The sequence below is a fragment of the Lactuca saligna genome, chromosome 1, assembly GCF_052625555.1.
Source record: "Lactuca saligna cultivar CGN05327 chromosome 1, ASM5262555v1, whole genome shotgun sequence".
In the NCBI taxonomy this organism is placed as follows: Eukaryota; Viridiplantae; Streptophyta; class Magnoliopsida; order Asterales; family Asteraceae; genus Lactuca; species Lactuca saligna.
In genome coordinates, this window is record NC_136417.1 from 174177960 (window position 1) to 174250048 (window position 72089).

The following is a 72089-nucleotide window of genomic DNA, read 5'->3' on the forward strand; positions in this document are numbered from 1 at the left end:
TCTGTAGAGTACAGTTCGCGAAGTCTGTCCCAAACATCCTTCGCTGTCGTGCATGAGCTAACCAATCTGAATGTATCGGACTGAAGGGCGAACCGGATCAATCTTAGTGCTTTGATATTGCATTGGAACTTATCCTTTTCATCTTGTGCAATGTCTTTCACGTCCTTGAGCAGATCATTGTATTCTTTTTGAGTTTTAATGATTCTGGACGTTGCAGAATGAGAAAACGGTCCGTTGGTGATGGCTTCCCAAATTAAATACCCATTTTCCTCCGATCCAATAACATAGTCTTCAAAATGATGTGCCCATACTTCATAATCATGGGTATATAAGATCGGAATCTTTGTCGTCGAACCAATGCTGTTGGAAATATTAATGACGTTTGATTGTGTTGCGTCCATTATGATCGAAAAACCTGTTCAAAGATCAAACTTGTAATAAAGCAGATTAGGGCAAAATAATAATTATCAAGATACGTCAATAAAGAGATGATGGCTCAATAAATATTGATGTTTGCGGAAAAACCCTAATGAAAATCTTTTTCACAGAAAAGATGTGTATCAATTACACAGCCTCCTGCTCTGATACCAATTGATGAGATTAAAGTTTCTTTTAATCTTTGAAGATCGATTAGATCTTGAACAAGTATATAAACAATGACGGTATAAACACAGTAAAATAATAGAACAAGATTGAATCAAACGTGTCGAATGATTAGAACAAAATCCTCAGAAGAGCTCGATTAAGAACATCAACTGTAGAGGATTGGAAGGTTACAAGTATGATCAAAGAAACCTTTAGTCGTCTGGAAAATATCGTATTCTCAGATCTCTAAAACCTTAACCTAATATGCATGCAAGCATAAGCTTATATACAAAGCATAAAAGACTCACGGTTGGACAGGCCCAAACCGTAATACAAAACATTATAAAAAGACGAGCCCAAAAGACGTAATCTTCTGAGCCCAACACTAGGTTTTAATTTCCAATTTAAAATTTTCGAAATTTAATACCATTTAAATTAAAGTTTTAAATATTAAAACTCTTGATTTAATAATTATCACAAATCAAACTATCAATTTAAATTATTAAATCATAAGGGATTATCTAAATCATGAGGATAATTACCATTTAAACAATTAACTTATCCTAATCCCTTTTATCCCTCTAAATTTCGAAAATAATGGGATGAGATAATTCAAAATCTTTAATTACCATATTTAACCATTAAAAGATAATTACAAGATATGGAATTATCCAAATCCCTAAAATTTAGGATCTTATCTTAGGGAAGGAGGCAAATCTCGAAATCTAAGGGTTTGCAAACCCTAGATTTCGAAATCTTGGATTAAAAGGAAAGGATTCAAAAACCCTTTCAAGATTTTCGCAAATTAGGGTTAGGAAACCCTAATCTCGAAATCTATGGCCTCCTAGGGTTTATTGGCTATAAACCCTAATTTGTCAAGTTCATACAATTGAATAATACTAATTGAAAACAAGTTAACCAAAGGCTCTGATACCACTGATGAGTTTTATACAAACAATCCTATGTGTGCATGCAACCCTAGATTTGGATCTATGTTTTGCTATTAGATACACAACATTATGAACACAAGAATAAAACCCTAAAGAACAATGCTATTTTCGAAATTAATATACAAGGTTAGATTACATACCTCTTGTTGTCATATTGCAATAACAACTTAAATCTTCAAACCCTAAGTCTTGAAAGCAAGCACTACAAGTGTAGTGCCTCTAATGGCTCACAAACACCACAAGCAATTGGAGAGGCTATAGAGAGAGAAGTGAGGAGGTGGAAATCGTCCTTGGGACTTCTTAGAAGCATGTACACGAATTCCCAAGGCCTAGGGGTCTTTATATAGGGTTTAGATTAGGGTTTCAGTCCTTATCCTTATCCAGTTACTTGCCCACCAAGCAACCACAAGATAAGCCTTGAAAACCCTTATCTCTTGGACCTTGGATGATTTTAAGGATATCCTTATCCTTGAATTCGTCCATCCTTAAACAAGGATAACCATTGCTCTATTTTGCAACCATCACATAATTACAATTCAACCCCTCTAGTTTAACTAATTACACTTGATCACAAAATTAATTCCTAATTAATTATTGACCAATATTAATTAAACAAATATGATTTCTCCTTTAATATATTATTCTTATAACATATTAATAAATCATAATAACCTCTTTCTCTATTTATTTCTCCAGTCAAGTTGCTTTGGTGAAGGCAACCCAAAAGGACCATGCACAACCGGGTCAAGTACCTGCCTAATATGTTTGCAGCCTTAGACACTATTCCAACAATTGCAGACCGCTCAGAGTCAGCAGAAGAGTTACGCCGACAGACGCCGATTTGAGTTAGAGTTCCACGTGGGTGATATGGTACTCCTGAAGGTCTCACCCTGGAAAGGTGTGATTTGCTTCAGGAAGAGGGGGAAATTGAGTCCCCGTTGTCCGTTCAAGATCATTATAAGGGTTAGCAAGGTGGTACATGTGACAACCGTCAAATTCTGGTCAATTCAAAGTCAAATAAAGTCAACAAGTCAAACCGGTCAGCTCAACTAACCCTTGTGTACTAGGACTTACGTTCAGTATTTACTAAACAACTCGCTATTCTGATAAGAAAACATAAATCAAAAAGTACGTGCAACTAGATCTCTTTAACCTAAAAGCTGCGGTAAGTGGCAAGCCAAACCGATAAAACAATGATGTTTACTCATCGGGAGTGTGTAGGATCCTTAAACAAGGCTTAACAGGGTTTACGAACCATGCATTGCGATGCCGGACACTCACAACTGTCCCACATGGAACCTCTCTCAATCGTTTTCACTCTATCTCTCTCTATGTCAAATCTCTCTCAAATATCTCTCTGTATGAGAAATCTCTCCAAGAATGTCAAATCTCTCCCAAATCTCTCCAAGTATGTGAAACCTCTCTCAAATATCTCTTTGTATGAGAAATCTCCCTAAGAATGTCAAATCTCTCCCAAATCTCTCCAAGTATGAGAAATCTCTCCCAAATCTCTCTCAAATATCTCTCTGTATGAGAAATCTCTCCAAGAATGTCAAATCTCTCCCAAATCTCTCCAAGTATGTGAAATCTCTCTCAAATATCTCTTTGTATGAGAAATCTCTCCAAGAATGTCAAATCTCTCCCAAATCTCTCCAAGTATGAGAAATCTCTCCCAAATCTCCCTCAAATAGTTCCCATAACTTTTTAGAATCATTCGGGTCATTCCGGCCCTTAACCGGGTCAAAAACGGCTTAAAACGGGGCGAAAACGAGAAAAATAGGCTTTAGGAACCGAAACCAAGAAGAGAGGCCTCTTAGGCGAGGACCGAGCCTCTGTTGGCTAAGGCACGCGAGGACCGAGCCTCTGTTGGCTAAGGCACGCGAGGACCGAGCCTCTGTTGGCTAATGCACGCGAGGAACAAGCCTCGGTCTCTGTCGCTTCTCCACTTTCTGTCTCTACCCGCCTCTCGGTCTCTACTCCGCCTCTCTATCTCTTCTCTTCTCTCGGTCTCTGCTCCTTCTCTCCTCTCTGTCTCTTCGCGCCCCTCTGTTCTCTCCTCCCCCCTCTCGGTTCCTTCCCTCTCTCTTCTCCCCTCTCGGTTTCTACCCTCCCTCCTCTCGGTTTCAGCATCAGAAGGCCGAACCTCGGCCAGAATTCGGAAATTTGTCACTTTTAGCCTATTTTTGATATTTTTAACATTTTAAGCCCGTTTTTCGTGATTTTAAAGCGGGATTTTCTCCAGAAATTATATTTTAACATAATAAACTCTAAATATTCATAATTTAAACATATTTTGATGAAAATCATTATCTAAATAATAAAAATCAAGTGGGTGAATTATTAAAGGTGGGGTGTTGACTTTGCCTTATCCAATGTCACAAGCAACCACCCCACACCCACTCTTTGACTAACCACACCTCCCCACCTTACCTAGGTCACTTCAATGTCCCTCACACTCAATTTACACTCATTCCCACGTTTTTAGAGCTGGAACAAACATCCTCTCTCCTCATTTCTCTCATTTGCCCTCATTTCACTAAGTATCAAACACCACTTTTCTCTCAAACTTTTCCCACTCCAATTTCGAGATTCAAGGCTGATTTTCAAGCGTTCTTCCACTCTTAGTAAGTATAATTCATCCTCCTTATGATTATTTCACTTCATTCTACTCAAATCATGAATATCTTACACAAACTCCATCATATTAGCGTTAGAGCTTCGAATCTTCAAGTGATTCTTCAAGTGTTCTTGGGTCGAACACTTCTCTTCTTCAACACTTATCTACTGAAATCACTCAAGGTGAGTTCATACCCCTACATTTTCATGTTTTCTCAAGTTTTCAGGGGGGAATACAAGTTAAAACACCAAGAACATAACTAAATTTTTCTAACAGCCTTCATCAGAAAAGTTCAACTCCATTCACGGACTGTTTTGGACAACTTAAACATTTTATTTTTCAAAACTGTACAAGGTGCAAATAGTTCAAGTTCTTAGCTTTAAAATGACTACTTGCACATCTCCATACGATTTTTCTACAATTTATGGTGAATTTTACAAAACTGCCTATCATTTCAAACACCAATCCGGACCAGTCTGTGATTATGGACTTTTTCACCCAAATTTGAGGTCATTAAAAATCTTGATAAAAATTATGAGTAAACTAGACACATTTTGTGAACTCTCAGAATTTACGGATCTAGTTTTCGACTTCGTATGATTTTTCTATGATTTTTCTAAAACAGTGCTGAAAGACTAAGAATTAATTAACAGCTTCTAACTATCAAAACACTTTGTAACATGTTGAGCAAAGTGTTAAATCTTTGATAACTTCATATTTTACATGTATTTCTTGTCATGATATATTTATATAATAGGAAATTACTTGCTGAATTTATAAGAATCCTCCATCATAATCAATAGTACAAAACAAAACAAGTTAATCATAGTTTTATCGTACTATACGTTTGCCTTACATAGAGTGGGATTCTTAAACACCACAAAGAAATATACTAAACTATAATAGGTATAGTTAGGGTACATATACATTTCAAACATTTTAATAAACTATAATAGGTATAGTTTATGATCGTTTACATAACATGCTTGTACAAAAAGGGGGGTACAAATACAAAGTACCGGGTTTTTATACAAAAGGGGGTACAAATACAAAGTGTCGGGTTTATATACGAAAAAGGGGTACAAATACAAAGTGCCGGTTTTCATACAAAAAGGGGTACAAATACAAAGTGCCGGGTTTATATGCAAAAAGGGGTACAAATACAAAGTGCCGGTTTTTATATAAAAAGGGGTACAAATACAAAGTGCCGGGTCTTTACACAAAAAGGGGGTACCGATACAAAGTACCAGGTTCACTTAAGATAGTTATTATGATATTAAAACTATATTGCATCTAGAACTGTTAGACTTCAACTATAATCGCTGAGCGTACATGTTTGAGTCTTATAAGAATTTTGTCTCGATTGGCCTAGAATTAGTGATGCCTGCCTCATCTCCTGTTCCTTGTTTGGTTGTGGACCTAGGGCAGACCCACTATATTCAACGTTTTATCTAATTTAAATCTTATATAACTTTTATACGCTAGATGATTATAGAGGAACTCTACGGGTTACTCTAGGGTTCATTAATGCATCATATAAGAATATTTCTATTCACACTTAACTAAGAAAATATTGGATTTTCTGGAAATCAAACTATATTTCACCTAGAATTGTTAGACTTCAACTATAGTCGCTGAGCGTATATGTTTGAGTCATATAAGAATTTAGTCTTGATTGGCCTAGAATTGGTGGTGCCCGCCTCATCTCCTGTTCCTTGTTGGGTTGTGGACCTAGGGCAGACCCACTATATTCAACGTTTTATCTAATTTAAATCTTATATAACTTATATACACTGGACGATTATAGAGGAACTCTACGGGTCATTATAGGGTTCATTAATGCATCATATAGGAATATTTCTATTCACACTTAACTAAGAAAATATTGGATTTTCTGGAAATCAAACTATATCGATTTTACAAGGAAAACGGTTTCTACTTCAAACAAAACTCTTATGAACTCACCAACTTAATTGTTGACACTTTTCAAAACTACTTGTATTCTCAGGAAATCAGTGAAACAGGAAAACTTCATCGCTTTGAGGATGGGACGTTAAACCGTCAACAATTTATTTTTGTCATCATAATGTAATTAACTTTGAATCATGTAAACATATACTTTGGTGTAACTTTTTCAATTATATTTATGATGGTTGTATTCACTTTGAGCACTATTATTTTCATTGTTGTGATACTGTACATGAAGTCCTCCACCCCCGGACGTTTCCGCCATCCTTGGTTTGGGGGTGTGACAGTACATAGGTTAGAGCTACCAGAGGAGCTTACTCAGTTCCATAACACTTTACACGATTCGCAGTTGCGAAAGTGCATTATGGATCAGGAGGCAGTGGTGTCATTAGATGATATTCAGGTCGATGAGCTCCTGAATTACGTGGAGAGGTTTGTGGTCATACTGGAGAGGAAGATGAAAGTCCTGCGGAACAAGGAGATACCTTTGGTAAAGGTACAGTGGGAGCATCAGAGGGGATCTAAATGAACGTGGGAGCTAGAGACAGAGATGTGGGAGCACTATCCGGAGTTGTTCACCGCACCAGACTTTGAGGACGAAGTCTAGTTCAAGTGGGGGAGAATTGTAATGCCTCGATCCCCATGTATTGATATTTCAAGGTCTACTCGACGAGTTAGTTTCCCGACTCGTCTAGTAGCAGCGGGTTGGTCTACGTGTTTAAGTGACCTACTCGCCAAGTCGAAGGAGAGACTCGACGAGTAGGAGCTGGAGGATTAAACCCTAATTTCCGGGGTTTTTCACCCTATTTAAAGGATCATCGGCCTCCCCAGCCTCCCCTTCACAGCCTCTTGATACCCCATAGCCCTAACTCGTGTGAGTGTGCTCCATTTGTGTGTCTTAAGCTTTGAAGAAGGAATTTTGGTGAGAAAATATTGGGGAGCCAGCAACTAGAAGCAAGGAACACGTGGGAATCAAAGATCTACCTCAATTGGCATCCTTTGGAATTTATTAAGCTGTTACCTTGGTCTCATTTCATTATAGATCTATTTTGGGTGGATTTTAGGAAGCTTTTCTTGTGTTTGAGCTAAGATCTGAAGTTGCAACTTGAGATTTGAACTCTCTTGGGTCTCTAAGTCCATAAAGTTGTCAGATTTGGCAAGTATGAACCTCCCGTCAAGTGTATGACTTCTTTGCAAGCTTAGTTTTGTCATTTTAAGACTTTAGAGCCTTGTATGCACGTAAAGTTTGCCTTGGGAAGCTGGATCTGCAATATGGAGCCTTTGCATGGCTTAAAAAGCAACTGTATGGATGAAGGATTGAAGGGACTCGGTGAGTTGCATGGTCACGGCGAGTCCGATGAAGATTGTTGTGGGCTCAACGAGTCAGATGAGTGACTCGACGAGTCGGCTAGGGTTTTCCCAACCTTTGGACATATATGAACTTGGAGAGTTGCAAGGGAAACTCGACGAGTCGGCCAAGGAATTTACGACCGTAAACCTTAGGAGTAGCTGAGGGTCCAAATATGACCTCATAAAAAGTCCTAAACGACAAAACTCAACCAAGTGTGGGGCATTAGTTAACATAAATTGGGACTTAAAGTCCTAAACGAGAAAACTCACCTAGGTGTGAGACATTAGTTAACATAAATTTGGACTTAGAATAGAAGATAACCACATATTTTATATAAACGAGTACCTTTAGCGATAACCATTATAATATCGTACATGTTTTTATTGTTTAGCCAAAACGGTGGCGTATAGTTCTTTCTCTGCCTAAGGGATTTTGAAAGTACCGCGAATATATGGAATTAGGGTTTTCCACTTCGATACGGGTTCCAATTGAGTGCTTCCATCGAAGTGATCTACACCATAGCTCAACAGATTAGGTAAACCTGACCAAAATACAGCTTATTTTGTTACTTTTTATCTATTTGATTTAATTATTCTCTGCTAACTTTGCTATTCAATTCCTCAAGTTAAATCACAAGTAAAAATGAGTGGCTTCAAGCTCTGGTGGATTGAAGGAGCATTCGCTATTTTACTGCTATTAGTTCCTGGAAATTTAGGATGGGGTAAAGAAGGACACTATGCGACTTGTAAAATTGCCGAGGTAAAAGTATTTCCCTTTTTCGCCTTTAATTAAATGAAATTTCGAATCTGGTGCCATATTATTAGTCTCCAATTCAAGTCAAGGATACACGAATATTCTGATAATAAGGATTTGATTTCTTCAGGTAAGAGTAAAGTTTTCCATTCGAATTGCAAAGTTCAATTAAGGCATTTTTTTAGCAAAATTTGAGGGGTTTCCGATCAATTAAAATTCCATTGTTGATACTATACACTAATGCGTTTATAACAATATTGGAGATTCAGATGCTTTCATGCTCTTCTAATTCATCAGTAAAAGGATCTTAGAGATAACTTTGTCCATGTTGGATATATGTGTTTCTGTTGCTTGAAGTTGTAAAAATCACATTTGATTGTGTTGATTGATCTAATTTTCTTTTTACCAAATCAGTCATTCCTTTCTGAAGAAGCTTTAAAGGCAGTGAAAGAATTGCTTCCAGAAACTGCTGAAGGTGATCTGGCTTCTGTTTGTTCTTGGCCTGATGAAATCAAACACCGTTATAACTGGAGGTGGACTAGTGAATTGCATTATGTTGACACCCCTGATTTTAGATGTAACTATGATTACTGCAGTAAGTTTTACCACTTTCCCTCAATTTCATCTCACTTATCCTGTTTCTTTCTACATTTTCAACTCACACTTATTAAAGAAATAGATTTTGGGGTAGTTTATGGAATAGGAGAAAAGTTCAGGGACTAAAACTGTAACATTACATTTCAATCAACTATTTTAAGCATTTCCTCATTGTTAAGAATACTCAAATACCTTTCGAGTTAATGTTTTAGGGGATTGCCATGATTCATCTGGAGTGAAAGATAATTGTGTTACTGGAGCAATTTATAATTACACTGAGCAACTTGTTACAGGCTATAATGCTTCAAACTCAGTAGTCAACTGTAAGCACCAATTTTCAAATTTTCATTATTATTATTTTTTTTTTTACAATTTATGAAAAGTGGAAAACTCATCAAAGAATCTTTGATTACAGATAATTTGACTGAAGCACTTATGTTCCTTTCTCATTATATTGGGGACGTGCATCAGGTTAGTTAGAAACCCTTGAGTAAATGACCATAATACCCCTAAATAGGTCGTGTAGTTTACCAGCGATGATTTCTAAGGCTCCTTTTTTTTTCTTTTTTTTTTTAAGTGTTGTCTTGATAAATGATGTTTAGAAACTGTTAGAGAAAATGGCAACAAACTTGGGAAAATAAACTAGGGCAAATATGTAAATTTGACCTTGTTTATAAGTTTTAGACAGACATAGAAACTTTGGTGGTGTTTGTTATGAAAAAAAAAAAAAAACTGTTTGTTTTGTATAATGGAACCGAATAAAACCATTCTTGATGGAATGTTATTCCTTTCATTGTATCAACTATTGAGGGGTATTTTGGGCATTTCACCAAACTAAGGGAGGAAAAGGTTTATTGCTCAATGTTTATTAACTTTACTTATTTACTTATTTATTTATTTATAGCCGCTACATGTTAGTTTTACTAGTGATGAAGGTGGAAACACAATAACAGTCCGATGGTATAAAAGGAAGACCAATTTGCACCATGTACGTGAACGATTTCTCAAACTCTTTCATTTTAATCGAGGGGTATTTTTGTCTTTATTGAGTGGTATTTTTCAATTGCTTTTTTTTTTTTTTCACGAACTTAATATTTTTTTGAATTGTATTTTAGGTTTGGGATAGTGATATAATAGAATCTGCAATGAAAACATTTTACGACAAGGATCTCGATGTCATGATATCAGCAATTGAGAAAAATATTTCGGTATGATTACATTTTTATTTCTTCTATAAACATCATTACACATGTTTTTCTTTTGTTATGTTTTTCTGAAAATAGGACACGTGGAGTAATGACATCTCATCTTGGGGAAATTGTACATCTGGCGAAGAAGTTTGTCCGGATCCGTAAGTATAAACTACATTTTATAATAAAATATTATTATTTTGATTTGAAAAAAGAATATAATTTGGTTCTTTTTGTAGGTGGGCTTCCGAAAGCATTAAATTTGCATGCAATTATGCCTATAGAAATGCTACGCCAGGAACCACTTTAGGAGGTAAAGATATGAAATTAATTACTCGTTTCAACTTTAATTTTAATAAATTATAATATTAATAATTAATAATATAATATATTGTATGGAATGAATGAAAATGAAAATGACAACTTTGACCTTGTTTTGTGTATAGATGATTACTTCCTCTCGCGTTTACCGGTTGTGGAGATGAGGCTGGCGCAAGGCGGGGTCCGTTTGGCGGCAACACTTAACCGAATCTTTGATTCACGGCCTTCAATCGCACACAAATTGGCATCTTTTGGGAATATCCAACCCACGTGTCAAATTGCTTCAAGCTGAAAAGTGAAAACCCCCCCCCAAATATTTACAATGTGTAGACTTTTGATGGAATTTAAAGAAGCATCGTTTTGTTTATGAATCTGTTTCTAATTTAATGTATTATGTATAATGTATTATGATATGTGTGTCTTCTTTAAAATATTTAAAAAGTTACATTGACAATATATATATATATATATATATATATATATATATATATATATATATATATATATAAAATACATACGTAATAAGAATATGAAAAGTTTTAAGACCAAGTCTTAAAAACAAGCATACTATTTCATTATATAAACTAATATTACTACCGGTTATTGTTACATTTAATCTCTATAGAAACCACTCTCTATTCCCTTGATCTGAAGTGTAAATTCTCCAACTGGCTCTTTGCATCTATAATTTTTCTTATGTTTAATCCCTCTAGAATCTCCTTTTAGGAGATAGTACGCTGATCACCTTCTGTATCTCACTCGAAATCTCGCCACTGGTGATGCCATTTCAGCCACCACCTCAGCCTCCCTCTATTTCTTCTACTTTTTCTTAGTCATACTACACCTCCAACTCCCCCCTTTAAAGGAACTAAAGCACAAAACTATCATTGCTCTACCCTTCATTATATCTCTTCACCCATCATTATCCACATTCCCAGATGAACCCACAAAACAATCACCGAAACTACAATCCAACGTTAACCCTTCTATCACCAACCTTACAGTCTTCTCCATCATCCACGTCCTTCATCGGATCTACGAACACATATACATGCACCACCACTTAGCCACAACCGAAGAGTCTAATCCTATGCTTTGTCCCCACCGCTACTCTAAAACCACACCAAACCTTCACCAAATTTGTGATACACATTCCAATGTTCGTGATCTTTTTGGGACCCAGATTAATAGTTTGAGTTCCAGATGAATGGTCTGGGTCTAAAGACAAGACTTGAAGATCCAAGGTTTAAGCGAAGAAGTATGTTTTTAGGGACTTTATGTGTTTTTGTATGTACTGATATGTATTTTTTTAGGTGCTTCTATGCATTTTTCTATGAGAAATTCTACTTACTTGAATGCATTAGTGTTTGTATATGTGTGTGTTTTTGGGTATTTTGTCTATATCTATAGGTATTTACCAACATCAGTGATATTCCAAAAGTTGGGCTAACGAGTTTTGTGTTATATCCATGGATACATCAATGAAATATTAGTGGACTGAGAATGGTAATCAACTAAATCTGTATTCTAAACCAGTAATCATATAGAAAGCTGCATTCTCTTTGTCTCTATTTATGTAAATGACATTATTTAATAAGATTGCATGTTATAAGTCGCAAGTATTTGCCAAATTTATAGGGAAAGTTTCAAATATATTAGGGGTAGTTCTTAATCTTCTAATTTTACACGATTAGACATATGATGCAAATACATTTTGTTTAAAACCAAAAAGAATTATAGGAAATACTCTAAAAACTATAGTCGATAAATAATTAACGCCCACATGTTGGTGCAGGTTGCAGAAGCATTGCTAAAATGGTCTTAGTTTAGTTGTCAGGTTCCAGATAAATGATGAGATTTTCTGTACATTTTTATTAATTAAAAGGTAAGGTTTTCTTGATGATTTATTAATTGTAAGTGTGATAAGATCGATTACTATATATTAATTAAAAACCGGGAACAGATGCTACTAACCAACTTCTTGTTCTTGAACCAATTTTGTTGGAACGATTTGACTGGTTCATGTATTTGTGATTCTAGAAGTTTTTTTTTTAGTGATTTTGGAAGTTATTCACAAAGGTTACTAATAAGTAAAAAAAGAGAAAGGGAAACATGAAGGAAGTCGACATGAAGGCAGATTTAAACAAAATAGAATTCAGTGTGTTTTTTTGTCTATGATTATAATGAAGTATCTGTAATTGCAATGTTAATTTGAATAGAAATTGAGAATTTCTTCACACACCAATCTATTTCTTTTAAACAATTAAATCTCATCATAATTACTTTATAGTAGTTTACAAATAACCATTACTTTTTTTTTCTTTGCCAACCCACGTTCATTGTTTTTTTTTTTTTTTTTTTTTATTTTTTATTAATATATGTCTTATTTTTAATTGTTTCTTACGTATCCTTTTATATTCCAAGCTTTTAATTAGCAAAACACAAAGAATCAACTTATTTAATAACATTAAATTTTAATTTGCAAAATAATAAATATCAACTTATTTAATAATATTAAATTAATCATCTAAAATTCTAAATTATTAAAATCATTATTTATTAATATTATGATTTATTATTTTATTTATATTTAATCATTTTTATTTAATTTTCTTGCCGTTTTATTCGAATATGTAGATTTAATGTTTATTTATTTACTTTTTGATGTTTTATTTAATTTTCTTGCCGTTTTATTCGACATTTTTTTTTCTGTTTATTCGAAACTCGCTCTTAACAAAATCAAATCATCTGAATTTTTTTGATGTTCAAACGTTGTAAAAAGTTTAAAGAAAAGTTGAAAAAGTAAGAAAAAATTATAAACAATATGACGGCGGTATCGGCGTAACGCCTGATGGTCCGGGGATTCGGTGGTCCAACGGCGGCAACTTGGTGGTTCGTGTGGTCCGGCGAAGCAACGATGAAATATAACTTCTAATATATATTTTTTATATGTATAATTATTTGATGTACCGAATAACTCCTATTTCAGCGTTATCGCCGGCGAAATATTTAATCAACTTTTAATATTTTTATTTTTTATTAGTTTTTTTCATTGATTTTTAATTATATATAAATTACAAAATCATAAATTAAACCCATAAATTTTTTGAGTATTTTTCAGTAGATATAAATTATTATTAGAGAAATATATATTATTATGAGATAAATAACTATTTTAAATATTACATAACGTGAACCACTATATTATTACTCGTGCAACGTAAAATTTATATACATATCTATTACTACTAGTAAACGTTTATTTTTAAATAGTAAAAAAAGTTAAATACTAAAAGATTAAATAATTAGAAAAAAAAAAAAGTTTTAAAGCAAGGTTGATAAGCAGGCAAAAACAAAAGTCGTGACATTCTTTGAAAAAAAGGTAAACATTGTTTTTGTCTTGTTTTATTAAAAACTAATAGATTTATAAAGAAATGATTAAAGTAATTATAAAGTCCTTTAAAAAGCAAAGTCAAATAGTAATTACTATCATTAACCTAAAAAATAAACCTAATAATATAGATTGATGTTATAGATTGGTGTGTTTTGTTATTAATTGGACAACATCCAAAATCCAAACTTCTTTTACAAAAACATTATTGGCATATAAACTATGCCTACAAAGCGTCATAAAAATTTGTAGCATACACTTTATTAATTATGGCCTCAAAAGTTTTGGAGGTTACCAATGGAATTATTATTAAATATATAGCCATAAAAGATCAAAAGATCACCATGTCGTTCCATATTCATAGACCCATTATAGGTTTTTAAATGAACAAATATATATAATAGGATGAACTAAAAACAAATCCTAAATACACTAAAACCACATAATGTGTTTATTTATTTATTTATTTTAGTGTGCCATATGATTGATGCAATATATCTTTCCCCCATTAATTCTCTTACCTTAGGTATATATTAAATGTATTTTTTTTTTAGTTTTACTAATAATCAATATTAGTTATGATCAAAATGTTCTTATACCCAAAAATAATTCATCTTTTTTTAAACAAGTTGATTAAAGGTTATAAATATTAAAATACTTAGACAGACTTGCAATTTATTTGATATTTGAGCGTTTTAATATATTTTGTGGAAATAAATAAATGGGTTAAATATACATTTATAAAATTTTGATAAGATGGAACTAAAATCAAAGAAAAAAAAATATTTGCTTCTTAAGCCCGTAAAAAATCCAATAATATGTACCAAGGGATTGATCAAAAATCAATTATTTTTAAATAGAAATACAAAGTGACATTTAAGATGGTGTTTGGAATGCGTATAATCTACTAAGAAATGTGTTTTTCAAGAAACTGGTTGGAACCATAATCGAACAAAACAAGATAAGAACCAACAAACTAGAAAAGGAATAAACCCTAAACTAAGAACTGAATACCAGTTTCGATTTTAATTCGTTTTTTTCGATTAAAATATTGATCCCTAATAGCCAAAATAAAAATTATTATTCGAGTGAAATCTATTCATCATATGCAGTGTAATTTTTTTATAAAATATATTCATTGCATTTTTGGTGTATTTTCCAGTGTTACTATTACCAGTCAAAAGAAAACCATACACACCCCTTTAATATCCATTGTTATACCCGCATCTCATGTTTTCATTCTTTAATTCGTTAATTTCATTTCCAAATATGTATAACTTTTAATTTTATAAAAATGATAAAAAAAACAGAAATAAAATTGCAAACAAAGTGAAATACAATGCTAAAATAAAACAAAAACCTAAAAAAAGCCAAAAATGATTACTTTGTCCAATCGAAAAACATTTTTTTTTGTTTCTTTTCGTGGTTGACAAGCCCAACAAATTTTGATTATAGTGATGCTTGACAAAGAACAATCTCGAGTATTCTTCTTCAACTGCATTTTCATCATGCGGTGCTTGACACATTCACTAAATTTAACTAACCGTCGCAAGAAAACAATTCATCGAAATAAAACTAACTGTCGCCGCTGCATCACGCGAGTACCCCACTATTATATGTATAGTGGAAAAATCCGGGTTTTGCCCCGGACCGTTTTTTATGTTTTTTATGAAAAAATGTAAAAATTTTGACTATAAGGACCAAAAGTATCAAAATGACTAACGAATTAAAGGGGTTCGAATTAGCAAGTTTTTAAAAAATGAACAAAAGTTGTCAATTTCTTAAAGTTTTGTGATCAAACTTTGAATATTAAAATGTAAAATTTTTTATTGTAATGACCAAAAAAATCAAAATGGCTAAAAATGAGAGCCAAAGTTTATAAAAAAAACATAAAAATTAGTATTCTATAAAAATCTTGATTGTAATAACCAAAAGTATCAAAATGACTAAAAATAAGAGATAAACTTGACAAAAAAAACATAAAAGTTAGTATTCATAAGGAAAATGTTTTAATATATATATATATAAATATTAAATATTAATTAAATGTGATATTTAATAATATAAAAATAATATATATAATATTGGGTTAAAAAAAAAGAGAAGTGATGGAGTGATAACCTAGAAGGAAATGGAAGGGTGCCGTGTTTAAATGAATAAATACAGGTCATATGGAAAGAAAACTACAAGAATAAATGGATGCATATATATGGGCAAATCATCATCCCAGCAAATCCCACTGCTAGATATCAAGATTCTATACGCTCCATCAATGGCTTCCCCAAACATGACACTGAAGCTTCTGGTTGACAAGAAAGCCCAGAAAGTTTTATTTGCCGAAGCCACCAAAGACTTTGTGGATTTCCTTTTCCACATATTCTCTTTACCTCTTGGCAGCCTCATCCAGTTCCTGGGCTCCAAACAAATGGTGGGTTGCTTAGGTGATCTTAAAGAAAGCGTTGAGAACTTTAATCAAACATATCTTCAACAAGGCATCGGCAAAGATGTCATCTTTCATCCCGAAATTGCATTCAATGGAAACATTTTTCTGTTGTTGAATGCAGCTTTTGCGGAGGATAATGCACCAAAAACACTTTACAGGTGTAGTTATTCAAAAAACTGTTATGATGTCAGGAGGATATGTGAAAGATGTGGTGACTTATATGGTTATGGATAACTTGGTGGTGAAGCCCATGTCCACCATTTCAAGCATTACTCTCATCAATAGCTTTGGTGTGAAGGATTTGAGTCAGCTTGAGGAGAAAACATTGCCTTTTGGAAAAGATGAGGTAATATTTTTATAGACTTAATTTTCTTATATTAATCGGTGTCGTAATGTGGTTTTTTTTGTTTGAGTTTTGATAGGCATTGAAGCTGTTGAAGGCGTCTTTGATGACTAAACAAGTGCTCACAACTCTATTTCAGCGGGATGCGGAAATTTTTTATTTGGGTTATATTGCTGTATTAAAAATGCATCAGAAAATCCAAATTTTGAATATTTGATCCGGTTTTGACTTTGCATTAATCTTTATACCAAACCCGGATTTATAACAGTTTTGACTGTTGAGAAAACTGTTATATGACAGTTTTGACAGTTTTTCAGACAAGGAATGTATATAACCAATTTTAGTCAGTTTTCTGGTACTAACGAAATTTACACCAGATCATTCTCTCTTTCTTGACAAAATTGCAAAAATGGTCCCTGTGGTTGTCAAAATTATGCAGTTTTGGTCCAAAAAAATTTGGTGGTGCACCAGTGGTCCAATTTTGAATCTTTTTAGTGATTTTGGTCCCTATACACTTGAAATTACTTTTATACCCTTATAATTTATTTTTTCTATTTTTTGTAATACTTTAATTAGTTTAATTTATATATTTTTTTCATCTTAAAACAAAATAAATAAATAAATAAATATATAACCCACTACTCTTCCATCTTTATCATAAAACCCATTCATCACCAACTCCACCTCCATAACCGGTGCAACCCTCTTTTGTCCAGAACCACCATCGGTGGCTGCTGTTTCGCCTGAAACCACCTCCGACGCCCACCATTTTCGCCGAAAACGTAGGAGACTTCTTTACGGGGGAATGCTATTTTTCATCGGAAATCATAACAGGAAGTGTGAGTTTCATCCAAAACCAAGACATCCAACGAACACCAAAACTCCGGCGAGCACCTGACCTCCAACACAACCCGTATAATCGTCCTCTTCCTTTTCTTCTTCTTCTTCTTCTTCTTTCTGTTCCCCTTTTCCATTTTCTGAAGACAAACACCAAACTCCTTCGTCATTGTCAACTACCAACATCTTCGTCACTTCTCCCTCCTCCACTGTTCTCCTCTGGTTCTCATTCTCCTATATCTTATGACCACTCATCAAAACATGGCTTCTAATGGACGAAAATGGTGGAGTTTCTCTAAAATCACGCTCTTTAAAGCCACCATCAACATCATCCTCCATTGGAGCTTCTTCCAAGTCCTCCTGAACTAGTTTTTGAAAATTAGGGCTTGTGTATGACCGTTCTTCTCTTCTTCTATAGGGGGCTCCGTCTCGTTCACCTTCTCAAGTTAATTTCTGGTGCTCTACTGTGTTTGACTGAACTTCTGCACAATGGATCTGACCACCACCATTGTTGTCGCATACCATCACCATTTGTCACCACAAGGAAACCATAGCCCTAAAAAATATAGATCGGGACCACCGATGAATAAAGAAGGTTTCCGTTGGTGGTGTTTTCTGGAGATGAAGAAAGAAGGATGGTCCCGGTTGTGGTGTTTTCTGGTTACTGTGATGAGAATAGTGGTGTTCAAGGAGGAAATCGGGAGGTCCATCGGTGGTTCTTTGTTAAAATTTTGGAAGCAATCTTCAAAATCCCTAAATCAAAACTGAGTGGTGGTGTTTGGAGAATGGCTACCGAGAGAGAGAGAGAGAGAGAGAGAGAGAGAGATAGAGAGAGAGAGAGAGAGGGGGGTAGAGTTATTTTATTTTAATCTTTTAATTTATTTTTTAATTAAAATAGTAATAAAAAATTAAAAATAAATAAAAAAGAATTATCAAAGGGCATATTCGTCATTTCATGTTGGGTTTGGACCAAAAACACACAACAATTCCAACTATAGGGACCAAAACTGCATAAGGTATTCGAAATTGGACCACTGATGCACCGCCAAACTTTTTCGGACCAAAACTGCAGAATTTTGACAACCACAGGGACCATTTTTGCAATTTTGTCCTCTTTCTTTCTCTTTGATTTTATCTGAGTCTTATCCAATTGAGGATTTGGGAGTACCACCCAAATACTTCGATTTGAAAGTGATTATCACGATTCTCAGATTTCCAAGTGCCACTAAACCATATTTCTAACATTTTGCTAGAGTAGTCGTGGCCCATGCTATATATCTTTTGAGTGATCTTATCTTTTGTTATCATATATGGATGTTCATGAGTTTGGTTGAGGATTTGATCTTAAGTAATTTATGATCGTATGTAAGCTTTCAAATCATTATGCATTAGTTATAACACCATGTATAAATACCCAAAACAATATATATCACTACGGAAAATGGAAAAGACAATCTAACCATACAAACTTTTTGTTTTTACTTTAAAAAGTCATTTTTTTAATCCTTACAATTTAAATTACCAACTAAATAGGGTATTTTGTTTCTTTTATATTGTTTTACCGGTAAAAAAGTTAGATATATGGCTTTATTATAATTCATACTAATGAAACATTTTTCATTTTATTATAATTCATATTAATAAAACATTTTTCATTTTACCACGTACTCTTAATTTTTTATATTTTCATATAATATACTTTCTAACTTAAATATGTTATTAATTATAAATGTTATTATGAATGGAAACTTCTTGAATTATAAATAACTTCATTATAGTGTTAAATACCTAACCTAAGTTAATATATTAAACAAATTTAAAAATATAATGTAAAATTTAAAACCTAAATTAAATATCAAATAAAGTTTAAAAAAACTCGATGTATATTTTTTAGAAGAGTTAAGAAAAATATTAAATATAATTAACGTGAAAGAAAATAAATCTAAAAGTAAAATAACTAAAAGATCTCCAAAAACTATTTTTTATAATAACTAAAATTTTGTTAACTTTTTATAAAATTAATTATAATAATAATAGTTAAAATAACATAAATTATATTATATTACATCATAAACAATGATTGATAATTTAAATAATCATCACGTTGAAATTAAAATGTTGTTAATTTTTCTTTAAAGTTAATAAATCATTACATTAGTTAATTAAAATAGATAAAAAATATAACTAATTTTATACACATGTAAAGCGAGAGTAGATACCATTAAATGATTGAATTTTAGTAAGTCTTATATTATCTATTGTTCAAATTAGTTATAATGTTACATTAACTATATGTGAATAATTATTTTTTAGTTAACACAAATTACAGAAATATTTTCAATGACATATCTAAGGCTTCGTTGCTTTTTTTTAGGTGTTGTTTTAATAAATGATGTTTAGAAACTATTAGAGAAAATGGCAACAAACTTGGGAAAATATATGAGGGCAAATATGTAAATTTGACCTTGTGTATAAGTTTTAAACAGACGTAGAAACTTTGGAGGTGTTTGTTATGAAAAAAAAAAAAAAAAAAAAAAACTGTCTGTTTTGTATAATGGGACCGAATAAACCATTCTTGATGGAATGTTATTCCTTTCATTGTATCAACTATTGAGGGGTATTTTGGGTATTTGACCAAACTAAGGGAGTAAAAGCTTTATTGCACAATGTTTATTAACTTTACTTATTTATTTATTTATTTATTTATTTATAGCCGCTGCATGTTAGTTTTACTAGTGATGAAGGTGGAAACACAATAACGATGGTATAAAAGAAAGACCAATTTGCACCATGTACGTGAACGATTTCTCAAACTCTTTCATTTTAATTGAGGGATATTTTTGTCTTTATTGAGTGGTATTTTTCAATTGCTTTTTTTTTTTCATGAATTTATTTTTTTGAATTTCTATTTTAGGTTTGGGATAGTGATATAATAGAATCTGCAACGGAAACATTTTACGACAAGGATCTCGATGTCATGATATGAGCTAGGGGTATCAATTTATGACACGACACGACAAAAATACACGACACGAAACGAAATCGGGACGAAATCAAAATTCGAATTCGTTTTTGTGTCGTGTTCGTCCCAAGTTTAAAAAACACGATGTCGTGTCGTGTTTACAAATCCACACGAAATTAACACGATTGAGCATGTATTTGTCGTGTTTTCGTGTTTGTCGTTTTTATCGTGTTATATATGATTAAATATGAATTAAATAAAATAATAGTTATGTAATATTATCTTTGTCGTGTCGTGTTGTGTTGTCGTTTTTTAATTGCTTCGTTTTCGTGTTAGTGAAAAGAAACACGACATCGTGTCGTGTCGTGTTACAAAAAACATTATCGTGTCGTGTCAGACAAAAACACGACACGACGGTCCGATTTGACAGGCTTAATATGAGCAATTGAGAAAAATATTTCGGTATGATTACATTTTTATTTCTTCTATAAACATTATTACACATGCTTTTCTTTTGTTATGTTTTTCTGAAAATAGGACACGTGGAGTAATGACATCTCATCTTGGGGAAATTGTACATCTGGCGAAGAAGTTTGTCCGGATCCGTAAGTATAAACTACATTTTATAATAAAATATTATTATTTTGATTTTAAAAAGGGATTGGCTAAAAAAACACCTTATTTTACCATTTAGACAACCCTAATTAATGTTTGAAAAAAAAGAATAAAAAATTTGCATGCAATTAATAATTTAATAAAAAAAAATTCTTTTAAAAAAAGAATAAAAAATTAATAATTTGGTTCTTTTTGTAGGTGGGCTTCCAAAAGTATCAAATTTGCATGCAATTATGCCTATAGAAATGCTACGCCAGGAACCACTTTAGGAGGTAAAGACATGAAATTAATTACTCGTTTCAACTTTAATTTTAATAAATTATAATATTAATAATATAATATATTGTATGGAATGAATGAAAATGAAAATGACAATTTTGATCTTGTGGAGATGAGGCTGGCGCAAGGTGGGGTCCGTTTGGCGGCAACACTTAACCGAATCTTTGATTCGTGGCCTTCAATCGCACACAAATTGGCATCTTTTGGGAATATCCAACCCACGTGTCAAATTGCTACAAGCTGAAAAGTGAAAACCCCCCAAACATTCACAATGTGTATGTGTAAGACTTTCAATGGAATTTAAGGAGACATCGTTTTGTTTATGAATCAGTGCTTCTAAATTAATGTATTATGGTATGTGTGACTTCTTTAAAATATTTAAAAAGTTACATTGAAAAAATATTATATATTTTTCTTTCATTTGTTCAATTGAGATTTTTTCACAAGTTTAGTCACTGTATATTGAAAGTTGGTCACACTCACTCTTGGAAAATGACCACAACACAACATGCTAAAGAAGTTTCGAGTGTGAGCTTTTATTTATTTATTCATTTATTTATTTTAGTAACTGTTATAGGTTATTTTAAATTATATTTATTTGTTAAAATTATGTTTGAAAGTGCAATAACTAATTATATACGAGAAAAAGAACATGTCTTGTTGTGACTTTTAAGTTGTAATTGAAAAATATGTTTGCTAAAGTACTCTAACAAACTCAATTTGTTCTTCTAAGTTTGCCAAATTGGTTGTGACGTGTTAAAATCTTATCCGTGACTTCCAATTTTAAAAGCCAAATATCTTTAGATTCATATATAGAGATGAAACGTGGCGGATATTTACGGATACAACCCATATGAACTGTGTGATCCTGATAACACCAAATTTGAGATGCTCAATTTCTTGAGAAACTTAGTTAAGATTTTATTTTAAGACAAACCAAATAATTTAAAAAATATAAATGAGTAGCAAAATATTTGAAATGATAATAAAATGTAACAATATATCATCATTTTAAAAATAAATTGTTCGATTGAGTTGCACACCAACGATTAGTGCTCCCCCAAAAAAATGTCTCTGCCCCTCGTTTTGGGACTGTTTAATTAGTTTAATGGAGTTACTATTATTATTATTTTTCTATTTTACTTGACATGTGTATTGCGCTTTATTTTCCAGCTTTTCCTGCTGTTTTTTTTTTCAAAAAAGAAAAATAGTTTGTTATCATAAATTAAATTATAAATTGTTAAATATCTATTACAAAAATATAAAGGTTGATGTGTGACTGAGGATTGACTTCAAAATCAAAGTGAGTGGGATAATTGCAAAAGTTGATGTCTGTTAAATATAAATAATAGTTTCTTATTACAAAAGTTGTGCACTATAGATCGGTTCAGTTTTCATAGGTGAATGTGGTATATAAAACAGAACTGAGTTTTTTCCTATTAGAAAATATCTATTTACTAAAATATCTTATAGAAAGGTGAATATGGTTATCTAGTGATATGGGGCATGTGCCTACGAAAAAGCAATTTAGAATATAACTAACTGTTCACTAAAATATCTTACAAGGAAATGTGGATATCCAAAATATCTTATATGGAAATTAAAATATTTTACTAGGAAATGTCGATATCCAAAATATCTTATATGGAAATGTGGTTATCATGTGATATGGGCCCTATATTGTGGACATTTTAGTAAATGAATCTTGATAAAACCAAATAAAATGGCCCTAAATCCCTAATCTATGTAGTTATATAGTGTCTAGTGATGTGTCTTTATTATGGGCATTTTAGGAAGCAACTATATATAAACCAAAGAAAATGGGCCTAACTCTTTAGTTTGTTGATAAAGTCTCGTACACTTTTAAACTTTGAAGGAAAAAAAAACATTTGAAAACGAGGAACTATTTTAATCTTTGGGTAAAAAGTCTTTTTTATCTTTTATGTTGTGGGTAGAAAAACATTTTGAAAAAAACTGTTTGCTTTGCACAAAACAAAAACATAAAAAAATCATTTTGATATCTTTTACCAAAAGACAAAAAAATTAGTTTTTGATTTTAAAAGGCATTTTATAAGCTATAACCTAAGCTCTAATCCTATATTATATTTCTTTTTCCACCACAATGTCACAACCACCACCACCGTCCGCCGCCAATACCACCACAACCATCACCATTGCCATCGTTGCCGCCACCATCACTAAAAAAAATGAAAAAGACTTTTTTGATCTATATTTTATTCCGCAAACAAGGAAAAAACATACTAAATACATTTTACCTCTTAAAAACACAAAGCCACTTAAAGATTTACAAATGTCGAATTTAAGACAAATTACACAAATGGTCCATGTTTTTGGGGTAAAACACATTTATCGAATGGACATTAATGTTGTTTCAATTTAAATTTGATACTGTCGAATTTAAATTTGAAGTAAAGCACATGTCAAGAAATGGATGAAGATATAAACATGATTTGGAGAACATGAACAAATACTCCATTTCTTCAATCAACCCCTTTTAGAAGTTTTAAGCAATTTAATTCACATTTTGGCCCCATTTGACTGTTTTTTTTAACATCATCTAAATTATCAATTTAGCTAACTGATTGATTAAATTATGTAAAATCAACCATTCTCTAAGTCGAAATTATCAAATTAAATGAGACTGCAAAAAAAAAAAAAAAGTGTTGAGAGAACATAACAACGTCAATTAATCATCATCAACACCATATATTACCAAAATACTCTGCAAATTCGAAAAAACAAAATCATCGATCAAAGCCTATATACATACAGAGATCGAGAGAGAGAGCAAATTAAAGCTGTCATCTAACATTCTAACTCAACCAAAATTAATCTCTGTTTCCTCTTTATCTTGATTGATCGGTGGATATGATTTTCCGGTGACTAAGAGCGGACGTTGAAGGAGAAGAACGATGCCAAAGACTGAGTTAATCCCAACAAAATTGCTACCTTCACTTGACCTCTTTTAGGAATCGGACGAAAAGTAGATGATCGAATGTTACTTCTGTTCTTCATCACGTCTGATCTCATTACTCCGGCCATTTGAAATTGGTGGCTACTAGCTGGCGGCAGCGTTCGGTGGCTGTTTGTAGCGGAGCAAAGAGAGTATCTGATTGTGATGGTGTGGTGGCTACTAAATTCTGATTGATCTGCAATATATATTAATTGTTGTTTCATATATGCCCTTGGTTTTCAGAAGAATTACAAACAAGTTTGGGATATTTATGGGTATATTGACTATTTTGACCTTGATGGATGGACTTTTGTCCCACAATTTTTTTCTTGTGGACAAAGTTGTAGACTTTGGTTTCACACTTCGAAATTTTATTTTCTATAATTATATTAATTTAATTCTTTTTTTAATAAAAATAAATATAATCAACGCTGATATAATAACAGATGATCAATTGATTAAAGCATGAGAGTATTTTTCTTATAACCATGACATCAACAACTTATAAAAATGATATAAAACATCCCTTTATATAAACTAAGATAAATTTAATTCTCCCAAACATTAAATAACAATTTATGAAAATGGCCCTGGCTTTTCATATAAAATCTGGGATAACGTCGTTAAAAACCTTAAGATTTGCTGAAAATACCGGTTTTACCTTTTGATGGATTTTTGGTTCGTTTATGCTAGGGGTGTGCAAAATACCACATAAACCGCACAACCCGCCCACACCGCACCAAACCACACCGCATAATGCGGTTTAGAATTTTGCGGTGCGATTTGCGGTTTACAGTTACCAAATCGCGGTCCAAACCGCATCACACCGTGTGTGTGTGTCTATATATATATATATATATATATATATATATATATATATATATATATATATATATATATATATATATATATATATATATATATATCAAAGTTTCCAATCACAAAATACTTCATACTATCCAATAAGTTTTTTATATCACGATGGTTAAATATGGTAATTAAAGACTTAAAATACTATGATATTAAATTTCATAAGTCATAACAACTTAGCAAAACATCATGTTGTTTTTTTGTTTGCAATATCTATGCCTTTTAAAGGGTATGCAATATAATTAATAAATTTTGAAAGTGTTTAAATGGAATGAATAACAACCAAAGTTATAAATTGAAACAACTTATCAAACCGCATAAACCTCCCATAAACCGCACAAACCACCCGCATGAAACCGCACCGCAAAATGCGGTTTAGAGCTTTTGTGGTGCGGTTTGCGGTTTCTAGAAAACTCAAACCGCATGTGTGGTGCGGTTTGCGGTTTCAACTCTAAACCGCACCAAACCGCACCGCGAACACCCCTAGTTTATGCCACATACTTGCTTTTTTTTTTTTCTTTTCGGTTTCATCTTTTTTACTGGTAATAACAGATTTCTAGTTTATCAGGAAATACTATTATTAAAAAAGCCCTTAAATTTACACATATTTTTACAAAAAAAACCCTTTAGATTATAAAGATATAAAATATAAATATGTATTCAAAATTTGATAAAACTAAATAATTTTTTTAAATTTAAATATCAGAAGTTTATATCTAACTAATATACATTTTATGGAACTTATGTTAAGAAACCAAAATCGAAACATATTTTTACCTTTAAATACAATAAATTTTATATTGTTTCGATATAAACTTTTGATATTTAAATTTAAAAGAATTATTTATTTTTATCAAATTTTGAATATATTCCTTAACTAATACTTAAATTTTTCAAAGCAAAATTAAAAACTCTTATGTTATTTATTAATAATTAACTACGGTGCTACATATGTTAAAATAGTGAAACATATTAATAATATAACATTAATTACATTCAACTTATTTTCTTTAAAAGGAAAATAAAAATATTTTGTATGTTTAAAAGGTTTGTATTTTAGAAATAATTACGTATCATTTTTTTATAAAGCTAAATATATTTGTATAATAACTTACACAAATATATTTAAATTTTATATGTTTAAAAGGTTATCTTTGTGTTTCAAAAAATAATAACTTATACAACTATATTATTTTTAAAAAAATATGATATATTAAACTTTTTATACATATAAAATATTTTTATTTTCCTTTAAAAAAATGATTGCATGCAAATAATGGAGCACATAATGACTATGATCACCTCAAAAACTACTTACGAAAACAAAAAACTCTAAAAATCATAAAAATGCATAAAAAAATACTTAGAGATCACAAGATTTTTTTTTGAATTTTTTTATAAAAAATCGCAGCTTTTTATAAAAATTCGCTGAAAAAAAAATTTATTTATTTTTTATAAAAAAAAGTTTTTTTTTTCAAAATTTTTTTCAGCGATTTTCTTTAAAAAGCTGCGATTTTTTTTTAAAAAAATGTCAAAAAAAGTTTTGTGATCTCTAGGTATTTTTTTATGCAGTTTTATGATTTTTAGGGTTTTTTTGTTTTCCAGATAACCTTTTCCTATATATATATATATATATATATATATATAGCGAATCCAAAAAATAAAGTAAATCACGGATAAGAATAAAATTAAACATGTTTACATCACACCAACGATTTATGTTGAGAAAAAATTTGAGACGTAATATATATCTATATCATCATTATCATTATATAGTTATAAAGCTAGCATTTTTCCTTTCACCACATTAATTTGAAACTCCTATGACTTTTCAATTTCTTTCTAATAATGATTATAAGTTTGTCAATAAGGTTAAAAAATATTAAACCTAAAGTGTAATTATATATAAACTAAATTTCAATGTTAAAAGAATATATTTTTTTCTACTTATAAAGTTATAATTTCTAACTTTTAAGATATTATACTTAATTTATTAGGTCTAATATGTTATTGTATGTAAACCATTATCATTTTAAAGCTACAACTTTTGAATAATTTGTATAAAATACTTAAATTGTTAATTTAAATATAACCTTACAGGATCAACTTAAATATAAATTTTAGTTCAACTTAAACAACCTAAAAAATATTTTGTAAATAGTTAAAAGTGATAAATTGTAGTGTTTTTCTAATAATGATTATAAGTTGGTTAATAAGGTTAATAAGTATCAAACCTAAAGTGTAATCATAAATGAACTAAATTTTAATATTAAAATAATATTTTTACTTCTACTTATAAATTTATGTCTTTAACTTTTAACATATTATACTTAATTTATTAGATTTAATATGTTGTTGTATATAAACCATTATCAATTTAAAGCTATAACTTTTGAACGGTTTGGACAAAATACTTAAATTGTTAATTTAAATACAACATTATAAAGTCAACTTCAATATAAATTTCAGGTCTAAAGTTCTTAAAATTGAACTCCTACCTTGATTTACTTAAAATATTTTTAGAGATTTCTCTATTATTTCTCTCTTATATAGTTTTCATTTGCCATTATATATATATATATATATATATATATATATATATAACGCCCGCAGATCCGGGCTAGTCAATTTAGAGGCAATAGGGGTCAAAAAAATGACTTTTCGACAAAAGATTATTTAGAATGAATAGTCTTAACCAAGTTTTAGAATATGTCACAAGGTTTCCGTACATATAAAGAACACCGAAATCTGAGTTATAACGAAGAAGTTATGGCCCGCCGAAGTTTTACAGCAAAACCGGCACGACACCGGAAGACGTAAATAGTGAATTTACGATAGAAGACTTTTTAGCCTTAGCAATCTAAACAAAAGTCGTAGAATATGTTAAACTAAGAGCGTCGATAAAAAGAACGCCCAAATCTGACTTCGTATGAGGAAGTTATGATTTTTCTAAGATTCGGCTTAGCAGTGTACAGCCCAAAACTCGAATTTTAGTTCGAGCGGTTTTTGGCTTACGTGAAATAAATGAGAGTTGAAGATCTCATTAATAGGAACTCAACGGTAAAAAGACAGACGAAAACGGAGTCCGTATGAAGGAGTTAGGAATTCTTCGCGGTCATTTAACAGTCTAAACGTCTCGTACTGTTAAATTTAAGATCGGTCGAGAATTAGCCGACAGAGTCAAAATGAAAGTTGTAGATATTATTTTTACCTACGCGTGGATATAAAGAACGTCAAAAACGGAGGTCGTATGTGAAAGTTACGGATTTTAGAAGTCGGAAGTGTGTTGTGCGAAAATAGGTGATGTGGCACAATCTTGGCCATTGCTTTCTCCCCAAGTCTTGCCACTAGATGGTGACATGTGGCACCAAGTTCAGCCATTTTCACCCTATAAATACCACCTCTCCCACCCTCATTTTCTTCACACCTTTCCCATTCTTTCTTCTCTTTACTCTCTCTCTAGAACCTCTCTCTAGCCCCGAAATCCCCCGAAAAGCCTAGGGAATCTCCCTAGCACGAGGCGGAAGCCCCGGAGTGCTCGACGGCTCCGAGAAGAAGAGATTTTCGGCTCGGAAACGCTGCTCCAAGCAAAGCCTGGTTTTCTATAAAACCCGCTGTAAGTGAGCTACGCCTACGCTATTTTTAATGTAGTTTTTATTTAATTATATTAACGTTATTAAGAACATATAATAAATACTTGGGCTATTATTATGGGTTATATAAGTATTTTTTTTAACGCTTATATAATAGTAATAATAGCTAGACTATTAATTAGTCTCGGCGAATAATAGACTAAAATCTATTGGTGATAATACTAGGTTTCGTCGAAGGAAATTATTTTAAAGTAAACGAAGCACTGTCCGAGTACCGAGTCACCACCTTCTCAGGTGAGTGCATAGTCCCTTTCATCTTACACATAGATATGAAGTATTTTATATAAACTACGTGCTATGTGTGCATATTATCTGAATACTTGCTGTCTATGCTGGATGAATGTTTTATACATGTTTTAAAGGTTTAAACTGTATACGTATTTTATATATACGAATATGTTGGGTATGATGATGGGTAGATAAATGATGAGAGATAGAAGATGATGTGAGTATACATTGGCAGCTATAGACTTAGTGCCTATGGGACAAACACCGGTAGCTATGGACTTAGTACCTGTTAGACGTTGGTAGCTATGGATTTAGTACCTGTTGAACATTGGTAGCTATAGACTTAGTACCTATTAGATAAAGACTGGTAGCTATGGATTTAGTACCCGATGAATAGACTATAGTAGCTATGGAATTAGTGCTTTATGAACGAACATTGGCAGCTATGGATTTAGTGCCAGTCCTAGAACCCTGGAAGTAAGGGACTTCGGAATAAACGAATGAAGAATAGATGACTCTTAGGATAAATCCTTAAAGAGTAAAAAAAAAAAAGATAACGGGGATGGGTAATTGGGTTGATTCTTTGATTGAACATAATAATTATATTATTGTGGGTTGAAAACCCTATGTACTCACCAGGTTTCCCAACCTGACCCACTCAGTTTATTTATATCACAAGTGTTGATACGAAGTCACTTTACACTGAGAGATTTAAAGATATGTAGATCACTAGTGTAAATACATGTAAGTTCTGTTTATGCTTATGTTTCTGTATTAACGATGACATCCCAAACGTTTTAAGATGAATAAAAATACGTTTCTTCGAAAATGTTTTAATAACGTATTTATCGTGTTTTTCTGGGAACAAATTCCGCAACCTTTTTATAAAATGAAGCACTCTGATTTTTATAAAGCATAAACAAAATCGGTCTTTTCTGGCCGTGAAAATGGGGATGTCACAATATATATATATATATATATATATATATATATATATATATATATATATATATATATATATATATATGGAAAGAGTGGATATACATTGCAAAGTATATAAGTTTTGGTACCCAAACTCAAAATACTATGTCATTTTGTATCATTTAATTAACTTAATCGTTCAAAGTTTTTAAAATTCAACTCTTAACTTGATTTATTTTAAATATTTTTAGAAATTTCACTATTATCTAATTTTTGCAAAATTTTATTTGCAAGTATAATATATATATATATATATATATATATATATATATATATATATATATATATAATCTGTTATAAGAGGATATTAATAATAAAATTACGATAATCTTGAAAGAAAATCAAGTTAAGAGATGAAATTTATGAACTTTGTATGCATATATGATACAAAATGAGGAAATATAGTAGGTTTAGATACCTAAACATATGTACATTACAGAGTATATATATTTTCCCATAATATAGATCGGTTCAATTTGTATTACTATGGATCGGTTTAATTTTCATTTTTTAATATGGTTCTTTTTAGAAAAGGAGTTGATTCCCTTTCACAAAAATATCATAAATTCAATATGTGTAAGTGTAAATCTTAATCTAAAGCTTCATAACAGAAAAATATATTTCTAAGGTTAGATCATAGTCACATAGTTCGCGGTACGCTCCGGTACGGGAACGAGGATCAGGAACGTGGTTCGCCAATTAGGGCGTATCGGATACGGTGGGGGTAGGTTCATTTCGGTACGGCCCGATACAACCCGATAAAGTGTACCATGGATTCCGATACGGTGTACACATGTTCAAAACATAATTCCTGCAATTCTTTAACTTAAAAACAAGAATGCAAGTTTACTTATAATCAATTTTATACTTAAAAACAAAACTTCTAAGTTAACACTTAAAAGACTTTCTAAAAACCAATTTCAAAGATAAAAAGCAATAAAGAAACAAAATATAAGAGAGGGAACTGATGGTGAACTGAAAAGCAATAAGAATGTAGAACTGAAGTGGAGTCTTGGTGAATTGATGATATTAGATAAAAGGCCTAGCTGTTATAGAATTATTAAAATTGATTAGAATAATCGATGTGGAAGTCCAAATATCTAACATGGAATCAAGGAATTGATTGAAGAAATCAAGTGTCGGCGACTTTTCCCCGGATGAAATCAATTTCCCACCAATTTCACAAATCAGCGTTCCAGAACCAAAATTGTCGATCCCAATCGCGTTTGTGTACAATCCAGTTCGCCAATTTCACGTTTCAGGTATCGATTTAGAGAAATTGTGGGATCGCTATCAGAACGTACCACATGGTGTTTCTGTCGGCGATCGGTACGTAATTGTACCGCGTTTGGGATCGGGCCGTTCGGAACGTAGATCGTGACTATTTTGGCGAATCCTGTGACTATGGGTTAGATACCGAAGAAAACAAACCAAAACAATGATTGTCAGTCTGGTTTCTAATTATCGAAAATTCAAAGTAATTCGTTACGATTTTGTTTTGTAAACTTCACAAATAACAATTGTAAAGCGTTAGTTGTTTCTCATTTTTATTAACACTGTACTTTTTATATATTAATTCTATATTTAGCAGAGGAATATTGCGATTTGGTTCGCCACTGAAAACGAACAACGTTTTTAGAAGTTTTATGCAATTAAATTCACATTTTGGCCCGTTTTTACTGGTTTTTTAAACTTTTACATTTAATTATCAATTTAACTCAATTGGTTTATTAAATTATGTAAAATCAACCATTTTCTAAGTCGAAATTATCAAATTAAATGATACAGCAAAAACAAAAATGTTGAGAGAGCATAACAAAATCAATGAACCATATATTTACCAAAGTACTCAACAAACTCGAACAAACAAAATCATCGATCAAAGCCTATATACATACAAAGATTGAGAGAGAGAGAAAACAGAAGCTTTCATCAAACTCTACCAAAACCAATCTCTGTTTCCTCTTTCTCTTGATTGATCGGTGGATCTAATTTTCCGGCGACTAAGAACGGACGTTGAAGGAGAAGAAGGATGCCAGAGACTGAGCTAATCCCAACACAATTGCTACCTTCACTTGACCTCTCTTCGGAATCGGACGAAAATTAGATGATCGAAAGTTACTTCTGTTCTTCATCTCGTCTGATCTCATTACTCCGGCCATTTGAATCGTTGGCTACAACTATCTGTCGGCGGCGTCCGGTGGCTGTTTGTAGCAGAGCTAGAGAGTGGAGTTGTGGCTACTCAAATTCTGATTGATGTGCAATATATAAACTGTTGTTAAATATATGCCCCTGTTTTTCAGAAGAATTACAAAAAAGTTCGGACTACTTTTCATGGGTATATTGACTATTTTGACCTTGATTGATGGACTTTTTTTCCCACAAGTTTTTTCCTTGTGGACAAAGTTATAGACTTCTGATTTCACACTTTGATTTTTGATTTTCTATAAGTAATATTAATTTAATATTTTTTTCTTACTTTTTAATAAAAATAAGTATAAAAGACGTTGGTATAAAAGATGATCAGTACTCATTAGAGGAAAACATATGACTGCATGACATCAACAACTTATAAAATATATAAAACATTTCTTTATATAAAGTAGATAAATTTTATTTTTTCCAAATATGAAATAAACGGTTCTGATTTCGAACACGAATCTTTAATATAAGATATCATTGCCATTTATAATCATTTTGAAATTAATTTATTGTATTATTGGCTAATAAATAATTCAAATAAAATAAGAGGGGTATTTTTGAGTTTTAGATATCCCTAGTGGAGCGAAAAGAATAATGCGCAAAATGTGGTGATAAGAATCACGTGTAAAATTTTAAAATATAATAATATTCCTTGGCAGCCTTCACGCATGATAATGGCACATAATAACTCCAACTTTTGGAAGTTGGGAGTCCTTATCCAAGTACCCGACGTCCACACACCTTATATAGTTATATTCCCATTCATTAATATAATAACTAAATTTTAATAATAGTTTGGAAAAATGATTTATTAAGGTAATAAAGTTCAAAAAATATTAAGTAATAGTAAAGACTAAAGAGGAAGCGGACTCATGGTCTGACTCGGCGATGCGAGTAGTTGGATGTTGCCATGGCTAGTGTTACAGACTTAAGGGGCCTTGATGGTTGCACGAAGGATGAAGGGGCACATGAGTATGTGTGCGACAAGTCTAAGTGCGACAGCTGCGGATGAAAGGGCCACCTCCACCAAGAATGAACCTTGGAGGTAGAATTGTGTTATCGTTGTCATCAGACTAGTCATTTTAGGGTGAATTGCCCACTCTTAGTGGTTGGGGCAGCCCAGTGTGACATCCCAAATTTTACGACCATAAAACACCGATTTGTTTATGTTTTGTTTTCAAAATCAGAGTAATCGTTTAAAGAAAATTGATGCGGAATTTGTTTCCAAAACAAAATATGATAAGAATTTATCAAAGCATTTCTTAAGAAATGTATATTCATTATATAACAAAATCTCGGGATGTCATGTTCCGATACAGACACATAAACATAAACAGAACTTACATTTATTTGCACTAATGATTTACATCTCTCAGTGAAATATGTCTTCGTATTAATACATGTGATACAAAGAAAACTAAGTGGGTCATGCTTGGGAGCCTGGTGAGCATATAGGGTTTTCAACCCACAATAATATAATCCGTATATTCAACCATCAAACAATCAACCCAATTAACCATCCCCATTATCTTCTTTATTTCTTAGGATTTTACCCTAAGAATTCAACTACTTGCCATTCATTCATTCCTAAGGATTGACCTAAGGAATTGGCACAAAATCTATTGTTACATAAGGCACATCTACCAACATCATCATTTAAGCGCCTCTGCCAAGATTACGTCATACACTATGAGGCGCGACTGCCAGGTTTATGACATTCTATTTTGGGCGCATCTGCCGACATTATCCTATAAACGCATCTGCCAGGATTATCCTATAAGCACATCTGCTAGTATTATGACATTCTCTATTTGGTGCATCCACCAATATTATTCTTAAGCGCATCTGCTATTATTATGACATTCTCTACTTGGTGCATCTACCAATATTATTCTTTAAGCATCTTACACACCTCGTCATTTACCTCATCATTTATCACATACCAACTATCTCATCTACCCATGTTCTACCCAACATATTAGTAGATATAAAATACATATACGGTTTAACTCATTTAAAAACCATATAAAACATTCATTCCATACTTATCTCAAATAAACAATAGTATATAAACACATAACACGCATTTCACAGCAAATACTTCATACTTATTTGTTAGAAGTAAATAACCACACACTCACTTGATCAGAAGATGATCGGACATCACTACGAAAATTTTACTTCTCGGTAGATCTGGAAGATCTTCATAAAAATCGGTATTCTTCGGTAGATCTGGAAGATCTTCATAAAAATCGGGCTCCTCACGGGCAGATCTTCGGCTCGAAAATTTTACTTCTCGGAATCTTCGGGCTTTGGGACTTGCTTCGGAGCTTAGGATTAATACCGGGGATTCAGAATATTTCTTGCATAAAAAAGAGGTAAAACGGGAGAGAGAGAGAGAGAGAGAGAGGAGAAGAATTGAGCAAGGAACTCGGCTACCCTCGCACCCTTTATATAGGGGTTGATTCTTCGAATTACACTGGGCGTAAATCCAGGTACGCTGGGCGTAACCCGGATAATCCCGGTGACTCCCCCCCCCCCCCCCCCCCCACTTTGGATAATATCCGAATTTATATTTAAATTAAGTACTTTAATTATTTAATAAACTTCAAAAATTCATATCTTCCTCATACGAGCTCCGTTTTCGACGTTCTTTACATCCCCGCGTAGGTGAGACTACGATCTACAACTTTCGTTTTGACTTCGTTGGCTAGTTTTGAATTTATTTTTATTATATTATTTTAGTAAGTCGGGATAGGAAAAATCCGTTATAAATTCATAACTTCTTCATCCGACGTCCGTTTCCGTCTGTCATTTTACCGTTGCACTACTATCAACAAGATCTTCGATTCTCGTTTAGATTGTTTCGGCTAAAACCGCTCGATCTCTAATCGAGTATTAGGGCTGCATACCGCTAAGTCGAAACTTAGAAAAATCATAACTTCCTCATACGAAGTTAGATTCGAACGTTCTTTTTATGCACGCTCATGGTTTAACAAACTCTACGACTTTCGTTTAGATCGCTAAGGCTAAATATCAATCTAACGTAAATTCACTTTTTACGTCATTCAGCGTCGTGCTAGTTCTATCGCGAAACTTCGATAGGTCATAACTTCTTCGTTATAACTCGGATTTTGGCATTATTTATATGTACGAAATCCTTGTAACATATATTACAACTTAGTTAAGATTATTTCTTCAAAATAATCTTCCATCAAAAAGTCATTTTTGACGCTTAATGTCTCTAAATTGACTAGCCCTGATCTACGGGCGTTACAATTATCTCCCCCTTAGGATGATTACGTCCCGGAATCATCAAAGAAACAAGGCTTGAACAATGATTCCATACGTTACCTATTCATCCTTGGTAGTGTAACTTATATGTTTCCTCGAAAGAGTATTTAACTCTAGGGCTTCTTGACTGCAGACGATGCTCAATCTTGCATCTGCTTTTCGTACTATGATGTACTTTCAATCATAATCTTCGAGTTACCAAATAAGTCTTTATTGTGGACTCCTTCTTGTTCTGATAAATACTTTCCTTTATCTATTGTAATAGACCGATGGGTCATGCTCCATAACCTCTCATCGCATGATGCAATGCTTAGACTCAGGTCTTTTAGAGTTAAATTTCAGAATGGAATATACCTTCCTTCATATTCTAATGTGATATAATCAAATTTTAGCATGTAGCATTTCTAGCTACAAACTTCATAAACAACGAGCGCGATACAATCGATCGTATTAATTTCAACCTTCTGACTTACGTCAGATGTTACTTTGAACTTGGTTCTCTGAACCACGTAACATACTCACAGTAGTCGGACTCAATTTGATATGACAACTAGGGTCGGAATAACAACCATCTTACTAGTCATTACTGAAAAATGAGTAATGACACACTTGAACAAAACGGAATCAATTACTAGCTTCTTGGTAACTTTGTGACTTTCCCTGATCCAAGTGTGAGTCCTGTGCTTCCGGTAGTATATGCATCTACTACCTTTCACACCTACTCATACTCGTCCCAAGTATTGTCCCACAGTCGACCAAGTCACCATACAAGAAAAATCATACAATCATTCAACACACTAGATAACAAAACTAGGGTTTATATTATTTCCTTGAAACTATTACACAAAAGTTCAAGTTCACCCTATACTATGCCTCTAATAGGCTACACCACATGTTACTATTCACATCGCTACTTTATAAGTTGATCTTTAGATATAAAATCCTTATTCCTGATTCCTTGCATTGCCATCTGCTTCATCAAGGATCATTTGAAATGCTCTTGCCTTTGGCTTTGGCGGTGCATCTATCCTTGCTGCTTGATTTTTCCTTGGGCAGTCTTGCTTGAAGTGCCCCTCTTTGTTACATTTGTAACACACCTTTTTGTTGAATATACATTCATCGGCGTAGTGCCCATGCTTTCCATACTTGAAACATGTCACCTCCATGCCACATTTTCCCAAGTGCTTCTTCTTGCACTTATCGCACCACCTTGCTTCATCTCTTCCTCCTCATCCAGACTTCGAGAATTTTCTTTTCTCATTAGAACCTGAAGTTCCTTCTAACTTTCTCTTCTCGCCAACTTCAACCTTGTTGCCGGTTCTCCCCTTGATCATATTCTCAACAGACTTGGCAGCCCAAATAGCTGCCTCTAGAGTAGGTGTCTGATGCACCAGCACCGCATACTCCCATGGGAGTCCCTTTGCGTATCGGTCAATTTTTGTCAGCTCATTTGGGATGATTCGCAAAGCAAACTCCATCTTGTCTGTGAAGGCATTAGTGTATTCATCCACTGACATGTTGTCTTTCTTCAATATCAAAAATTTGTTCTCCAACTCTAGCAGGTTTTGGGCCAAGCAGAAATTGCGCTTGAATTGCACCAAGAACTCTGCCCAAGATAGTTGTAGTGGCTCGTTAGGGCTTAGGGTCTTCCCCAAAGTGTTCCACCAGCGAACAGCACCACCTCTAAACTGACGCACTGCAAATATAGTTTGTAACTTGCCCTTGCAACCACATGTCATAAAGGCTAATTCCATTTCCGAAATCCAATCCAAGACTCCAATCGGATCCTCCTTCCCAGTGAAGGTCGATGGTTTGCAATTCAAAAGTCTTTGTACTTGCATCCAAGTCCATCAATTCCTCCCTCCTGATGGTTTTGTCTAACTAATGGTGGGTTGGCTTGACCAATAGTCCCACTGAAATTACCTCCCTCCAAATGCCCTCCATTCACTTCGGGCTCTTCCATTTGAATTGGCAGTTCTTCACGATTTTTCTTAAGCAGACGTTTTCTTTCTTCCATCTGACGATCCAACATTGTTTGAATCATCATTTATACACCAGCCATTGTTATAGGCTCCAGTGCTGCTGCTACAACAGCCACTCGCTCAATCACAGGTGGTTGATTCATGTTTTCATTTGCGTTTCCAGCTCCACTTCTGGTTCTTGCCATTTTTGATCTATACACTGAATAAGGTGAATTTAGATCCTCATTCACGGTAGATATTTAAATCATCCTTATCACTCCAAAACATTTACATGCTAGTTCTAATATCGTAATCATACGCTTAGAATCCTACACACATAAAGTTTCCAAATCCAATCGGCAACAGACCATAGATCTAAACAAATAATATCATATATGGCAAACATATAACATTTAGCACATAAAAGCATTTTAGGCATCATTCCTAAAATATACTAGTGCTTGTGTCAATTTAGGTGTACTACCAAACATATTTTAGACACACTCGTCACGATCATTACTTAGCATTCTAAGTTTAAGTCTAGAAATAAATCCATATTCCTAGTTCGCTTAAACTAATGGTCTGATACCAACTGTGACATCGCCAATTTCACTGCCAGAAAAGACCGATTTGTTTATGCTTTATTTTTAAAACCATAGTAATCGTTTAAAGAAAACTAATGCATAATTTGTTCCCAAAACAAAATATGATAATAATTTATCAAAGCATTTCTTAAAGAAATGTATTTTCATTATATAACAAAATCCCGGGATGTCATGTTCCGATACAGACACATAAGCATAAACAGAACTTACATTTATTTCCACTAATGATTTACATCTCCTTTAATCTCTCAGTGAAATATGTCTTCGTATTAATACCTGTGATACAAAGAAAACTTAGTGGGTCAGGCTTGGGAGCCTGGTGAGCATATAGGGTTTTCAACCCACAATAATATAATTATTATATTCAACCATCAAACAATCAACCCAATTAACCATCCCCATTATCCTATTTATTTCTTAGGATTTTACCCTCAGAATTCAACTACCTGCCATTCATTCATTCCTAAGGATTGACCTAAGGAATTGGCACAAAATCTATTGCTACATAAGGCGCATCTACCAACATCATCCTTTAAGCGCCTCTGTCAGGATTACGTCATACACTATGACGCGCGACTGACAAGTTTATGACATTCTATTTTGGGCGCATCTGCCAGGATTATCCTATAAGCGCATCTGCTAGTATTATGACATTCTCTATTTGATGCATATACCAATATTATTCTCAAGTGCATCTGCTAGTATTATGACATTCTCTACTTGGTGCATCGACCAATATTATTCTTTAAGCATCTTAGATACCTCGTCATTTATCTCATCATTTTATCACATACCAACTATCTCATCTACCCATGTTCTATCCAACACATTCGTAGATATAAAATACATATACGGTTTAACTCATTTAAAAACCATATAAAACATCCATTTCACACTTATCTCAAATAAACAATAGTATATAAACACATAACACGCATTTCAAATCAAATAGTTCATATTTATGTGTTAGAAGAAAGTAACAACACACTCACTTGATCAGAAGATGATCGAACAGCACTACGACTTGTAGAAGTAGTATTATTTGGTAGATCTTCATAAAAACCGGGCTCCTCGCGGGCAGAGCTTCGGCTCGAAAATTTATTTCTCGGGATCTTCTGGGCTTCGGGACCTGCTTCGGGGCTCGTGATTAATACCGGGGCTTCGGGATATTTCTTGCACGAAAAATGAGGTAGAACGGAGAGAGAGAGAGAGAGAGAGAGAGAGGAGAGAGAGAGAGGAGAAGAATTGAGCAAGGAACTCGGCTACCCTCGCACCCTTTATATATGGGCTGATTCTTCGAATTACATTGGGCGTAAATACAGGTACACTGGGCGAAACCCGGATAATCCCAGTTACTCCCCCTCCCCCCCCCCCCCCCCTTTGGATAATATTTGAATTTATATTTAAATTAAATACTTTAATTATTTAATAAAATTCAAAATTTCATATCTTCCTCATACGAGCTCTGTTTTCGACGTTTTTTATATCCCCGCGTAGGTGAGATTACGATCTACTATTTTTGTTAAGACTCCGTAGGCTAATTTTGAATTTATTATTATTATATTATGTTAGTAGGCCGGGACAGGAAAAGTCTGTTATAAATTCATAACTTCTTCATCCGGCGTCCGTTTTCGTCTGTCTTTTTACCGCTGCACTACTTTCAACAAGATCTTCAATTCTCATTTAGATTGTTTCGTCTAAACACTGCTCGACCTCTAATTGAGTATTCGGGCTGCATACCACTAAGTCGAAACTTAGAAAAATAATAACTTCCTCATACGAAGTCAGATTTAGACGTTCTTTTTATGCACGCTCATGGTTTAACGAACTCTAAAACTTTCGTTTAGACCGCTAAGGCTAAATATCACTCTAACATAAATTCAATTTTTACATTAGTTAGCGTCGTGCCGGTTCTGTCACGAAACTTTGAAAGGTCATAACTTCTTCGTTATAACTCGGATTTTGGCATTCTTTATATGTACGAAATCCTTGTAACATATACTACAACTTAGTTACGATTATTTCTTCAAAATAATCTTCCATAAAGAAGTCATTTTTGACGCTTAATGTCTCTAAATTGACTAGCCCCGATCTACGTGCGTTATACCCAGGTTCCATCGCAGGCACTTTGGCAGGAAGAGAAGGACGCGATATCTTCAGATGTTATTGTGGGTACATTATCTTTAGCTCTTCTCTTGATTATTATATGTATCTATCTTGCTTTTATATCTTCTTGGATATGATGAAGTATTATCTCTAGGTTAGTTTTCTGTTTTATTTGAGTTATATTATCAAGAATTATTTTATGCCATTTTGCATGCCAAGAGTCATTCATGGGTTGTATCTTGCTGAGCAGAATTTCATTGTTTGGATGATTGTTTCGGTTATTTGTTGGGGTCAGTTCAGGGGTTTTGGTTGAAAGATCTTTATTTGAATCAACAAGATTAGCTCTTTAGGAAAGTCGTAGTGCGGGTGTGATAAGCATTGTTCAGGTGGGATTGGCAGTCGTCTACGGCAGAACCTTTGTATCCAACCACTATCGTTGTTAGGGAAGGAACAGTAGCAAGGAGATGAAGGTGGAAACTTCATGAGCTTTGTCACACCCCCAAACAGAGATGGCGGAAACATTTGGTGGCGGAGGGCGTCATGTACAATATCAAAACAATGCACAATAGTAAAACAACCAACAACATCCATTGCATGAATAATATATTTAATACATGTGTGTTCTTTGTGTAGATTGAATGACACCAAAATGTAAATCAAAATTAAAGACGAGTCTTGTATATGCTCCGTCTTCTCGAAACCTGTGCAAATGTATCAATCTACTAGTTCCTTGAGAATACAAGTTATTTTGAAAATGGAGTATCAACATTTAAGTTGGTGAGTTCATAAGCATTTAGTGTTTAATGTTTGTATATGTTTCATGAAAATGTTTGTTTGTTCTCAAGAAAATCCTATATTTTCTACCATAAATGAAAAGTAGTATTTGACCCCAAGACCCAACTGTTTGTATGTTTGAACTTGAAATAGTGTAAATGTATGTTTGTACTCTGAAATAGTGTAAATTTATGTTTTCCATATTTGTAAACTATCTTTACTAGAAAAATAGTATGCATGTTCATGTGTGAACATTTCTGTATGTATGTAATGGAAAAGTAATGATTTGCAGTAGTATTGTTTAAAATAAAACCACTGAAGCAATGTTTGTCTTACGGAATCGAATTGTTAGTTAATGCTTAATGTGAATGATGTTATAACCATACTTGATTGACTAGTATAAACATGATGTTCTTCAGGCGTCAAAGGAAAATGTACGACATTTGTCACCCGTAGACTTGTTGGTCCCAACTGTAGTTAACATTTAAGGTGCGGGATTGTCAGTCCTGTATAGATCGATATAAAAACTCACCCTCTCCCTCCATGAGACTCTGGTTATAATGCATGACTTAGCAAGAGTGTTGCTAACTGCCATAAAGTATTATATCACATTCTAGTTAAATGGTTTACTTATAATGTGTATATGTTTCTTGTTCTTGAAAACGAATAGTGTACTTTGTAATGAAAAGTAATATTATGTATGTATTGATTCATGAAATGTTTCTATGATCTAGAAAGTAATATAAATTGATTCTCTAAACTATACCTATTATAGTTTACTAGTATGTTTGTTTGCACTGTAAATGATGTGGAGAAAATACCCATTTGCTCAGCATATACAAATGAGTTAAGTATGTTCTTGAATTGGGTTTTAATATTCATGTATATATTTAGCATGAATAATAATGAATTAGCCGACAATTGGACCGGTGATCCTACCCTAAGCCCACAACCAAACAAGGAACAGGAGTTAAGGCAATAACATTAGTCCTAAGTCCGTTAAAGCCTAATTATACATAAATATATAAATGAATATGTGCAACGCCCCGATTCTCAGGTATTGATTTATGTATAAATCTTTTTGGTTTTTGGGTCTACTTGACAAGTTGTCCGCCCTACTCGTCGAGTAGTAGCGGGTTGGTCTGCGTGTTTTAATGATCTACTCACTGACTCTAAGAGCGGACTCGATGAGTAGGAGCTGGCAGATGAAACCCTAGATTTCGGGGCATTTCACCCTATTTAAAGGATCATTGGCCTCCCCCAGCATCCTCTTTTACTGCTTCTTGTCCCTCTCAAACCCTAAATCGAGTGTGTGTTATTTTGGTGTGTTCAAGCTTGTAGGAGGAGTTTTGAATGAGGAAACACTTGGGGAAATCAAGCAAGAAGAAGCAAGAACTTGTGGGATTCAAGATCTAAATTAGCGGACATTCTCTTGAAGGTATTAGACTGTTTTCCTTGGCTCATGTTCATCAAAGTCTCTTTTGGATGGGTTTTATGAAAGGATTTTTATGTTTGAGCTAAGATCTGAAGTTGTAACTTCAGATCTGGACTCCTTTTGACCTCTACATCAATAAAGTTATCAACCTTGCCTAGTATGAGCCTTCCCTCAAGTGCGAGTCTTCATTGCAAGCTTAGTTTTGTCATTTAAGGGCTTTAAAGCCTTGCATGCACGTAAGTTTGAAACTTTACGTGATAAGCATTCCTAAGGAGGTTGGATCTGCAATCTGGAACCTTTGCATGCCTTAAAAAACATCTGTATGGATGAAGGATAGAAGGGACTCGGCGAGTCGCATGGTCGACTAGGAAAGTCATATGAAGATGGTCCAAAACTCGACGAGTTGGTGAAGAACTCGGTGAGTCCGATGAAGATTGTCAAAGACACGACGAGTGAGTTGAGAGACTCAGCGAGTCGGTTGGGGTTTTTCCCAACCGTAGGATGCGTATGGACTTGTCGAATTGCAAGGGGGAAAACTCAACAAGTGGCCATGGCGTTTCGACCGTGAGCCTTAGGAACTCGGCGAGTTACTCAGGTGACTCGACGAGCGGACGAGTATTACAAGGAACTCAGCGAGTAGCTGAAGGTACTCAACGAGTTTAGGTCAACATGGACTGTTGACCTTGACCGTTGACTTTGACTCTGACCATGGGTTGACCAGTTGACTTTTGGAGGACATTTTGGAAAAGATTAGAAATTTAAAAAGTATGGTTTATAATGAATATAGGTGGTGGAGTTTGTGGCAGTGATCCGAGAGTTCGAGTTTATCCTAAGAGTCGACAGTTGCGAGGTGAGTTATCTTCACTATATTAACAGGGTCTAAGGCACCAAGGTCGGCCCTTATTGATTGTATCTGGTTATGGCATGGTATGTTTATTAATTACATCTTGGTAGTTAGGATGGTGATATGCTTATGCATAGTGACCTGGTTAGGTCGATGTTCTGCTTATAGGATGATGCTATGTTAGTGACCGATTAAGTCTATACCCCGATTATTGGGGATGTTGCTATGATTAGTGATTTGATAGATCGGTTTGAATGTTATATAATATGAGCTAGAGTATGATATTTATGTGCACATGTTTGTTTGTTGATTGGGGGTTGGGTTGAGGCGGTCCTGCTTTATGTTGTAGGCCAACATACCCGGTGAGCGTTTCGGATAGGCTGTAGGCCCTGCGAGGCGGTCTACTCAGGCTGAAGGCTCTTTATGCATGTTGTTATGTATTGTTATATGGTATGATTATATTGGTATGGAGTTGGTATTTTGGGGTAGCTCACTAAGCTTTCGGGCTTACAGTTCTAGTTTGTTGTTTTAGGTGCTTCTGGTGATCGAGGGAAGGCAAAGGCTTGATCGTACCGCTCCTCATGATTTGTTTATGTTTATGGGAAAACTAATATCTATTATGATTTTATGGATTGATATTGGGTTACTCCGATATTTACTATTTCAAAAACAACCTTTGTAATGATGAATGGTTTTAAATGTTTTGAAAAAGTTCTAATTTGGCATGAAATTTGTGGGTATTACAAGTTGGTATTAGAGCCTTGGTTTAATTTAATTGGAGGTACATTCATGTGAACCCAATCTCAAATCAAGGAAAGGTTTTCAAAATAATTTCTAAAGTGGTTTTCAAAATAAGTAAAGGAGGACGCAGGGTGTACAATCAGTCGCAGCCAGCAAGTAGACCCCAAAATACCATATAGTTATTTGATTATGTGACATGCTAGAACAATATGCTAGTACTAGGTTAGGGATATTCAGGGATTGCATGATAGAATTGCCTGATTACATGATGCCTGCTAGCCTAGGGTTTTCCTTATATGAGATTGACATCCTTACTGTAGTTATTTGTGTATACATCACGACTATATATAATTAAGATCTTATAGCCTAGGAATGTTTGATTTGGCCTTATGTTCTGTCTTTTTTAGGGCATAGGGTAGGATCGGATATTCGAAAGTCTATAGGGTCCAATGTTATGTATGGCTAGCATACATAACTGTTGCAGGGTTGGGTGGAAGTTTCATGGATAAGTGAGTAGTGTGAGGTTGGTAGGCCAGTCGCAAGACATTTAGCATTCCTCTAGGAGTGAGGATCGGACGCTCATTATGGTTATGTATATTGTTAGGGTGTCGTGGTGAAACTTGAGACAAACATGGGTAGGTGTGGAAGGTAGTATGGGCTCGTACTACTGAAAGCACAGGACCCATACACATAGAAAGGAAGTCACAATCCCTAGGGTATTATCGGGAGTTGAATCCCAGTAATTATGTGAATTATCTAATATTGTTTGGTATGTTTCAAAATGGTGATAACGAGACGCTTTGTGATAGGATCCGGTTCAGGAATCAGGAGCATGAGACGGAGGCCAGGAGGGGGCAGCAACACCTGAGCATGTGGTGTAGATGGGTACAGAGGAGTTGGATGCCAGGATTTAAGAGATCCTGCATGATGAGGTTGCTGATATGTTCCAGGCACAGCTGTCGGAGATGTTTGGGTCTATCAAGACCATTACGGTCGAGTGTTTAGATGAGCGTTACGCAGCCCTTGCAGATACGGCTGTCGCAGCAGCTGCATCAGCTGTATCCGCTGCAGGGGAGGAGTCGATAGGGGCTTCCAGTACAGGGAATTCGATAATACAAAGCCCACTACTTTTGATGGGACGCAGGATCCCATCAAGGCCATGAGGTGGATCTCAAATGTGGAGGGTTGTTTCTTTACCTACTTGTGTCCTACTGACCATAAGGTCATGTGTGCTTTGAACCTGCTAAGTTCTGGGGCCAAGGACTGGTGGAGATTGGCGATTGGGTCATATACTGATGATCAGAGAGCTGATGTTACCTGGAAGCAGTTCATGGATATGTTTCGCACCCGATACATTCCTCGGGTCGAGCGGGAATGATTGTCATAGGAGTTTTTGAGTTTGAGATAGGATGGGGAGTCGGTGACAGAGATCACCCGCATGTTTTATAGAGAGGGTAATGTTTTGCCCAAAGTTTGCTTCTGAGAAGGCTCAGATGACCCGATATATGAGCATGCTCAAGACTGATATCTGTCAGTTTGTGTCTACCCATCGATGTGATACTCTGTTGGAGTTGCATGAGTCCGTTAGACGGCGTGAGTTAGAGATTGAGTTACAGTTGAGGGTGTAGTGGTAGGCCCCGACATAATTGCAGTCGACGCCTAAGCGGTCTAAGACCGCTGATTCTAGGACCGGGAGTCAGCAGAGCCGTACTTGTGCAAAGTGCAGCAAGATTCATTATGGAGCTTGTTGAGCGGGTAGTGGGTGCCACAAGTGTGGAAAAGAGGTACACTATGCTTAGGAATGTTGCCAGTCCGCCCCTGCATCAGATATAAGGATATGTTATCATTGTCATCAGGCTGGTCACTTAAAGACCAACTGTCCACAGCTAGTAGCCAGGCCGACGCAGGTTCCAGCGCTGGCTACATTGAGGATTGTTGATGGGAGGCCAGTTAAGGCCGAGCCTATGAAGGCTCAGGGGCGTACCTTCCAGCTTACGACAGAGGAGGCCAGGGCAGCACCGGATGTGGTTGCTAGTATGTTTCTATCCTTTGTCTCCTTGATTATATTTGTGTTATGCTTATCTGTTATACCTGTGATTAGGTACGTTCTTAGTGAACTCCTTGCCCGCTTTGGTCTTATTTGACTCGGGGGCAAGTCGGTCTTTCGTATCTCAGTTGTTTAGCAGGGAGTTTGGTGTGCCAGAGTGTGAGTTGGAGTGTCTGTTGCGAGTCTCTATCGCTAACGAACACGGGGTTTCTACTTCTTCAGTCTACATAGGGTGCGGGTTGGAGATTTTCGGAGTGTCCTTTCCGATAGATTTGATTTCGATTCCCAAAGGGGAGGTGTATGTAATAGTAAACATGGATTGGCTCAGTTGGTTCAGTTCTATGATTGACTGTGAGGACCTGCGAGTAGTAGCGCGAACCCCTAGTAGGGTAGAATTGGTTGTATATATTGAGGACACCAGAATGGGGTTAGGGTTCTGTTTAGCTGCCTAGGCTCGATAGTACATTCAACACGGGTGTGCGGGTTTTCTGGCGTATATGGTGGATACGCGAGTGTTACGTGCATTTCATGCATCCATTTTGTAGTTTTAATCCATAAAAGTGCATTGCATTTAGGTTTAAACTCGTCCATTTCGTATATTTTTCGATATTTTTCATGATGCAATTCCATTCACACACTTTTGTGATATTTTAAGGAATTTTGAAGGAAGGTTCTTAGTTGAGGTGATCAATAAAAGATGTGGACGAAGTTTCAGGACCATTGGATCATCGAGGAGGAAGTTAAGAAGAAAATAAACATATTGACTTTACAGAGATTTACACGGCCTTGTAAATTAAAGCCTTGAGTTTACACGGGCCGTTTAAATGCATATTCAACTGCAATGTACTTCGAAGGCCTGGCAGATTTGAGCATTGTACTTTTAGAGTTTACATGACCATGTAAATGGTCAGTGTTATTTTACACGGTCCGTGTAAATGTGTCGTCAGTTTTAAAACAGTTTCATTCTTTGTAAAAGAGAGGCAACCAGTTCTTGGGGAAGTTAGGTCGTATTTTGGGAGAAGAGAAAACAGTTTTGGGAGATTTTGGAAGTGGATTAACATCTAGAAACACTTTAATTTTCATATTGTAAGTCAATTTGAAGATTAAACTTTTTGAATTTGTAGTTTAACTTAAACATGTGTGGCTAATTTCTTTATCATTTCTAATCCTGGATTCCTAAGTATTTGTTGTTAGGTTGTAATTTTCACTTGAATTATGTTTAATATCTAGTAATCTTTGATTTGATCATAATTATGTGTTTGATTGGTTCTCTTTTTCACTTGATCAATGAATTAGGGTTCTTATCAATCTAGTTAATCAAATTGTGAATTTCGTATATGTTTTATGATTTAATGTTAGTAACACACACTTATTTGGTTGTAATTAGGTCAAAATTAGTGTAATCAAAGCTTAAATGTTTATGCTCCCAAGCTTAAGAGGAATGTTAAACATTGTTGGTAATTATTGCAAGAACTAAATGTCATTTAATGATTTGATGCAAGAACTTATTTGAATTGAATCAATTAAATGAAGTTTTATTTGAAGAACTTGTTTTGAATAAAATGCTTTTGTCAATTTGGATATTAGAGTTTATTAATATCTAAATTACCAACCTAGATTGAACATGAGTTATAATTATATTACATCCTTCAAAATAATACATGTATAGGAATCAGAATCGGAAATGTGCTTCTTTTACTGTGTTTTGTTATCAATATTGCTTATTTATGATGTTTAATTCGAGTTCAAACACAATCCCCCATTTTAATTTTTGTTTGTATGATGTGCAAGAATATGGCTAAATAAGAAGTCCCATATTCTTGTAGACCAACCCTGCTTACTCTATACTATCTCTAGTGTATGAAGTAATAGTGACTTGAATTTTATTGTTATTATTTTATCCTATTATTTGTTGGTTTGACAACCACACAACGATTCAGGGATCAGACATCAGTTTTCGAGGTTCTGGTAGTCGGAGAGTTTGCCGACGTGTTTCCGAAGGAGTTGCCAGGGATACCTCCGGAGAGTCAGTTCAAGTATAGGATTGATTTGGTGCCTAGCGTATCCCCTATCGCCAATGCACCGTACCGGTTGGCACCGCCAGAGATGCAAGAGTTGTCATCACAGTTGTAGGAACTGTTGGGCAAGCAGTTCGTACGACCAAGTAGTTCTCCATGGGGAGCACCGATCCTCTTCGTTAGAAAAAAGGACAGATCGCACCGGATGTGCATTGATTATAGGGAGTTGAACAAGTTAACGGTGAAGAACCGTTATCCACTCACGAGGATAGATGATCTCTTTGATCGGTTGCAGGGTGCATCTTGGTTCTCCAAGATTGATTTGAGGTCAGGGTATCACCAGCTCTGGGTCAGAGAGAGGACATGGAGAAGACCGCGTTTCAAACTTGTTATGGTCATTACAAGTTTGTGGTGATGCCATTTGGGCTCACCAATGCGCCAGTAGTATTCATGGACCTGATGAATCGGGTCTGAAGAACGATGCTTGATCGCTCAGTGATTGTATTCATAGATGACATCTTCGTGTATTCCAAGACCCGAGAGCAGCACGAGGACCACCTGAAGGAGTTGTTAGGAGTTCTGCAGTGAGAACAACTGTATGCTAAGTTCTCAAAGTGCGAGTTTTGGTTATGAGAGGTCCAGTTCCTCGGACATCTCGTCAACCAGGAAGGGATTTTGGTTGAACCAGCCAAGATCAAGGTAGTCATGCAGTGGGAGGTGCCGAGATCTCCCTCTGGCATCAGGAGTTTTCTGGGATTTGCAGAGTACTATCTGAGATTCATTCGATATTTCTCTAAAATTGCGTTACCCCTCACTCGTCTGACGAGGAAAGGGGTAGATTTCCGGTGGGGCCCTGAGCAGTAGAGGGCGTTTGAGACCCTCCGCCAGCGGTTGTGTGAGTCCCTAGTTTTGACACTCCCAGAGGGTATGGAGGATTTTGTTGTATTATGTGATGCATGCATCACTGGTTTGGGGGCAATCCTCATGCAGAGAAGACGAGTGATAGCCTACGCATCGCGGCAATTGAAGCCGTGTGAGACGAGATACCGTATGCGTGATCTAGAGCTAGGAGCGGTGTTGTTCTCTCTCAAGATATGGAGACATTACCTTTATGGGGTCCATTGTACCGTATACACGGTTCACAAGAGTTTGAGACACATCATGGACCAGCCGAACCTGAACATGAGGCAGTGTAGGTGGTTGGATGTAGTCAAGGACTATGACTGTGAGATCCTTTACCATCCGGTAAAGTGAATGTAGTGGCAGATGCTTTGAGCCGCAAGGCAGCTGGGCCATCCTGTTGGATTAATGTCTAAGTCCATAACTATTCTAAGACTTGACCCGACCCAACATGGTCCATTTGGGTTGCATGGCATCATGCACTTGGATAGACTAAGTGAGAGAAATAAGACACTTATAGTTATTAATATATTAGAAGTTCTAGTATATTAATAATAAGAATAATAATATTTAATTAGTATTGATCAAGAATTAATTTAGAATTAATTATGTGATCAAAATAAGACTAATTAAATATATGGGTTGATTATGTAAATCATCCATACTTATTTAGTGGACTAATGCTCCATGGATTATCTAGTTGGGTTTTACCCATAGGATACTCCATGGATGCTCCATGGAGGTTACATAACCCATGGGTCATGGAAATGAAAGGTGGTGACAATTAGGGATTACATGGTGTAACCCTAATTGTAACACACTATATAAGCATTATATTATTCACCAAAATCGGCGACTAGTGTGTGTAAAAGGAGGGTTAGCTGATTTCATGAGTTGTAGAATTCTCTCAAGTTATTCCAAGTGTATTTGGTGTTGTGTGAACCATTTTAGGTGTCACACTTGAGGCACTAGGCACTCAAGCTTCATGAAGAAATTCTACATGAAAGAGGTATGTATTCTATCTTATTGTATTCATTGTTTTGTATGCTAGATTAGGATAATACCTTGGAAGTTCATATTTGCATTTATAATAAAGAAAACATAGATCCAAGGTATTTAGGGTTGCATGTACACTCAGGAGTGTTAGAATGCTCAAAACCCAACAGTGGTATCAGAGCCTAGGCTTGTTTTCTTGTTATACTTGCAAAACTAGTCAAAAAATCGAAGTTGTTTGCTGTCTGATCATCAGACTTGGCGAGTCTATTAGGAGACTCGGCGAGTCCATGCCTAAAAAGTGATCAAATCAATCCAACTCGCCGAGTTGGTTCATGCACTCGACGAGTTGGACCCCCAGACAGCATAAATTCGACTTTTTTGGCTGGAATTGGACTAGGAACATTACCCTAAGATGTTTTTCGACTTATAAACTTGATTTTGATGTGGTAATGTTCATGCTAATCCAATTTCAAAGATAATTGTCAATAGATTCATGTTTTGTATTAGTTTGAAGTTTAGACTAATTACATGAAAAAGTTTGATTTGAATTATCTTGTTCTTATGAGTTGCTTAGATTAATAGAAAAGTTAATTGATTATGTGTTTTCAATCCATTTTAATTTAAGAGTTGATTCTAAAATGTGTTTTTGTAACTTGTCCTCAAGTTATATGAAAAGTCACATTTAAGAACCATAAAACTCATAAAAGTTGGCAATGGTTACAAAAAATGAAGAGTCTTGTCCACAAATTATGGAGGTTCAAGAGTCACTTCATTAAGTAATAAAATATGTAACCTTAATTAATTCCATAAGTTACAAAATAAAGAAAAAGTTAAATTCTTTAATAATTTAAAGTCTTCCATAACTTGTCCTTAAGTTATGGAACTTGAAGAGTCTTTAATTAAAACTACTTTAAACACATAAGTTATGGAATTAATTAGTTTTGAATAGTTTCAAAACTTGCCCTCAAGTTTTGGAATCTGAAAAAGTTTTCTCTTATGAATACTTTAATTCCAAGTTAAGACCTTAGAATTTTAAAGAGTTAAAATTCAACCTTTATACTTTATAATATTATATGTTAATAATATTTATATATATGTATAAGAGTAAAGTCAGTCTTACTGTTAGTAGGCCTCATTCACGAAGCTGGTCTATAAGGGGGTATAAGGTTACTTCCTATAAAATGGCAGTTTAATGGGTGTCCACTCTCACCCACCGCTTCCTTGACCGGTGGAGGGTCGTTAGCCGAACGGGTTTGACAGGACTAGAATTCTCCCTTTATTAAAAGTATTAATGATAAATACTAAGCAACTAAACTATTAAAATACCCAATCTTAGTTACTTAGGAAAATGTGAATAAGGTGCTAATCCATGAAATTACACTTTGCACTTTGTTTAAGTCGGTTAGTGGAGCGTGTGTGTGGTTAACCGGCACACTAACTCATATTTAACAAGGTAGGCAAAGGGTAACTTAATGTTTATCATAGTATTGATGGAGCGTGTGTGGTTAACCGGTACATCGATTGAGGGGTATACACTTAAGGGTACCAAGTAATTTGCATGGTTACTTCACACCTTGTTTTGTGATCCTCGGCATCCCAGTCACAAAACCTGAAGGGCACACTCAAGATTGAAACATGCCATTGACCAGTTCAATGAATCTCAAAATATCTAGGAGTTTCAAATCCAATTAAAACCTAATAATACATTTCGTTTATCTTGGTGGAAATTGGTGAATCGTCATTCACCTACCTTCAAATATTTTATAACTTGGATTACGACATCCCTCTTCCAAGTTATATAAGTATTGTGTTGGGTCCTAGCCTTAATATTTCATAGTGGGTGTTATATTAAGGACTTTAAATCAACTATCTTGAATATCTCCCAAAAGATATTTGGTTTAGACATTTATGATCTTCCCAAATCTCTTGAAACAAGCTTTCCTAAATAAAGATGATGTCTCATTGATATCATACTTCTTTCACCTCCTCCAATTATTCTCCCTAACCCACAAGTTCCTAAAAATTTTAAGCTCACTTAATCCCTATTGTCAAGGCAAGGTCTAGGTGTGATCACATCTTGGAGATGTAGTCACATATTGACGAGTCGGGAGAGTTGGGTGTCAAAGACTTGAGAAAGTTGGTGGCTCAACTACTTTCTAAGTCACATAGTGAGATCTTTTAGGAATCCTATGAAACATACTATGAAAGGAACCTTAATGATCTTATCTATTTGCTAAGATGAACTTCCAAAACTTTATGGACATTGACAATAATGACATTGGATATCAAGTAAAGCTCTCTATTCCCAATGGAAAGGGATCAGTCATAGTCAACCCGGTTGACCAAATGGTAAAGAGAAAGGCTAAGTCTGTGATAGACCCATGTTCCATTACCAAAGCGTCCATATGTTAAATTGCCAAAGGAAGGGGCATTGGTTGCGAAGCTGCCAAATTTACCTAAGGCTAGTAAAGTCAATAAGTTTGACTCTATTTCAGGTAAGGTCCACTATCTAACTCAGTTAAGTTTCTATTCTGAGAATCTTATTACAGGATGTGAGTGGGTCACATGTTGATGTTTAAGAATCAAAGGAAAAGTGAAGGAAACTTAAAGAAAGAGTATGTTGAATCTGATCGCGAAGATGGATTTCTATCGCTTGATTGAAGATTGGATTCTTGAGCTACTCTTAGGAGTTATGAGAGATTGCTAGGAAACAAGTAATAACATAGTTTTCATTTCAAGTTTATTGTAAGGAAAAAAGTTTTTTCCGCATTTTAAAATGAATAAAAGTTTGTTTTACTTTATTTTTATCTCCTTACAATGGCATTCATGAAAACTTGATGTTTGTATGTTTATAGCAATATTGGAAATATGAATTTGATTCGTTCATTTGTGGTAGTGTCTAAATTTACCAAATAAGGAAATATTCTCATCACCCAAGTTTCAATTGGACCGAAACTTGGAATCATGCAAGTTGCATAGTATGATGAATGAGAACTTTTGAGCATTGGAAAAATTAAGACTAACTACTTGTTCACATGGATGTGTGAGTCAAGAGAAGGACTAAGGGATCAAGTACACTTTCTTGTGCACTTGTCAAAGCCCACCACAAAAGATGGATAAGACTATTCTTCATGATTTACTAAGGTTTAGTAAATATGATTATACTTACAAGCTTAAGTATAATTCTGAAACATTGGAAAATTTTCAGTGTATGACAGAACGAATAAGAAGAATCAAATTAGGCAGAAGGATAAAAGTTTCTCAAATCTGAAAAGAGTGGAGAGTACTTTAGTATCATGTTTTAAGGTCATCTTAATGATTTTGATACCTTATCACAATTCATCCTCTAAGTACATTCTGATAGTTAAGAAGAGGAGTTATGAATTGTTGAAGTGGTTAAATCAAGAAGATGATTCATACTTCATTCCAAAACAATTGATAGAGTTATACTCTAAGATTGTAACTTGAGTGACATGTCTTAAAGAAGGTTTAAAACACTTGTCAAATGTAAGAGTAAAAGTTTTCTACTCTTGTACATTTGAAATTGGTAAGTTATGATGTTTTGGATCAAACAAAGACCAACTAAGGCTAATTGTGTTAAGTGTCTGTCTTGATTAGAATCCGCACTATCTCTTGAATATTTGGCAAGAAAGTCGTATAGGTCAAGGAGACAGTGGGAGTCTAAAAGATCCTGAAAAAGGTTTCAAGAAGTAATCAAGAATAAAACCTGTATTTCATCGTTAGCACACAGGTAGGGGTTTATAACCTATTGTGCTGACATTTCTGTGCCCATTCCAGTTAAGTTGGCTATAAATTTGAGTTCTACATGTTCTCAATTATTTGCATAACTTCTTGGAAGCAATGGCAGGACCTTGAGCTGCCAGGTGGCAAGAAGTTAAGATTGCACAAGTTCAATCCATATGAGTTTGGATTTGTCATTAACCTTATCTTGTGACTATGGTTTTGACAATTCACATGGATAAGAACACATACACCATTAAATCTAAGTGTCATAAGGTTTCTCTTTGATTCATGAAAATGATGGTAAGGAAACTCTTTCACTAAGTAGATTTTGAGTAGATAGCAATTGTGGGAATGACAAAAGGTCTAAACATTATGATTATGACATCCCTCTTCATAACTGTTTAGACACACATGTGAGCTATCTAAGACAGGTGTATGATATTGATAAAGTCTTATCAAGGCAATCTGTATCAGAAATCTGAACTTTGGTAAGAAAGTCAATAAAGTATTAATTTCTAGAAGTTCAGTTGATTTATGTGTACATGTCAAAGCTAGTGGGAGCATAAGTGCTATGATAATAATCATCATGTTAGTGGGAGCATGATAATTATGATAAGTATTGCAAGTTAGCAATGTTAATTATAGAAAACAAAAGTTTCAATTCGTGAGGTTGCAGGGGTTGAAAAAGTTGTTTTGCTATAATTAAGGGAGATGAAATTATACTTCATCTCAAATCTAAAAACTTAGATTGAGGTCTTAATCGTATTTAGTCAAGAATATATATGAATTTCATGTTAGGATGGCTCAACATAAGGAAATTCTATACATGGGTTCATTATTTGCGTTCTAAATTCGATTATGATTACAGCATCCCCTTTCATAATCTGAATTATGAGAACTTGGCAAATAGAAATGGAAATGTTATAGCAAAAGACTGGTATAGTCTTTATGTGAGACATCATGAATCGTGTCCCATATGCTTCGGATATAGGATCGATTACATGTGCTATATTCATCCTTTCTAAAATTTTCCAAATGCATGGGGCATTAAGAAGGGAAAAGGTCTAGAATTGATATGACTAAAAGGATTAAACAATTGTCGAGGACAATCTAAGGTTTACCAAAGATTCGTTGCTCAAGGACAGTTGGAAGTATAGTGATAATTCTGGAAGGACCATATTGACATAATCTGTAAGTAGGCAACTCTTGTTCAGAAGTGATAGTCAAAATGGAATATGGAACTTTTTAAAGTTAGAAATTATTCAATCTGTGTAAGATTAGGAAACTTAATGCAAGAAGGCTATTTCCAAGGAGTTAATCTTTTTTGGAATGCTCTTAATGTTTATTGTCAAGTCCTTGCGACTGTGTGCATAATCATTACAAGAGGTTCAATGCATATAAGTTTAGAATCTAACCGATTTTAGTAAATGGCATGAATTTGGAGTTCTTGCATTTGCAGTAAGGATTTGGGACTGTGAAAAAAGGATCATTGGAGTTATGTTCAACTGATCTAATTCACAAAGTAAAGATCATAGACAAACATAGTATGCATACTTGGTGTGTGGCATGACAACTGTTTAGAAAAACATAGTGTAAATGATTGGAGCATGTGATAACTATTGTTTTAATTCAAGAATAAAGTTGATAGCTGAAACAATATACAATGAATAATGTGTAATCATATGGTGATAAATAAAAGGTGTTTTATTTATATTCATAAGTTCTGAGACCATATTGGATTCGATTATTATTGTGTTTCACTTTGCATGTTTTAACTTCCAGAATAACTAGGTCATTGTTCTGATTGACTAAGGTATTCAAACCATCCACAGTCGATCATAAGTTGGAAGTAGATATGAATTAAGACTGTCATGGGTTGGCTTGTGGAGGTCCAAGTTGTTGGACAAATGGCTACAACACTCATGAGTGCTCATAAGTTCTGAGTATTGGATTCAACCCGCGCTCATTGGAATCACTTCATGGATTTTAACACGAGTGATCATGAGACAATAATATCTTATATTCTTCAAACCTAGAGATATGAGTTGTTACTATGAGTTGGTTGTACATTGATTGCACGAAAATGCATTCGGTAACTCGATGTTATAAAACATGCCTTTATGTATGATTCAACAAGTAGTAGAACAAGCCATATGAGTCAAAGTTTATCCATTCATTTTACCTTCAGGATAAAAGCGATATCTGTGGGCCCCTCGATGATTTGGTGATGCCAAATGTAAATGCTCGGCCGGCCAGGACTGATTTGATTTGTTCAATTAGTCAGTCGTCATAAATCGAAAAATCGGAAAACAACAAATGGACAGAGAGAATGATTGTAATCCATGTCTCAGTCCACATGATATCTAGAATGGAGGAATATATGATCCCTTATCTAATGGACAAGTCATTGACAAAGGTCAGAGTTCATCTACAAGGTCAGAGTTCGACTGAAGCTTTTGAGAGCTACGATTGCCAGTCGGTTCTTAAAGTTATACGCAACAATAGTTTTAGACTTATCCAAGTGGGAGACTGTTGGATTAATGTCTAAGTCCATAACTATAATTGGTAAGACTTGACCCGACCCGACATGGTCCATTTGGTTGCATGGCATCATGCACTTGGATAGACTAAGTGAGAGAAATAAGACACTTATGGTTATTAATATATTATAAGTTCTAGTATATTAATAATAAGAATAATAATATTTAATTAGTATTGATCAAGAATTAATTTAGAATTAATTATGTGATCAAAAGAAGACTAATTAAATATATGGTTGTATTATGTAAATCATCCATACTTATTTAGTGGGCTAATGCTCCATGGATTATCTAGTTGGGTTGAACCCATAGGATACTCCATGGATGCTACATGGAGGTTACATAATCCATGGGTCATGGAAATGAAAGGTCATGACAATTAGGGCTTACATGGTGTAACCCTAATTGTAACACACTATATAAGCATCATATTATTCACCAAAATCGGCGACTAGTGTGTGTAAAAGGAGGGCTAGCCGATTTCATGAGTTGTAGAATTCTCTCAAGTTATTCCAAGTGTATTTGGTGTTGTGTGAACCATTTGAGGTGTCATACTTGAGGCACTAGGCACTCAAGCCTCATGAAGACATTCTACATCAAAGAGGTATGTATTCTATCTTGTTATATTCATTGTTTTGTATGCTAGATTAGGATAATACCTTGGAAGTTCATATTTGCATGTATAATAGAGAAAACATTGATCCAAGGTATTTAGGGTTGCATGTACACTCAGGAGTGTTAGAATGCTCAAAACCCAACACTTCCACCTCAGCAGTGTGTATGAGGATAGCGATGGATTCTCCGCTTATGAGCTTGATCAGGGATACTTAGGTTGAGGGCATGCAATCGGACAACTTGAAGTTGGAGAGGATCAAGGGTGAGAACACCCGGTTTGTGCAGGATAGTCGGGGATTATTGACCCGATGTGGTCGGGTATGGGTTCCGATGTCTGGTGGGGTCATACAAATAATCATGGAGGAGGCTCATAAGTCTCACTGCTCTATTCACCCGGGGGCCACCAAAATGTACCGAGACTTGAGTTTGACTTATTGGTGGTCATGTATGAAGCGAGATATCGCTTGGTATGTCGATAGGTGCTTGACTTTAGTATGGTCAAGGCCGAACATCAAAGGATGCATGGTATGTTGCAGCCTCTGGAGATACCCATGTGGAAATGGGAGCAGATCGCGATGAATTTCATTACCAAACTGCCGAGGACGACAAAGGGGTTTGATGCTATATAGGTCATTGTAGACCGATTGACCAAGAGTGCCTATTTCTTGGTTATACGAGAGAGTTCCTCGAACGAGAATTTGGCTAACGTGTATGTTCGCAAGATTGTCGCTCGCCATGGGCTTCCGGTCTCTATTGTTTCCGACCGGGATGTTAGATTTACTTCTCCTTTCTGACAGAAGTTCCACGAGGAATGGGGCTTACAGTTGCATTTTAGTACAATGTTTCATCCTCAGACCGATGGTAAAAGCGAGCGAACCATTCAGAACCTCGAGGATATGTTGAGGGCGTGCGTCATTGATTTTGGTGGGAGTTGGGATTCCCACCTACCACTTGCAGAATTCACATACAACAACAGCTATCATTCCAACATCCGCGCCCCGCCTTTCGAGTTGTTGTATGGGCGGAAATGTCACACCCTATTTTGTTGGGGAAAGATTGGACACAGGGTGATGGGATTGACGGAGGTAGTTCTGTAGACTACCGAGAAGATTCAGCAGATTAGGCAGCGATTGCAGACCACTCAGAGTCGACATAAGAGTTACGCCGACAGACGTCGATCTGAGTTAGAGTTTCGGGTCGATGATATCGTACTCCTAAAGGTTTTGCCCTGGAAAGGTGTGATTCGCTTCAGGAGGATGGGGAAATTGGGTCCCCGATACATTGGGTCATTCAAGGTCGTCACCAGGGTTGGCAAGGTGGCGTACAGACTAGAGCTCCCTGGCGAGCTTGGTCGGATCCACAACACTTTCCATGTTTCGCAATTGAGAAAGTGCATTACGGATCAGGAGGCAGTGGTTCCATTGGATGATATTCAGGTAATGAACGACTGAACTATGTGGAGAGGCCTGTGGCCATACTTGAGAGGAAGATGAAAGTTCTGTGGAACAAGGAGACACCTTTGGTAAAAGTGCAGCGGGAACATCAGAGGGGATCCAAGCGGACGTGGTAGCCGGAGGCAGAGATACGAGAGCATTACCCGGCGTTGTTTACCCCATCAGACTTTGAGGATGGAGTCTAGTTCAAGTGGAGGAGAATTTTAACGCCCCGATTCTTAGGTATTGATTTATGTATGAATCTTTTTGGTTTTTAGGTCTACTCGACGAGTTGGTCGCCCTACTCGTCGACTAGTACCGGGTTGGTCTGCGTGTTTTAATGATCTACTCACCGAGTCCAAGAGCGGACTTGACGAGTAGGAGCTAGTAGATGAAACCCTAGATTCCGGGGCATTTCTCCCTATTTAAAGGATCGTTGGCCTCCCCCAGTCTCCCCTTTACTGCTTCTTGTCCCTCTCAAACCCTAAATCGAGTGTGTGTTCTTTTTGTGTGTGTTCAAACTGGGAGGAGGAGTTTTAGAGGAGGAAACACTTGGGGAAATGAAGCAAGTAGAAGGAAGAACTCGTGGGATTCAAGATCTACATCAGTGGATATTTTCTTGAAGGTGTTAGACTGTTTTCCTTGCCTCATGTTCATCAAAGTCTCTTTTGGATGGGTTTTATGAAAGGCTTTTTATGTTTGAGCTAAGATATGAAGTTGTAACTTCATATCTGGACTCCCTTTGACCTCTACATCAATAAAGTTATCAGCCTTGCCTAGTATGAGCCTTCCCTCAAGTGTGAGACTTCATTACAAGCTTAGTTTTTTTCATTTAAGGGCTTTAAAGTCTTGCATGCACGTAAAGTTTGCAACTTTACGTGATAAGCATGCCTAAGGAGGTTGGATCTACAATCTGGAACCTTTGCATGGCTTAAAAAGCATCTGTATGGATGATAGATAGAAGGGAATCGGCGAGTCACATGGTCGACTCGGGTAGTCATATGAAGATGGTAAAAAACTCAACGAGTTGGATGAACAATTCGGCGAGTCCGATGAAGATTGTCGAAGAGTCGACGAGTGAGTTGAGAGACTCGGCGAGTCAGTTGGGGTTTTTCCCAACCGTTGGATGCGTATGAACTTGTCGAGTTGCAAGGGGGAAAACTCGACGAGTGGCCATGGCGTTTCGACCACGAGCCTTAGGAACTCAACGAGTCACTCAGGTGACTCGGCGAGTGGATGCATATTACAAGGAACTCAGGGAGTAGCTGAAGGTACTCGATGAGTTGAGGTCAACATAGACTGTTGACCTTGGCCGTTGACTTTGACTCTGACGACGGGTTGACCAGTTGACTTTTGGAGGACATTTTGGAAAAGATTGGAAATTTACAAGTATGGTTTACAATGAATATAGGTGGTGGAGTTCATGGCAATGATCCAAGAGTTCGAGCTTATCCTACGAGTCGACAGTTGCGAGGTGAGTTATCCTCACTATATTAACAGGGTCTAAGGCACCAAGGCCGGTCCTTTATGGATTGTATCTAGTTGTGGCATGATGTGTTTATTAATTGCATCTGGGTAGTTAGGATGGTGATATGCTTATGCGTAGTGACCTGGTTAGGTTGATGTTCTATTTATAGGATGATGTTATGTTAGTGACTAGTTAGGTCTATACCCCGATTATTAGGGATGTTGCTATGAATAGTGATATGATAGATCGGTTTGATTGTTATATGATATGAGCTAGCGTATGATATTTATGTGCACATTTTTGTTTGTTGATTGGGGGTTGGGTTGAGGCGATCCTATTTTGTGATGTAGGCCAACATACTCGGTGCGTGGTCCGAATAGGCTGTAGGCCCTACGAGGCGGTCTAGTCATGCCAAAGGCTCAAGAGCGGTCCAGATAGACTGTAGGCCCTACGAGGCGGTCCACTCAGGTTGAAGGCTCATTATGCATGTTGTACTATATTGTTATATGTTATGATTGTATTGGTATGGAGTTGGTATTTTGGGGTAGCTCACTAAGCTTTTGGGCTTACAGTTCCAGTTGGTTGTTTCAGGTGCTTCTGGTGATCGTGGGAAGGCAAAGGCTTGATCGTACCGCTCCTCGTGATTTGTTTATGTTTCTGGGAAAAACTAATATCTGTTATGATTTTATGGATTGATACTAGGATACTCTGATAATTACTATTTTGAAAACAACCTTTGTAATGATGAATGATTTTAAATGTTTTGAAAATTTTTTAATTTTGCATGAAAATTTTGGGGTATTACAATATGATTTTGAGTAAAAACAACAATCTAAAATAGTTTGAAAAGGGTTTGACAATATTGAAAGCATTCATAAAAGCATATGATTTCTTTTGACAGTTTGCATTTGTATGTAATAGTTAAATCAATTATATTGTGTTCTACTTGTATTCTCCCCCTAAAAACATTGGAAAAAGGTAAATTGTAGGGGTATGAACTCCCCTTTTGTGAGTGATTCAATTGAAGTTTCGATATAGGATGTTATTTCCATGTCTGAAGTCCCGTAACAAAATCAAGTCCTAAACACAATTCATGTGATTTATATGTGTATAATTAGTGAATATATAAGCAGGTATGTTAATGAAACAACCTGGAACGTAAGATTTACTTACAAATGAAGCGTTAGAAACGAAATCAAGGGGCTGTTTGGAGTTTTCGGCCGGACTTGGGTGTTTACGGCCACAAACGGTTCTCGACCAAGGGAGTTTTCAGTTGTAAAGACATGAGGATTCAAAGTATGTGTTCTTGGTGAAAACAAGGAGATTCAATGGTTTTCGGCTCAAAAGATATGAAGATTGGAAGGTGTTTTCTTGATGAAATGAAGAACACTTGGTGTTCTTGGAAAGATCCTAAGGATATTCAAAGGATCTTGGATGATATTTAAGAGAAAAGAATGGGTTTGCGGTTGATGATCTTGAGAGAAAAGCTTCAGTTTCTGGTTAAAAGTGTATAAGTGAGGTATGTTTTCAGATTATAACATATATACAAGAAGAGAGTTTTCGGTCCGAAGGGGTTTACAACCCGAAGATGTTCACAGCCGAAAAGGAGTTCGTGGCTTCGGACGTTTGCGGTCTGAAGTGGTTTATGGCCTGAAGTGAGGAATTTCAAATTTTTGTGTAATTCAACCTTTATTTACCACAACACTTTTATTAGTGTTTAAATGTATCAACAACATTAATTTACCTATATAAAACTAATAAATCAATAAGTTTGAATTAAATTTGATATGTTTGACTTTCATTGACCAAGATTGAATTTTACAAGATTGAAATTCCAGGTTTTCACTAGCTTGTTTGGTCATTGGAAGTACCGGGGGAATTTTACTATCGCAAGGGTTAGTGATGGTTAGAATTTAGAGATTCTTCGGAGGATGGGGAGTTGGGATGAAGGTTTCGCCAGTTCAGAGCAAGGGTTGTGGTCTTTGTCACCAGCACATAGGACTTAAGGATTTGGTGCGGTATCATATGAAGTGATTGGGGTTATCGTACTTGCCAAGAGTTCGGGGGTATTCATCCAGACTTCAAGATTTAGGAGATAATCGAGATTGGCTAGTAATGGGACGCTAGTGTTGGTAAGAGTAGGTCCTCGTCGGTTCATGTTATATGAAGGTAAGATGGGTTGGGAATCCATCAATCTTTATGGGATAGGAGAGCTTCGACCATTCCAAGTGGGGGAGAATCGTTTAGAATTCCGGGAGTTAGATTGGGTGTGGAGTTACGGTAAGTTTCATATCCTAGCTAGGAGGAGAGATGAATCAAGTGGTCGTCTGGATTGAAGTTGTGTAAGTTGAGAGTTTAGGAAACTTCCAACAGCTACCCGGTGTCTTCTTGTTATGTATAGCACGCTTGTGGATGGATCCAGGTTGAGGATTGTGTTAGAGCCTCGCTGCATGTTCTTTTTTGATGAAGGATTTGGGGTTCGAAGCATGACCCAAACACTTGGTTGGAATTCAGTCGGATGCGGGTTCGACTCAGGATGATTGGGGTTGAGATGGTATTGGTGTGGTAAGACCATGGATGGTTAGACATGTTGTAAGACTGTGGGATGGCCGTAACATTCATTGGATTAGTATATAGCATAAAAGTGTTTAAAGTCTACAATGGGATCGTAGCATTCACCAGTTTGAGGTAGACTATGGAGGTGGTCATGAGTATAAAGGAGGATCAGTCCGTGCCTAGGGCAAGGTGGACAAAATTTTCGAAGAGCATTTCTCTGTCTTTGGAGGAGTACCTGTTAGGGGTCAGAAATAGCACCTACCAAGTCCTTGGACGATGGCCTGGAGTGCAGAAATCGAATGCCTGGTCCTGGAGGGCAGAATGCGCTATGTGGGCAAGGTTGTGCCCTTTCTAACACCAATTGGTTTTAGATCAACCAGTAGCGCTAATGCTTAACAACTGGTATCATAGCCAGTAGCGAGGGTTTGATTCTCTCAGTGAGAAATTTCTGAGGGGGGATTGTCGGGGGTCAGAAATGGCATCGACCAAGTCCTCGGACGACGGCCTGGAGTGCCGCAATCGAATGCCTGGTCCTAGAGGACTGAATGCGCTATATGGGCAAGGTTGCACCCTTTCTAACACCAATTGGTTTTAGATCAACCGGCATCGCTAATGCTCAACAGTTACATTAGGGTCCGAGGCAGGGTTGGGCCTGTGTAGATCTAGTAGGTGTCGGAACTGTGGGCGAGGCCTGTGTGATTATGGCAATACAAGTGTGACCTAGTATAGACTGTTTGGGTCGAAGTATTGGATCATGGTTTTTGTAGGAATGGTTATGTGGTTAGAGAGAGTAATGCATAGGCTAGCGTATCCTTGTCAGATGGACTCTTAGGAACCTGGTGGCTAGACCATGTATGATGGGTATACTCCTTATACGTTGGGTGTACTAGGAGATGGTGGTCGCGGAGCTCATCCATGTATGATGGGTATACGTGGAGTATGCCTAGGTACGTGAGCAAGTTGGAAACCTCAATTTTAGGGCTTGTACCCTATATAAACCATAATATAGCCTCTTTTGGCCATGTTTAATCATCCTCCATACATTTGAAAACCCTAATTCATCCCTTGCCTTTGTGTGGTGCTTTTGAGCTATTGTTTGATCATTGGTGGGTGTTGTGCATCTTGAAGTGGTAGAAGAAGTAGCGTGAAAACTCATTCTTTAGAGGAGAGCCTTGATATCCATCTTTAGCACCTTCATTTCATGGATTTTGAGGTATAAAGTTCAAAGCTTGTCATCTCATTTCTTATATCTATTCCTTGGCATCCTTTTGGCTATTTTGGTTCCTTTTGGTTGGTTTGTGAGCTAAGGACATTTATGGAACTTATCCTTGTAGATATAGGCATATTAAGGGTTTCTTAAGCATAAAGGTGCACAATTTATTATGGGTTTGGTCTCATGCATGTGTTAAGTAATTTATTAAGCTCTTTTGAGCTCTAGAGGCCCATTAATCCATGCATGCACGTAAAGTTTTCAACTTTACGTGATAAACAACCTTAAGGAAGTTAAATCTGAGGTTGGGTTAAAGTCTTAATCGATTAAGCGATGAATATTGGAAGTTGGCCAAGTTGGTGGAGTACATTGGTCGTACAAGCAAGTACATTGCTAGTACAAGCCCTTAAGCACGTATGTTAAACATACAAGCTGAGTACGCCCCACATACTTAGCAGATTGGGCTTCTCGAACTTTTGGGCTCTCGTTGTTGGGCCACGTTGAACTTTAGTTGTCTTGGGCCTTGTTGGTCTATTTTTGGGCTGTTGATCTTTTATTGGACTCTCATGGATGAAGCCCCATGAAAGGGATTGGAACTAATTTGGAAAATTGGGCTATAGTTGGGCTTTTGGTGATTATTTTGGAATTTAGGCTTTTTGGACAATTGAATTAGGCCTTAGCCTTGGTCCTAGTTGGGTAAAGGGTAAAAAGGTATTTTACCCTAGTTTGGAACCTTAGTGCGAGTCAAGATCCAATTAATAACTAGGTGTTTTATTGTGGTTGATAGCGCGGGGATTTTAGCATGCCAACAGCTAGAGGCTTATTTGTGGGATTCAACAGTGTGAGGTGAGTTTCCTCATTATGTTTAGTGGGTCTAAGGCATCAATGTATGCCCATGATCAGTTATTCTAGAATACTAGATGTATGTATGACTCTTGTATGTGTATGTGATTGTATGTTTATTGTGACATCCCTAATTTCACGGCTAGAAAAGACCGATTTGTTTATGGTTTTTATAAAATCAGAGTAATCTTTTAAAGAAAACGGTTGCGGAATTCGTTCCCAAAACAAGATATGATAATAGCTTATCAAAACATTTCTCAAAGAGAATGTATTTTCATTTAATAATAAAATCTCAAGATGTCATGTTCCGATACAGACATATAAGCATAAAAAAACTTACATTCAATTACACTAATGATTTATATCTCCTTTAAATCTCTCTGTGAAATATGTCTTCGTATCGATACCTATGATACAAAGAAAACTGATTGGGTCAGGCTTGGGAGCCTGGTGAGCATATAGGGTTTTCATCCCATAATGTTATATCATATATTTATAAATATAGAACATTCAAACTTGTACAATTTCACCATATAAAGGCAACTCTTATCCCACCCCCATCGATCCTCACAACGACACGATCTAAACTCTCATATCTAAAATTTTCCTCTTTACCCGATCCCTACTCACGGATCTAAAACTATTATCTTCACCCGATCCATACTCACGGATCTAAAACTAACCTTTTCACGTGATCCATACTCACGGATCTAAAACTAACCTTTTCCCCTGATCCATACTCACGGATCTAAAACTAACATCCTGATCTAATCCATACTCCCGGATCAATAATTGTACCCAATCCATACTCCCGGAATAAGGACAATTAACTATACCCTAATCCTGATCTGATCCATACTCCCGGATCAATAACTGTGCCCAATCCATACTCCCAGACTAGGGACAATTAACTTAGTCTTAATCCATATTCCCGGACTAATAACAAGTTCTATCTCTTTACCTGATCCATACTCCCGGATCTAAAACTAACCTCTTGGTCTAATCCATACTCGTTGAATAATTAGATCAACAACAACAACATCGGGACCTCTCATCTGTTTATCACACATCAACTATCTACCCATGTTCTACCCAACATATTAGTAGATAAAAATATATATTTTTATACATAGTTTAAAACCTGTATAACATTCTCATTCAATACCTATTCCACATAACAGATGAGGCACACCCATATAACACGTATTTCATAGAGAATAAATCAGATCTATGAGATAGAAGAAAGTGAATATACATTCACACACATAACAACAAAATTATACACATAACACATATTTCGTATAAAATACTTCATAATTATGCGTTAGAAGAAAGTAACCACACACTCACTTGATTAGAAGATGATCGGACAACACTACGACTTGTAGAAGTAGTATTCTTCGGCAGATCTGGAAGATCTTTACAAAAACCGGACTCCTCGCGGGCAGAGCTTCAGCTCGGGAATCGCACTTATCAGGATCTTCGGGGCCTCGGGACTTGCTTCAGGGCTCAGGAATATTACGGGGGCTTCAGGGTACTTCTGGCATGCAAATCGAGGTAAAACGGGAGAGAGAAGAGAGAAAAATAGCAATTGAGTCGGCTGCCCTCGCATCCTATTTATAGGAGGCTGGAGCCTCGGAGTACGCGGGGCGTACAGGTCCGAAATCGTCACTGCGTTCGTCATCCGAAGCCACTTGGTGCGAGTGTCGACATCCTCGGTGTACGCGGGGCGTACTTCGGATGAGTCCGATGACTCGTCCTCGGATAATACCGGATTTTTCAATTAAATTTAAATACAAATTATTTAATAAACTTCGGAAATTCATATCTTCTTCATACGAACTCCGTTTTCGACGTTCTTTATATCCACGCGAAGGTAAGACTACGCTCTACAACTTTCTTTTAGACTTTGTCGGCTAATTTTGAATTTATTTTGATTATTTATTTTTAATAGGCCGAGACAGAAACTTTTGTTATAAATTCATAACTTCTTCGTTTAACGCCCGTTCTCGCCTAACTTTTTATCGTTTTACTACAATTAATGAGATGTTAGATTCTCATTTAGATTGTTTCAGCTAAATATCGCTCTAACGTAAATTCACTTTTTACGTCGCGTTGTGTCGTGCCGGTTCTGTCGCGAAACTTTGACAGGTCATAACTTCTTCGTTATAACTCGGATTCCGGCGTTCTTTATATGTACAGAATCCTTGTAACATATACTACAACTTAGTTAAGATTATTCATTCTAAATTATCTTTTATCAAAAATTCATTTTTGATGCTTATCGTCTCTAAATTGACTAGCCCTGATCTACAGGCGTTACATTTATTGGGCGAGGCCTAACGGTTATTCAATATGCTATTAACTTGTTATACTTATATGATTTATGATTTATATGTGGGTGGGGCCCGTTATGTGAGTTTGGGTGGGGCCCGTTATACCTAGTGGGCGGGCCCATTATATTTAGTGGTCGGGGTCCATTATGCGAGTGTGGGCGGGACCCATTACACTCATTAGGTGGGGCCCATTATATGTTTGATATGTGTGTAGTATGTGGTATTTTTTGGGAACTCACTAAGCTTTGTGCTTAGGGTTTTCAGTTAATGTTTCAGGTACTTCTCGTTTCCAAGGAAAGAGCTCGAGATGATTGTAGAGCACACACCACTCTATTCTGCACTTTGTGATTTACTTTGATAATGATGATGTATTGATAAAATTTGATTACCTTGGTTTTATGACAATAATATGGTTTACTGTTTTATGAACGTAAAAATGAAAGATTTCCGGGTCTTATTTTTGGGATGTTACAGTTTTGGGTGTGAGCCATCAGAGGCACGAGATTTTTGGTGCTTGCTTTCTATAGCTTATTCAAGAAGGATTTTATTGATTATTTACAATAATAATCAAAATTTATGTAAACCCTAATCCTTTTATGAATTTCAAACATTGTAAGGTATTCATAGGGTTCTTGATGTTCAATTGTTTATTGCAAATCAATAGAGAAAACTTAGATCCAATAGGTTGCATGTGAACTTAGGGTTAAGTTTTTCCGCCACATTTTTTTTAGCCTATAAAACCTATCAAATACTTGTAAAGAAAATCATAATTTTTGATTTTTCTATCTTCATCAACACCCCATAACCAAGTAGGTTTAAAGGCTCCGAAATTTGTCATTCTAAAACACTTTATGGTTGTTTTTAATATTATTCTAACCTCTATAAATGGATCCTAGATGGTTTAGTTTTGTTATAAACTCGAAAATGAACTTGTTACTTTTAACACTTCCATTCACCGGTTTTTATGAATAACACACACATATTTTGTATCAAAATTCATCAGCTTCGTGAAAGGATCAGTAGGATTCTTCTCATATGATACTTTATTCATGACAATATCTTGGTCTTCCAATCTATATCGAACCTAGTGGTATTTTCTAAGCTTGTGTCTCAAATTACCATGGTCCTTAGGTTCTTTAGTCAAGGAGACTGCATCCTTATTAACTAAAACCTACTAGGCTCTAATAACATTATTGGGTTTTCTTAGCATTAATAAACTTTCTAAAGGCAATGAAAATAATCATAGATTTACCTAAGTGTACAAGCACCATAAGATCTAGATTTTACTAGTTATAGCAACAAACTTTAGAAATACCAAAATAAGAGTACTAACCTCTTGGTTCTTTGCTTAAAACCTTGTGAATGCCAACGACTGTAATGGATGGAGGATCCAGAGTACAATCCTTCTAATGTAGTCAGACCCACTACCACCAAAAGCAAAAGGGAAAATAAACATTATACTAGGGTTTATGCAAATTTCACTAACCCTAGGAGAGGGATTATGAATTTTGTGTGAATAAGAGAGAAAGAGAAGCCTTAGACGAATTTTAGAGAGAAAAAGAACAGCCAGGGTTTGACCCCTAGCAATCTATTTATAGGTTGCATATAAATCTTCATTGGATTCAAACTCTTCAGGTTAATCCTTATCTGATTCAAATCTTATCTTATCCATATCAGAGACTCTCCAGAACCATCCATATGCAGTCTCTAGGAGCTTATGGAATATTCCAATTAATCACTACGATTTAATTAATATTCAAGCTCTTTAAATAATTAAAACTATTTAACTAATAACCAAAATAATTTCTAATTAATTTATTAATTACTTAATAAATTACATTTTTTTTCCATTTTATTATTGCTTTTTGGATCACGAGGTCAACCCAAAAGAACCATGTTATTATTAGAAATATTTCTACAACAGTTAACGACATCTTACACTATTTCCAGCAGATAGATGGTGTGATAATTAGTGGTCTTGGGAGTGGAGTTGTGAGTCTCATGGGGGCGGAGTTACGACATCACAACTCTCGAGCTTTATAGAGTTGCTTTCTCATGTAAAAGTTTTTGATCGTTCAAGTAGGTGGGTTTCGAAGCTTGGCTCCAGTATTTTTTTTTATTAGATCCTCGAGATGTCATGTTAATGGAGTGTTGCTTGAGTAGGGTGCATGTAACACCGTAAATTTCAAAACATTTTTTCGCATTTTATAAAAAAAATCATTTAATATTCGTAAAAACACTCATGTTTGAAATACAATTCATGTCATACAAAAATCCCAAGATCTCATAACAAAAATCTCGTGTGTGTGTACTGATCAAGCCGGCGCCTTCCCACGGTCGTCACTAGTACCTGAAACAAATTAACACTAAACACTGTAAGCACAAAGCTTAGTGAGTTCCCCAAAATACCACATATAACACATATTAGCCACTCGAGGCTATAACTCTGTGGGTCCGTGCACCCAAACTCTGTGAACCCTCAGGTTTTAACTCTGTAAACATGCACAACATAAATCACATAGAATAATGCAGCGCAACACATAACACATATATAGCATACAAGCACTGTATCACATAACTCTAGTTACCTACTCAAGGTAAAGTATAGTAAGAAGCCTCACCTCGTGTATCTCGATAACTCGCAAATCCCTGGAATCACTCGTGCTCGATCCCCCGAACTATAATCTTCCTATAATACAATATCTCTAATTAACACTTTTACAACTAAGGTTGACTAACCCTATCAAGTCAACACTGGTCAACAAGTCAACACTGGTCAACACTGGTCAACGGTCAACTTTGACCGGACTCGGCGAGTGCACCAAAGCAAATCAGCGAGTCTAACGCGTTCACTGACTCCCTCGGATCTTTTCTTGGCACGTCGAGCACTACCCTAACTCGACGAGTTCCACCTGGCTTGAATCGCAGGGCAACCACGACTCAACTCGCTGAGTCTCAAGAACAACTCGACGAGTTCCGGCTTGACTCAACCCCATATTGACTCTTCTTGACTCACTGGGTTATCCCCCAACCCGGCGAGTCCACTCACTGAACATATTACGTGAAACCCCAACCCTACTCGCCAAATCCCAAGAACAACTCGGCGAGTTCATGCCATGCACACACTTTTATTGACCTTCTAAGGTCAGATCTGCTTTCCCAAACCCGAGATCTGGCCTTCCTAAGCATGAATGTCACGTAAAGTTCGAAACTTGATGCTTTTATAACCCCCACAAGGCATCAAAAGGTGATTTGGTCCCAAAAATAACCACCTAGGTCCAATGACTCCATAATAACCCAAAAAAGCCCCAATGGTTAAGGTCTTTGGACCTCTTTGAGTCCAGATCCAAGGCACAAACTCGAAGAGGGACCATTTGCTTCACATAATCACTCTCCAAATGGGTTATAAAACCCTAACTCTAAAGATTAACCCTATAACTGAAGGAGATTCTAACCCTTACCTCAAAATGAAGCCTTTGGACTCTGGATCTGCTATAATCTCACCTCCTCCTTGCTCTTGCCACCTTCCTCTTGCTAAACAAAGAATACAAAGGCCCAAAAGTGACTTCCTCTCTCCCACAATGAATTAGCTCTCTTAAGGTTCTCTCAAGGGACTGGTAGCCGCAATGGGAGGCTATAAGTGCCCTTAAATAGGCTCCAAACCCGCGGAATTAGGGTTTCATTAAACAGCGTGGACTCGCCGATTCCACTCCTTGGACTCGCTGAGTCCAGACGCGAACCTTATCCAAAATCGCGATCCTACTCGGCGAGTTTGAGCTCCAACTCGCCGAGTCTCCTCACAAAATACCAAAAATGAAAGAATGAATAATACCTGGGAATCCGGGCTGTTACAGTGCGATTCCTACTAGATGGTGCTCTTATGTTCCTATAAAAGTCAACTTACTCATTTGGAGGGTTTTGTGCCACATGATACCTAAGAGAGTAAATATGGTAGATAGAGGTGTGAAGTTATCCTCTATTTTGTATCAATTGTGCTCGATGGGTGTGGAAGATACTAATCACGTTCTCATCTCGTGTGAGGAAACGATTTAAATTTGGGTAAAGGTGATAAAGTGGTTAGACCTCCCATTTGACCATTTCCATGGTTCCTCTTTACTGCTGAGCTGTTGTCCTGGGTGAAATTAAATTCTTTACCGATAATGAAAAAGAAGGATAATGAAGAAGGCTATGGTGGGTATTATTTTGACCACTATTTTTGTTGATTTGGAGTTATAAGAATGGGAATACAACTTGTTAAAGTAATTAACTTTTTGGGTTTTTCACATATAGGTAACTATCTTTTTTTGTACACATCTAGGTAACAAACGTTTTTGAACTGTTTACATATGACCATTATGACCTGCTGTAGCAGGTTACATCCAGCTACAGCAGGTCATAATGGTTATATGTGAACAGTTTCATCAAGTTCGTTACCTAGATGTGTACAAAAAAAAATAGTTACCTAAATATGAACAAAACCAAAAGTAAGAGTAAATTACATGAATGGTCCTTATGGTTTGGGGGAATTTGTGCATTTGGTCCCTAACTTAACTTTTTAATTCGGATGATCTCTACTATTTATTTTTGTTGCGCGCTTAGTCCCTATCTTACCTAAAAATACTACTATGCCCTTATTAATTTATTTTTTTAATTAATTTTCTTATTTATGTTTTTTATATGTTTAAAAACATTAATAGACCCCACATATCTGTATCTCCTCACCGTAAACCTGAAACCACATTTGAGAAATTTAATTTGGATCCCACCAATCATCATCTCATCTCACATCCTCTTCAAATTCTATTTTCTTTCAATCTTTAGTGACATGGAAGTCTTCATCATCCTTTTTTGTGGTCCTTCAACTCTTGCGAACAAACACCATAACCTACTGTCTCTTCACTTTATGGGGTTGTGGTGTTGGTTCGCTGGAGTTGAAGGACCGAAAAAGAATAGATGGTGAAGACTTCGTTCTCATTAAAGATGGAAAAGAAATAAAATTTGAAGATGATGAAAGATGGGATGGTGAGGAGATACAGTTATGTGAGGTCTATTAGTTTTTTTAAACATATAAAAAAAATACATAAATAAGAAAATTAAATTAATAAGGACACACTAGTATTTTTAGGTAAGACATGGACCAAACGCAACAAAACAAAATAGTAGGGACCATCCGAATTAAAAAAAAATATAAGTTAGGGATCAAACACATAAATTCCCCCAAACCATAGGGACCATTCGTGTAATTTACTCTTACTTTTGGTTTTGTTCATATTTGGGTAACTATTTTTCTTTTGTACAGATCTAAGTAACGAACTTGTCGAAAGTATTCATATGTAACCATTATGACAAACTGTAGTTGGATGTAACCTGCTACAGCAGGTCATAATGGCCATATGTAAACAGTTTCAAAAAGTTTGTTACCTAGATGTTTACAAAAAAAAGATAGTTACCGACATGTGAACAAACCGAAAAGTTAATTACCTTAATTAATCTTATTCCCTTATAAGAATAGT

The 72089-nt window shown here is 35.5% G+C and overlaps 2 protein-coding genes and 1 long non-coding RNA gene across 4 annotated transcripts; all 3 read left to right on the forward strand.

Moving 5' to 3' along the window:
• Positions 1–7840: 7840 nt before the first annotated feature.
• LOC145046258 (endonuclease 4-like) lies at positions 7841–10745 on the forward strand. 2 transcript variants are annotated; one of them, XM_078994555.1, is made up of 10 exons: positions 7841–8006; positions 8097–8230; positions 8639–8819; positions 9034–9144; positions 9237–9292; positions 9726–9851; positions 9937–10029; positions 10105–10172; positions 10251–10324; positions 10458–10745. In XM_078994555.1, exons 2-10 carry the CDS (start codon positions 8114–8116, stop codon positions 10622–10624), a joined length of 993 nt encoding a protein of 330 aa, XP_078850681.1. In that variant the 5' UTR covers positions 7841–8006; positions 8097–8113; the 3' UTR covers positions 10625–10745. The 2 variants fall into 2 exon arrangements, with proteins under 2 accessions (XP_078850681.1, XP_078850687.1); XM_078994561.1 differs by having other exon boundaries at positions 9726–9809.
• Positions 10746–15995: 5250 nt separating this feature from the next.
• Positions 15996–16726, forward strand: LOC145013882 (uncharacterized). Its single transcript, XM_078972232.1, has 3 exons — positions 15996–16229; positions 16288–16512; positions 16589–16726. Exons 1-3 carry the CDS (start codon positions 15996–15998, stop codon positions 16724–16726), a joined length of 597 nt encoding a protein of 198 aa, XP_078828358.1.
• Positions 16727–20748: 4022 nt separating this feature from the next.
• Positions 20749–21195, forward strand: LOC145001459 (uncharacterized). Its single transcript, XR_013661608.1, has 3 exons — positions 20749–20770; positions 20846–20913; positions 21122–21195. It is a non-coding gene; the product is annotated as an uncharacterized LOC145001459 (long non-coding RNA).
• Positions 21196–72089: the final 50894 nt, after the last annotated feature.

Coding starts and splice junctions, on each gene's coding strand:
- LOC145046258 (XM_078994555.1), top strand. CDS start 8,114: ATGAGTGGCTTCAAGCTCTGGTGGATTGAAGGAGCATTCGCTATTTTA. Junction 8,231..8,638: donor CGACTTGTAAAATTGCCGAG/GTAAAAGTATTT, acceptor TTACCAAATCAG/TCATTCCTTTCTGAAGAAGC. Junction 10,030..10,104: donor CAATTGAGAAAAATATTTCG/GTATGATTACAT, acceptor TTCTGAAAATAG/GACACGTGGAGTAATGACAT.
- LOC145013882 (XM_078972232.1), top strand. CDS start 15,996: ATGGCTTCCCCAAACATGACACTGAAGCTTCTGGTTGACAAGAAAGCC. Junction 16,230..16,287: donor AACAAGGCATCGGCAAAGAT/GTCATCTTTCAT, acceptor TGTTGAATGCAG/CTTTTGCGGAGGATAATGCA. Junction 16,513..16,588: donor TGCCTTTTGGAAAAGATGAG/GTAATATTTTTA, acceptor GAGTTTTGATAG/GCATTGAAGCTGTTGAAGGC.